The 62,176-nt window shown below is 32.4% G+C and overlaps 3 protein-coding genes across 7 annotated transcripts; all 3 read left to right on the top strand.

The window, feature by feature from the left end:
- The first annotated feature begins 20,693 nt into the window (after window positions 1–20,693).
- Window positions 20,694–32,359, top strand: LOC122609881 (acyl-protein thioesterase 1 homolog 1-like). Of its 5 annotated transcripts, none has more exons than XM_043782826.1 (9): window positions 20,694–20,903; window positions 23,700–23,817; window positions 24,841–24,877; window positions 24,967–25,036; window positions 25,554–25,658; window positions 26,001–26,151; window positions 26,233–26,315; window positions 31,610–31,703; window positions 31,805–32,359. In XM_043782826.1, exons 1-9 carry the CDS (start codon window positions 20,861–20,863, stop codon window positions 31,890–31,892), a joined length of 789 nt encoding a protein of 262 aa, XP_043638761.1. In that variant the 5' UTR covers window positions 20,694–20,860; the 3' UTR covers window positions 31,893–32,359. The 5 variants fall into 5 exon arrangements, 3 of the variants coding, with proteins under 3 accessions (XP_043638761.1, XP_043638763.1, XP_043638762.1); XR_006325412.1 differs by lacking the exon at window positions 31,805–32,359 and adding an exon at window positions 27,590–27,696 and having other exon boundaries at window positions 20,699–20,903; window positions 31,610–31,698; XR_006325413.1 differs by lacking the exons at window positions 31,610–31,703; window positions 31,805–32,359 and adding exons at window positions 27,590–27,696; window positions 30,172–30,190 and having other exon boundaries at window positions 20,699–20,903.
- Window positions 32,360–40,439: 8,080 nt separating this feature from the next.
- On the top strand, window positions 40,440–42,351 carry LOC122610433 (ammonium transporter 2 member 5-like). Its single transcript, XM_043783425.1, has 3 exons — window positions 40,440–41,066; window positions 41,175–41,460; window positions 41,804–42,351. Exons 1-3 carry the CDS (start codon window positions 40,440–40,442, stop codon window positions 42,349–42,351), a joined length of 1,461 nt encoding a protein of 486 aa, XP_043639360.1.
- A 5,671-nt stretch (window positions 42,352–48,022) lies between these two features.
- Window positions 48,023–49,769, top strand: LOC122580410 (putative pectinesterase/pectinesterase inhibitor 24). The gene is made up of 2 exons (XM_043752676.1): window positions 48,023–49,013; window positions 49,093–49,769. Exons 1-2 carry the CDS (start codon window positions 48,023–48,025, stop codon window positions 49,767–49,769), a joined length of 1,668 nt encoding a protein of 555 aa, XP_043608611.1.
- Window positions 49,770–62,176: the final 12,407 nt, after the last annotated feature.

Here is a 62,176-nt window from a genome sequence, read left to right as displayed (position 1 = left end):
TATTTGTACTTTGTACCATTTTCTTCTTTCTATTACTTATTATGTCCTCATCCCACTCTAATAGATCTTTGTTATGTTTGGTTTTTGCACTAGGAACTTAGGAGAACCAAATTAATATGATACATGACCAAAAATTGTTAGCGTTCGTTCAATCCCACGGTTACAAAATTTAGTGGATTTTTAGTTTTAAAATATAGTGAAAAAAGGGCATACTTGGAATGGGAAAAACGGTTTGGATCCGTTCATACTCCATAATATTTTTTCAACCAATTAAAATCCATCTATCTTTTTTCTTTTAAATTTCCGAATTAACTTCTACAAATTTATTCAATACATGGCAGTTTCTCATTTATGCACATGGACACCCTCTCTTTAGTTGATTTGTATTTTGTTTAGTGTTGTGCATCCAGGAAAAAAAGTGCATCCATCAAATGTAAATATGTGAATTGCTCATCTAATCCATTTGTACAAAATAAAAAATAAAAAAAATCAGTTATATAAAATATATAAGTGCGTCCTTATGCATCCAATTTAGTATCTGTGCAATTTATGCATCCTTTTATTTTTGTAGATTTGAGCATCCAAAATCATTTTGAAGACATTTTTCTTTCATCCGTTCTTAGTTAGTATCCAAATGAAAGGTGCATCCAATATATATATTTACATCTAAGAATGCATCCATAATAATTTATTTAATAAAAGTAAACAAGAATATTGATGCCAAATTAAGTTTATAAAATTTTTTTGGGAAATGTTAAATACAGTCGTACGTGCATAAAAAAAACTTGTACATTCCATATTAAAAGTCTGCCTCCTGATTTTCATGATAAATGTACAAACAATTTATGCACCTTAAACACAACCCTTATTTAACAAACCCCAATTTTTTTTTTATCATTTATTCCCCATCGTTAATCTTTGTACTTTTATTGAATGCGGTTTTATTAGTGATTAATGAATGCATGATATTAATGAAATTGTTATCGAACACATGTTAATTATGTATTTCATCATACAAAGAATTAATGATGATAGTTAGTTACATTTTAAAACTAAAAAAAAATAAATACCCCATGTTAAAATTCCTATTTTATCCTCTGTTCTCACCATACTTATTTTAAACTTGTTTTCACTGGAAAGTTATCTATATATATATATACTAGGTTTTTTATTACCCGTACGTTGTACGGTTTAAAGTTTTTGATATTGAGATTGATAACCAATAAAATTAGTTTAGTTAGCATAAATTTAATGTAATAGATAAATACATGTTAAAAAAATACAATATGAAAATTATTAAAAGTACGTGATTTAGAGGTTTTTGTATTTATAGTTTTTAAATATTATTAAGTAACAATTCATTTGTAATTATGGATATAAATATAAATAGTCTTCTATATGATTTTTGGTTAGTACGTGATTTAATATAAGATTAGATAATTTTCAATTATTTATTTTTTAAAATATAGTTAAAATTAATTGTGATTAAAATTTTTTTTACCAAATCTTTTAAGATCAATTTTATTTATTTATGTATTATAAATATTATTATAAAACATAGAGATGCCACATAAGCTAAAATCTTACGTGGCAATGTTTGAACATAGCTTTAGTTTTGAGAACGTTTTTAAAAAGCTCGGTTAACTACTGTTTTAATATATATATATATAGGGTGACAATCAAATGAGAACTAACTTAAAATGAGAACAAATGAGAACACTTAAAAACTACATTTTGATGCATTAAAAGTCCATAAAACTGACATAGCGCATAACTAATTATCATTATTTAAGTGTTAACAACACATGGATCTACCAAAATCGAAAAAAATCACGTTTTTTGTTGGATGCATCATTTTGATAATATGCATCCAAGATGGATGCACAAAACAAAAAACGTGATTTTTTCGATTTTGAAGGATCAATGTGTTGTTAAACACTTAAATAATGATAATTAGTTATGCACTATGTTAGTTTTATGGATTTTTAATCCATCAAAATGATGTTTTTAAGTGTTCTCACCGTTCTTATTTTAAAAGTGTTCTCACCGGAGTGTTACCATATATATATATATATATATTCTTTCTAAAACTACCTTTTTTCAGATTACAATTTAAAATTTCCAGATGATGTATTTGCACTTATTTTATGGGTAAGTTTACTTTTTGACATTTATCGTGAAATGAAACGATTTTGTATAAATTTAAACCGATACTAGAATTGATAAAATTTCCTTATGTAGACGTTTCATTCGACTTAAAGTTTCAAAAACCAGAACAAAAATGCGAATTTTGTTCTATTAGGCAAACTTGATTGCACTAAATCGTCACTCATATCATTTCTAGACCCGCATAGAGAATATGATTAAAGAGACAGATATGTATATTGATATTTTCAGAAAATTGGTATATACATTTTTTATGATCATAGATCAACTGGTACAATCATTATGTGATTACATGAGACTACAAGATGAAGACTGTAAGGTCACAGGTTCAAACCTTGCCAAATGTAACTGGAAAAAATACCGTGCACTTTATGTGTGAGGATGATGTTTCTGTTAGAATATAAGCATATAAACAAATAACAATTCACGAGTACTCAACGGAAAGATCGTACATGTAATACTATTAATTAACAAAGAGAGAGTCGAAACGTGTACCTTTGTGCAAAGCTTCCAATAATATTATTAATAATAAGATTATTATTATTTAGGGTTTAAAGTAAAACTCCTCTACGATCGCACACTAGACACCTCTATACCGTGTGCTAGTACCCCGATCACGAACTTCACAACTCTTTGTGTAATACTCCCTTAATTCGAAAATCCCATGAATCGAAAACCATTGTAGTCGATTATGTGAATGAATGATTAAACCCTTAGAATAAAGCCTCTCTCTATATATATGGATTATTTAGGGTTAAGTTACTTGGTGATCAAGTTTAGTCAAGACCCTTAAAAGGCCTCTCAAAACCGGCCTCCTTTAGGGAATTAGAGTCCAACACTAATGTAACACCCGTCATTTAAAAATAAGGAGTTTCAAAAACTTTAGCCTAACGGCGTTAAAGAAAGCGGAATTAAACTTTAAAAGTCCAAACCAGCAAAATCTGTTTGGTTTATTCATTAAATGGTGTTACTAGCCATATCATCAAAACAAATCTAAATGGAAATCCATCGGTTGCCCAACATTAAACAACCGACATAATAGTAAATACAAATCATAAATATCTAAACATAAATCAACGTCTAATGCGAGCAGCCACTATGGGTAAACTATAGCTAGCTTCAAGATCATCTACCCATGCCTCACATCTTCTCACATCTACCTGCTCACTATTGTTGGACCTGAGGGCACAACACATTTAAAAGAGCAAGTGTTAGCTAACGAATTAGCTAAGTAAGATGACACATAAATTATAAAACGTTTGTCCATTTAAAACCTTATATAAAAGTCATATTAAGTCGTTATGGCACATATCCTCAAACATATCATCACACTTACATATCATATCATCAACATCATTCATATTAGGATGGGTCATCCTAAATGTGCCTAGTCATCTTTTGCATCATCACATATCACATTTGAACATCTTTATAATTGTGACAAAAGTCACGCATCTCATATAACATATGCATCTCGTTAAGTGTGACATAAGTCGCACCCGACTAGATGAACCACCATTCAGTAGTACATCAATGTCGTTAAGGAATGGCAAGCCAATCTAGGAGTAATCCGTAAGTTCAATGACAATGAGGCTGGTAAGACCTCCCGTATTACTCTTCACGTTGTACCATGTTGCAAGGAGCCACCCAAGCAACCACATCAACGCACATAACCGGGCTAGGGCAAGTACGGGTTAAGCTTAACACTTTCACGTTAAATTTACAAGCTCGATTTCACATCACATATAGTTTAGGTGTTTACACAACCTAAACAATCATCACATATATACATCTTTACGTTTGGACCCTTAAACGTGCACGTGTCATGGCAACTTAATAAGTCTAGTGAACTAGATGAACAAGCCATGTAATCATGCACATTTCACATATCATCATCATACATCACATTTCATAGCATTTCATTTCATATCATCACATCGCATACATTGTTACATCACGTACATCGTCATATATCATTGCATATCGTATATCATTACAACATTGCATAACATTTATCATCTTAGATCGTACATCATTTCATATCATATATTAAGCATACATAACATCTCATAGCAATACGTATCATTGGGGTAGCATTTCAGGCTTTTATATGCATCTACATAGCCCATATCACCTCCCGTATAATCCCGAATACCCATAAGCAAACAAGATACCATTTGGGATGTTATTATATGAAAAATATGTTTATGTTGAACCCTCAGCGTGTCAAAGTAGTGTATCTTACCTCGTAGAAGCACACAACAAATGATAACGTAAGTTACCGAGCTTTGCAAGTATTCCCGACTACCTATAATCATTAAACGACATAATGAGCTATCAATTACCCACTATTTATGGTCACGACTCAAGACTAGATACCTATAAATATCACCCATGACAAGACTTGATGCATCGGAGGTTCGTTTAATACTTTAGAGCTTACATAACTCGACGGAACATGGAAATCACTCACTAAATTAACCTTTCTGCAAAATTGACATCATCCTCAACTTTAAAAAGTATTATCATTAGAAAGTAGACTCTCTCACGATTCCGTGGATAGCTTATTCGTCAAAAACGGAGTTACGGTTCAAAATTATGATCGTTTAAAAATGTTAACAAAATCAGTCCCTAACGGGAGTTACGAAAACTTTAACGGGAGTTACACACCTAACGGGAGTTATGAAAATTTTTAACGGGAGTTACCGTGGAGGTGTTATCGCAATTACCCAGCTAACGGGAGTTACGCAACCGTAACGGGAGTTACGACGACCAGTCGTTAAAAGCAACTCCAAAACCTAACCAAACATATCTCCGACGGCTTTAACACAACTCCAGGTCTTATGAACATCAAATACACTTAAAATAAGACCAAAATCACTCATTGAAAACACCAATTAATCCTTGAATCATATACCAACTTTATACAATCGATTTAAAACCCGTAATGCCCTAAAATCGATTATAAACGTAATTGAATCCAACCCAAACCCTAAAACCAGAAATCAATGGGTTGAAAGGACTTATTATGCATAAAATCAATGTGGCTAATCATCAATTACCTGGAGATAGCAAAGGGGGTGCAAAACTTGATCAAAACACCATCGAATCACCCAAACGACGATGAAATCGAATAATAGAATGCTATGGAACCAAGGGGACAACTAGGGCTTTAAAGGAAGAGTATAATCTCTGTGTTATGAGTCTAATGATAGGTTACAAGACCCTTAACCCGTTTTTGAGTTTAACCCTATGTCAAAAGTAGTCCCTAAGCTTCCAAACGACTCATATTAAGCTCAAAACACCTATAGGGAACACTTACAACACATTAAACACTTTAAGAACCTCTAAAGGCATTTAAATATACCTTTAAACACTTATACACATCAATCATTAAGGCATTAAAGCCTTGCATTTAAAGCATATTAAACATATAGACGCATTTAATCATCTAAAGACTTAATAGACACGGAATTTTGACTTAACGAGTAAAGTCAACAATTAACTAGAAAGTTTGGGATGTTACAACTAATTCCCTAATTTCACATTTATTCCTCCTCTTTAATTAATTAAATACAATTAACCCTTTAATATAATTTAATTATTCATTTCGTGATCAAATTAATTAATTTATTACTTTAATATACTAATTAATAATATAGAGTTACCGTGTCATTTTGTGTGACCTCGTAGGCTTAAATTATTTCCGGACATGCATTTGTTATAACGTGATCACATACCAACAAATTCAATAGGCATGAGTTCAATGTGGTATTTGATCTAAGTATCAAAATGGTTTATGGAAACCGAATGTTTCAACCCATTTACCCTTTTGTTCCTTCAAGCATTACAAAAAAACTAGTATAATAAATCTTTTCTCTCTTTCCATTGCATTTCAAAGTTTGGAAATTAAATTATATTCAAAATTTAGTAATGATTGCCTTTAAGATTTTGTAGAATAGTCAAAAAGAAAAAATGTTTTCGTCATTAAGTGAGTTTTTCGCAACCATATATGGTTCTTGCGAAAGGCCGGCCAACAGTATTGTCACGGGCTCTTCACCAATTTGTCACGGGAAGACAACCATTGCCATGACTTCTTCACAAGCATGTCACCGAGAAGCTCTTCCTCGTAAAAAAATGTTGACGACGAGCTGAGTGGATTAATGATGGAGACAACACTTCATGCTATACATAGATTTAGGGGTGAGCAAAAACCGAACCGGAAAACCAAAAACCGAAAAAACCCGACAAAACCGAACTGAAAAAACCGAAACCAAACGAATTCCATTGGTTTGGTTTTTGTTTTCTAAAAACCAAACGGATCGGTTCGGGTTTCGGTTTCATATGCCAAAAAACCGATCAAAAACCGAACCGAACCGAATCAATTATATATTAATTATTTAATATTTATATCATATTACATTTATACTTATTACTTATAATTTGTAAATATATTTAAACTTTTTGTCTTTTTAGTATACAAATATATATAAACTGTATGTTTTAGATGAAAACGTACAAGAAAATCAATTCGTTTTATAAAAGTTATATCAATTTTAACACCTAAAAAATATAATTAGTTGATAAAAAACATCTTTATATTTTAATTTCTATATCATAATTTTTTTTGTTAACAACTGAAAATTAAATTTATAACATAATAAACAAAAAATTGTAAAAAAAATTATAATAAAAACCGAACAAAAACCAAAACCGATCCAAACCAAACCAAAAAACCGACAAACCGAACCAAACAAAAACCTAATCCAATGGATTGGGTTTTTTAAAAACCGAATGGATCGGTTATGGTTTCGGTTTTAGCCAAAAACCGAAACAAACCGATCCATACTCACCCCTACATAGATTATAGTAAGTGGGGACCCTTATTTTGAAAACCCATTTTTTTAAGAACCTTGAGAACTTTTAAATTATGTATTGGAGTACATTTTTTTTTCCATTCACATGTGAAACGTTATGAAAATATATGTTGCAGAAGAAAGTTTTTTTCAAAACCATATATATACTTATTTGTTAACATGTGAACGAAAACGTGAACATATTCATTCACAAGTTCATAATAGGCTATTTTGAAGGTTTTTTTAAAAAGTTTCTTCTACGACATACTTTTTTATACATTTTATATGTAAATGAACAAAAAAAAACATATGATCCAATTAGATATTATGAGAGTTCTCATGGTTCTTGAAAAAAATTGGTTCTCAAAAAAAGGAAAGTCCATAGTAATATATATATATATATATATATATAGGAGAGAGATCAAATAAGAAGGTGTCTTAAGGAGAGAAGGGAGAGAAGGTCTTATGAACCAATCAGAACGTGACATGTGGATTTAAAAAAAACGCGGTGGCATTTTTGTAAATAAATTAAACTTTTGTCAGCCTAGTTCTGGATCAGCCTGGGTCTGGGTCAGCTTGGGTTATGATCAGCTTGGTTGGGTAAGCTTGGTCAGTTTGGGTTCTGGGTCAGCTTGGGTTCTAATCAGCTTCGGTTCTGATCAGCTTGGTTAGCTTGGTTGGGTCAGATTGGTCAGCCTGGGTTATGGGTCAGCTTGGTCAGCCTGGAATCTGGGTCAGCTTGGGATCTACATTTGTGTAGATTATGTGTAGTTTTGTGTCAAGCTGACCCAACCCAAGCTAATCAAGCTGACCCAACCTGACCCAGACCCTAAGTTGACCCAACCCAACCCCAAGCTGATCCAAAACCCACTATCTATAGTTGTGTAGATTAATCTACATTTGTGTAGATTGTGTCAAGCTGACCTAACCCAAGCTAACCAAGCTGACCTAACCTGAACCAGACCCCAAGCTAACCCAACCCAACCCCAAGCTGACCCAACCCAACCCCAAGCTGACCCAACCTGACCCCAAGCTGACCCAAAACCCATAATCTACATTTGTGTAGAATGTGTCAACCTGACCCAACCCAAGCTAACTAAGCTGATCCAACCTGACCCAGACCCCAAGCTGACCCAACCCAACCCCAAGCTGACCCAACCCCAAGCTAACCCAAGCTGACCCCAAGCTGACCCAATCAGACCTTGACCCCAATCTGACCAAACTGATCATGCTGACCAACCAAGCTAATTAGAACCCAAGTTGACCCAAACCTGACCCAAGCTGACCCAACCCAGAATCCAAGCTGACCCAAAACCCATAATCTACATTTGTGTAGATTATGTGTAAATTGTGTCAAGCTGACCCAACCTGAACAGACCCCAACCTGACCCAGACCCAAGCTGACCAAACTGATTATGCTGACCAACCAAGCTGAACCAGACCCAAGCTGATCAGAACCCAGGCTGACCAAGCTGACCAGAACCCAAGCTGATCGGAACCCAAACTGATCACTTCAGAAAAGTTTGATTTATTTACCAAAATGCCACCGCGCATTTTTTTCATTTTGACACATGTCGCGTTCTGATTGGTTCATAGGACCTTCTCTCCATTCTCTCTTTAGGACATCTTCTTTTAGGATCTCTACCCTATATATATATATAAGGTAGGGTTAACGTAAGAATAACATATATGGAGAGAACTGTATTAACCACTAGTTTCCCTTCCTGTTTCTTCATTTTTGTTTGGTTTTTTATTTTTAAAATTTTTATTTTTCATTTTTTGAAACTTTTTTTTGTTTTTTATTTTCTTTTAACAAAACCCATTCCAAAAAATAAATAAATAAATAAATAATTTTTTTTTTGTTGTTGTAAAAAATCATATGGGTTACGTTTTAAGAAAACGTATGGATACGGTACGGGCGTTGCCCTCATTTGTTCTAAAGGGAACGCATATGAGAATGATATGGATTTGATCGGCGGAGATCCAAGAGATGGTGACGGCTGTTACGGTACGGGCGTAGCCCTTAATTCTAAGGGCAAAGCCCTTAGAGATGATTTTTCAATGATTCTCACGGTTCTTACCATATATGTTGGTTCTCACTTGATCCCTTCACTATATATATATATATATAGACTTTCCTTATTTTGAGAACCATTTTTTTTGTAAGAACCATGAGAACTCTTAAATAATATATTTGTTCACATGTTTTTTTTGTTCATTCACATGTGAAATGATATAAAAAAGTATGTTGTAAAAGAAACTTTTTTAAAAAACCTTCAAAATAGCCTTTTGTGAACTTGTGAATGAATATGTTCACGTTTTCGTTCACATGTTAACAAATGAGTATATATAAGGTTTTGAAAAAATGATATTACTCGATGACCGCGCTGCAAAAATGATCAAGGCTTTCGCAAGAAGTTCTCCCTGTCATGCACAAGTAATCATCAAAGTTATCCGGAGGGTTGCCTATTCCGAGTTGTTCCACAGTGGATGTGCATTTTTGTATGGCATCTAAACTCTTTCTTCCCGACCGATCTACACGCTCTTGAAAGTAAACGAAATGTTGCTTAATATCACTAACAATCTTTAAAAACAACCTTTGACTCTCGAAATCTTTCACGAAACCAAACCGGGCCAAACTTTGGGTTTTCAACAAAGTAGTCACGCATAAGCGTTTCGTGAGCTCGTTCATGAAACCGCTCGATTTAGGCGCGAGTTTCGGTTGAGCTTGCCGTGTCGTCTTCAACCGCGTCAAGAACACTTTGCAAAAAGGTAGGCTACTACCCGTGGATAAATTCGTAAACGACAAAGGAATTGAAATTCTGAAGCCGAAGAAATCTCTTCGGACGTCGATGATGATGAAGATAATAGATCCATATGATGAAAATATGTTAATTTTTGTGTTTGAATTATAAAATATAGAGTAAAAATGGTGTTTGGTTGTGTTTTTGGTATAATAGGTTCGGCCCTATATATTCAAATTTTTAAAAAAAACTTTCTCAAACTTGTCACTTTTTGTCCCTGGAGCGTCTAAGTTTACACCTGTGGTCCTCCAACGGTCACATGACCGTTTGAAAGAGTTACATTTTCGGTCCTTGTCTTCTCCAACTCACAGCGAGAATAGTACTCGCCCACCCCAGCTCGCTGGCATCTCCCTTCCATGGCATCCGAAGCTTGCTGAGCTCCCTCCTTCTCACCACCAGCTCCTTTTCGGCTCCCTCCCCCTTATTTGCTATTTAAGAGCGGAGAAACTGAAACAACTCAAGTAATATGATACATGTCAATTAATAATATTTGTCCAGGGCTGATTCCATGCATGCATTAGTAGAATATTAATGCATAACTGCATCAATGACCAAAGAAATAAAAGTGATATTTTTATTCTTTCATTGCTATATTGGAAGAGAGCCCCCACCCCACCCACTCAAATTAATTTTGACTAAAAAGTAAAAAGGTAAAGTAAAACAAAATGGGGAAAACAGAATGAGGGAATAAAATGATTACATGAGATAATGGTTTAAAATCTGCCACATGAGCTTACTTAGATAGTTAGATTCACACATGTTTGGGAATTGTACATTTATTCTTCACTATACAGTTTCACTTTAATAGATTAAACTAACCGTTGCCGTTAAAGATATCCGGTGATTAAAACCTTTGACCTATACATGATATATGGTTTTGATCATTTGAAAACTAAATTTTTCGTGAAAACTAAAAAACTGTTAAAATACATTGTGTTCTGAATTTAACACAATGTGTTTTTAATATGTTTTTCGAAAATACATTGTGTTAAGTTCATATCACAGTGTGTGTGAACAATTTTCTGATTTACAACGCTATCAAAAACACACCGTGATTTAAAACTTAACACAACGTATTTTAGATTCACAATAAAAACACATTGTGTTTTATAAAAACACAATTAAAACACATTGTGTTAAATTCGAGTCACAATGTGTTTTGATAATTTTCTAATTTTCACATAAAATTTAGTTTTCAAATGAATATTTCACACACGATATAATCTAACTAGAAATATATACGTTAAGAAAAACATAAGATCATCTATGTGGCTAAAAGAGAATGGTACTTTACCCCATGAATCCATCCCTCTGTTATTTCGTGCAATATATTTGGTGATAGTCGCTATGGAATTATAAAAATGACTTGATATTCAAACAATCAACAAAATCGGGTGTAAACGTGTCTCACAATGTTGAATCAGTTTTTTCATTTGGACATTAATTTAATGGTCGTTGTGATAGAATATTTATGATGCAATGTTCTTTCTGAAGATATTCGGGGTCTTGGAATTCTTAGGAAATTTAATAAAACTTTGTTCAAAAGATAAATATTTGTTTGCAAATGAAACTAAAAGGTGCTTATATTCTATCCAAAATATTTAAAAAAATGTATTAGACTATTAGGAATGAGACACCCACATTGGGAGTCTTTCGTCATGTGACGTGTTTTCTCTCAAGAGATGTCTTTTTTTTTGAAGTGATTATTTTTTAAACTTTTTTACACACTAGAATTATATAATGTATATAATTATATAATAATACATTATATTATATTAATATATAAAACATACCAATTTTTAAAAAATAAAAATAAATATTACAACTTAATCATTAAATAACACACAATACCAATAAAATAAGACACCATATATACTAATTAAAAAAAGACATTAAACTAATCATCTTCATCGCTTCACCAAGGTCGTCATCGCTATCGTATTCAGGCAGTTGAGCGACTCATTCATTGTTCACCCGTAGTTGATCAACCAAATTCGCCTTTTATTACATTGTGTGTTTCTCTGTACGTTTTGCACCACTATTATATTTTCAATTCGTTTTGCTATTGCGGTTGTTAAAGTCCAATAAGTAGGGCACTCTCGACGGCATTATCATACTCGTCTGAACTAGAATTAGCGTAACTGGTAGGAGATGAAGATAATGATGATGAAGACATATATAGGTTTTAAATAGTGATGTTTGGATGAAGAAAGAAGAAGTTTTGAAAGAAAGTGGGTTAAAAAGTCATTTATATGTGTATGTATATATATATATATTGATGGGAATATAAGGTTGTCGGGTATCTAAGCTTAGGTGTGAAATACTCATATATTGTTTTTTTAGTCCATAAAAATCATGGGGGCCCATGCATTTATTCATTAAACAAAAAATAATAAAATATTAGTATGTGAGGGGTTTCACACCTAAGCTTAAGTGTCGGACAACCTTATATTCCCTTATATATATATATATATATATATATAAGTTTTTATAAAATGCTATAAAATTGTCTTTTCGCTCCAAAGAGTCGTTCCAACGGCTAGATTTTTTCGGAATCATACGTGCCTGGCAGAAGATTGTGTCAGGCTCCCTTTTCTTTTGACCAAAGATGTCCCCGAAAGCTTTGTACCGGACAAGAAAGAAGGGATGAGGGGCATTTATAGTCCTACTCCGAATGGAATGGTGCTAGTACTAGAGATGCAATGTAGCACTGTAGACTTTTTGTTAAACCTTGGTCTTGGGCTTTGTCCAAGGTCTCAACTCTTAAACTAATTTTAAATGGATGGTGATATTTGTAATTGTACCACATAAATGGATAGATTTACCATAGTTATGCATTAAATACTTGTACAATATATTTTATATTTATAAATTGTAATAATAAATTTATGAACTTTTAGTACTAATATCATCACTCATTTTAAATCTTTCTTAATATAATAATATGGCTCATTCAATAATGAAATAACGATTGTTTCAAATCGGATTCTCCAAGTAGATCTATTCGAATCAAAGTACGAATGTATTCTGATTCCGAATGAGTTGTTCTAAAGTTTTTTTTTTTTCTTTTAAAAAGAATAACTAGCTGTCTTTTATCATATCTTCATTAATAAATTCGTATAAGCATAAATTCCAAGGTTAAAAAAAATGTTTCAGTTTAAATTTTGTAAAAGCTAACAAAATAACCAAGAAATATTTTAGGAGGTGTTTGAGGTTGCATTTTTGAAATAAATTATGTGTTTTTAAAGCTGCTTTTTGAAAAAACATGTCTTGTACATCTTTTCTCAAAACTGCATCTTCTTTTTGTGAAAAGATAGATAATCATCTTATCAACCAAACAGTTTTACTAATTATTTATGTTTTACAAACATAATAATTAAATAATCATTCTAAAATGTAATACCAAACTCCTCCTTAAAATTCAATTGTTTATTTCTATAGAAATATGAATTCGATCTTCTTACATTTCATATTTTATTACGTTGGTGTTTATGTGAGGGGAAAAGTGAATGTGAGATTGTCTCACGTCAAAATTGAGTGAAAAACAACTCACAAACTATTTTTTAAATACTTTTGGTGTAATAAATAAATGAATGAGCCCCATTAAATTTATGAAATAAAAAATCAAGATGTGACGGGGTTTTCACTCAAGTTGGGTGTGAAACCAACCCACCTTCACTTCACCTTTATGTGATGTGAATGAATAAGATAGTGTGTGTTAAGGTCTTCATAAAATAGTCGTGACTTAATCAAAAATGTTTAATCCATTAAATAATCAAGAGTATTTAATTTTTTTATTTAATAAACAAAAGGTAACTATATTGTAGATATTATTTATTGATTTTGTCAGTTTATTAATTAATTTAATTATTTAATGGTTAAATAAACAAACGGATAAGTGCATAGCTTGAATGTTGTTGCATGCAGCCATGCATGACCGACGAGACAAATACTTTATATAGGTTTAATATCAATCTAAACAAAGAATCAAAACTTAATCGCCCCCACCCACATCAAGTTCTTCGATCTGAAGGTACCGCCCTATGCATCTTTCAATTGAAGGTTTAACACTATGTCGATGTTGAGATGTCATAAAAACATAAACATCTTAGAACGAATAATAAAAATCAAGTAGTCATTTTCTTCTGTCATGCCATATATATGATATTGGTGTTTGAATAAACATGATTCGATTCAAGTAATAATACTCACCAGATTATCATGTGAAATCCTGTAAAGGCATTAAACATAGTTTTCATTGATTTTGGGTTCCTAAAACAAGGTGATTGTTGAGTGATAATGAGATGAGTAATAAACTTGATGTACGAATTTATTGAGGAGAGACACACAAATTTTAGGGGAGAATTATGTATATGATTATTTAATAGTTGATTAATTATAATAAGGAAAATCCATAATTAATTTAATAATTGATTAATTAAAATAAGGAAAGCCCAGTCCGTCTCACAAGGTTCCAAGGTCGGTTCTAGGACCTTCCTTGGAGGTCTTCAACGAGATTTATGAGAGGGGAAAAAGGGTTTTTAGTTTCCTAATCTAATTAGGAAACTATGCCTATATAAACCCCTTGAATCCCTAATTAATTAATGCATTCTTGAAAACCCTTACACACACATAAAGGTACAATTCTCTTCTCCTTTATGTGTGGGCCGTAGTTGATAACAAAATCCCAAATTGTTTTAGATTTAATTATTTAGGGTTTTACTTAAACCCTATATTAGCTTCAACAAAAGGTTTCTCACCTTTTGTGTTTGGTTGGGTCGAAAATCAAAAACCCTAAGAAGGATTTCGAATTTCGACTTCCTTATCCTAAGGAAGGTCGAATTCGACCTTAGGGTTATAGTTAGGTTTCATTCGGTTGCGGTTGTAAGCTTAAAGGTGTCTAGCAGATCCTTGGTTAAGACATTGTTCGTGTACACACTTACGAAGGGTTTCTACTTTGGAATCTCGTTTCCGGAATCTTCTACATCATGGAGGAACTCGTCTACCGCAACGTGGTTAGTTTTCTTGTATTTAATTTAAGTTACTTATATTGCATTGCATGGTGATTCTGACCGGACATTAGAACTATTAAATGTTTCCTAAAATGATACCACGCGTTTTTAATAACTGCTAATGGTTCATTAACACGCTTCCGCTGCGCGACATGTTTTGAATTTGAATTGTTTTTGTAAAAACCTTATTTTTAAAATATGTCATCCAAACCGCGTTGGTCACCCGACCCATTTTATGTTATTCGGTTATTGAAATCCCTACAACACCAACCTCGATATACTTTATAGGAGCTATCTGCAAGACAATCTTCAAGATGAAAAGTATAATTTGCAGTGTAAACGATGCTCATTTTGCGTTAGGTGAAAGGATTAAACTCGACTCGACCATTTATTAAGATTTTAATTTTTTATTTTTCAAAATACATCTAACCATAATCACTACATTGCTATTACAAAATAACCCATTGTAAGTAAACAAAAACTCCTTGAATCCAATAGTTGAATTAACAACAATTTTACTAAAATGACATATCATGAGCCAAGATCAAGAGGGCTACTATGGGTTCTATGCATCAATACCATTTTTTCGTCATAGCTATTACTTCAATAATCTTCAAAGCACTAAATTTGTTTTCACAATCGGGACAACCTATAAAAATGGTAAACAACTAAAAGTAAGCAAAGCTTAGTGAATAATCTTGCATACGTTTATACATACGAAGGAGGGCAACGTACAAAAGGACTATTACATGTAGCCTATGACACCGTCGTACCATATCTACATGCTCACCTTTGTACTTTAACGCATTACATGGATCCATCTAAGCAAATACGACACAATCAATATCAATAATCTCGGGATTCTTAGGCCTGATTCACAAGAGGTTCTTAGGCCCATACATCAGGTTTTCCAGAAATTCTTCACTAAATTAGGTTTTCCAGAAACTCTTCACTAAATCAGGTTTTCGAGAAATTCATCACTAAATCAACTTTTCTAGAAATTATTCACTAAATCAGATTTTCCAGAAATTCTTCACTAAATCAGGTTTTCGTGAAGAAATTTAGGCGAAGTTTTGGCTTAGAAAATGAAGAAATTAAGCACTAATACCGGTTTTGGTGTAAACCGGGTATTATGAAATAAAGATATGAAAGCTGGTATGAAAACCTGTATTACAATTGAATTTCTAAAAAAAATTTGAAAACCTGTGTTACAACTGAATTTCGAAGAAAAATGAAAGCCTGTTTTACAACAGAATTTCGAGGAAAAATGAAAGCCTGTTTTACAACAGAATGTCGAAGAAAAATGAAAGCCTGTTTTACAACAGAATTTCAAACAGAAAGCTAAAAATTCAAATTTAAGCCATTTGGTTTTGAATTGGGATTTGAAACTTCTTAAGGATGATTATAGGAAGGTAATGAGTGGATTAATACTAAAAAGGAGGAAACTTTAACATGTTTAGAGGGTAAAGATTGGAACTTTCGGTAAAATGGGAAAAACACAATTTAGCATAAAAGAGAACAAAATAAAGCCATGGATCTAACACAAGTTGTGATTTTGCCCTGATACCAATTGTAAATTAATGCTAAATCGTGCTTAAATGATGATATAAGGTGAATCTAGATCTAGTGTGGGTTTGTGTGTGTTGGAGGTGGAAGGAGAAGTTAGAGAGAAAAAATAAGTTAGAGAGAAGTTGGTATAGAATTAATGATTAAAGGCTTAAAGTTACATGTGTGGTGGAGGGGTATTTATACTAAAAGTTAATTACACAAAGGTCCTTCCTTTGGTACACTAACACTGCATTCTCGAGTTTTTAGTAAAAGAAAAGAAAGGAAAAGATTGGATAGGAGAAGAATGGATAAAAAATTATATCAAAGAAGGGCATTCTTGAGTTACAAAAGAAAACTGAAGAAAAGAAAAAAAAATGAACAACATCAGCTGCAATTTGCAAAAATTTGAGTACCAGACTCTTACGAGAAACTTGAGATTACATAAAAAGCATGAAAAGAAATTTATGCGTATTGCATTGAACTTTCTAATAACCCCAAAATCTCCTCTCTTTTAAAATCCCTACCTTCTAACTCTAATAATAATAATCTTGATTTATTAGTATTCATTCAGATACATCCAGACGCCAAATCAAATCAAATCAATCAATTAACTAAGAAACAAAATAAATCTTGCTACACCCACAAAATCATCATCAGCAGCAGCATCGTTATTGGCCTTTGATTTATAAGTTGAGTTTTGATGATATTGATCTGGGTATGGCTGTTGTTCTTTTTACACTCCATTATCGATTCAAAGATCGTAATTTTACACCTGATTGGAATGTTTTCCATCCAAATCAGGCCACAATTGGTAGGAAAATTTTGGAACAAAAAAACTCCCACTTTTCCAATCATTTCTTTTCTTTTCTTGGATAAAAAAAACTCAAGAATGCAAAAGTTAAAATTTTCCCTTTCCTTTCTTCTCTTGTCCTTTAAAAAAAACTCAAGAATGGAGTGTAAAAGTGTAAAGAATGGAGACGTTAAGGCATGTGCTTATAGGAGGGAACTTCTTAGAACTTCTTCACTGCCACATCAGCATCACATAATCCAGGACTCTCCTCAGGACACTCACTGTCTATAAGGACAACTTCTTCAGAACTTCTTCGCCACATCATTAATTCTTTTAACATTTTTTTATAACTTTATATATATTTAACATTAAAACACACTTAATTAATTGAAAAAACACATGTTATTATTAAACCACACCACACTTAATTAAAAAAAGTTACAACAAGGATTAAAAACGTAACGATTGTTCATAACAACAATTTATTTTAAAACATAACAACAACAACACAATAACATAACAACTAATCGTCGCTCCCGTTCTCGTCGTCACTGCCACCCATCTCTAGAAACTCATCCCCATACTCATCCATCAAAGACTTACGATAATTAAAAAGTGCTTTCAACTGCCTCCTAGGCATATCTGTGGGCACCGGGTTCTGAAGAAAGTTAAACGCATCCATAACATCCTTCCTGCGACGAGAAGCTTTCCTTGCCGTCCGATCCTCTTCAAACTTCTTTCGATCTTCCTCTGATTTCTGTAGCGCATCCCTCTGTAACTTGAGCATCTCGTCGAGCTTCAGTAGCGCCTCTGACCCGGTGGATGATCTACTAGAACCTGCATCAGAACTTTGGGATAACTTTCTGCTAACATTACGCCTCAATGGTCTCTTAATGGGGTCATCTCCAAACAAGTCGTCAACAGCCGGGTTTTGTGTCCCCGGCTCACCGTCGTCACCCAAATCCACCCACGCCGCTTGCTTTTGTGTCCCGTGGTCATTCCAAAATGTTGGAAAACCTTTTAGGATTTCCCAACACTTTTCAAACGCAAATCTACTCGGCCCATACTCCCGCTTGTATTGTTCATGGACAACATCATAAATATGCTTCTCGTCCGCCCCGCTTTGACGTCCTTCGTCACTAAACCTTTTAAACACGGCCCCGAAATTCTTACAACCGGCTTTGATTTTGTTCAATTTGCCATGAAGTTAACTTATGTTACGGTAACTTTCTTTTGATGCGGTGTTAAACAACCTCTCAATTGTTGTCCAAAACACGTTTTCTGTTTGCCCATTCCCTTTGATGGCATCCTCGGTAGCATGCACCCAACTCCTAGTCAATATCACACATTCGTTTTCGCTTCACTTTTTCTTCTCTGCCACCTCCTTGCCTTTTTTCGTCAACCGCTTTGCCGGTTTTGCGATTTCGTCTTCTACAGGAGTGGCAGAAGCGACACTAGTTCCCGCTCTTTCATTTTCAACTTCGTCGTCAACGGGAATCGGTTGCTGTTGTGGTGGTGGTGGTGCTGCCGCGGATGCTGCGTGTTGTATCATTTGAGCAGCTTGCCATTGTTGCAATAACAAAAGATTGTTGGCACTATTTATACCCTCGATCGGGTTGTACCCAAGATTATTGTAAAATGAACTAGAATACGGGTTGACATTATACGATGGTCAACCGTAGTTGAGTGAGAATTGGGAGTTGGAAGATTGACCTTGTGGGTTCGAGCTTGACATTGCCGGTGATGGTGGTGTAGGAAAGTCAAGAAGATTTTGAAGCACGTCATCGCCAATATTCTTGTTTTTGTTTTGTTTTTGGGTGTTTTTCTTAGGCATGGTTTGATTGATTTTCGATTGTATGTGAAGAAGGAAGAGGTATGGTTTAGTTTTTTTTTACAGTGTATGCTACAAATGAAGAAGAAGACGACGATATATAGCCATTTTAAATTAGAAAAGTTTTTTTTTTATTGGCTCACACGTGAAGAACTTGGCCCACATGCAGCGTCCTCTAGTATTCTCCGTGAAGAAGTTTTGACAGGACGCGAAAGACAGAAGCTCACGTTCAATAGGGTGTCTGCGTCCTGGGAGCTTAGGGACGCGCGAAGACAACCCTATAAACACCGCCCTAAGGAGGGCCGCGTCTTTTTTTCATTCACACATAGAAATAGATTGTGGCAATAAAGAAAGGGGTATAAATATAAACTATCATGTGCACTGCACATGTTCTTTAGATGTGGAAATTAGTTACCTTTTTCTCTTTAATGATTTTGAAGATTGCTTCTCCTCTTCCTCCTCATGCTTATTTAATTTATTTCTCCTTTCTTCAGGTTTTTTCTAGCCATCAATACATATTTTTAGGCCTAATTAACTTTTGTTGTTTGATTTAATCCAAATTTTAATTCCTAATTGATTTCAACGAGATATTTAGATCGTCAAAAGTCAATTTCGTCTCTTTGTATAAATTATTAGTAACGCATATATATGTTGTCAACAATTACGATTATTTTAATATATGTACTTTTTGATCTAATAATTGTATATCACAGTATTTGGATTTGTTTGTTTTTGTTCTGCTTGAAAACCTTTAAAACAAAGGGATTAGTTTCCTGAATGTAATCGAATGTATATATTAAGAAAAAACTAAAGTTATGTGTATTGTATGTAAGTAATTTGAAAAAATGTTTATTGTATTTAAGAAAACATACGTAACAACCATATACAGGTGCCACTTGTCAGATTTTAATTGGTTGAAACGAAATTCTTACATACAATAAACATCATTTCAAAGTTGTTTACATACAATACACACAACTTTAATTATTTCCTACTATAGACATTCGTTCAAAGTTTCCTACATTCGAGGAAACTAATCCCTAAAACATATATGAAAAAAAATCTTGTTCATCTGCATCACTTTGTTAGTTCTGTTCTTATGGAGTCGGAGTCAATATGCTAACTTGTGAAATATGATCCAAAAAGAAAACCATTCCACTTCTCTATGTAAACTCATTGTTGATTTTTGTTCTATTGATATTCAGTTTCAAAACCGTGAAGATGATGATAGAAATTTCATAAAATAACATAACCAAACAAAAGAAAGTGATTACTTTTTATTTTTTATATCAATTCTCTAATTATACCAAACATATGAATCATTCTATTTTTTTCTATTCCATTCTCTTTCCATTCTTTACTTTAATTCCATTCTCTACCATTCACATGTACCAAACACCTCTTAAGCCCCTCCACACTTAATTAAATTACAATTCAACAACACTATTTTATATTTCTAACACATTTTTTTATTCATAATTTTATTGTATAAAAAATATATTTCTTAATGTAATTTAGGTTTTAATTAAGGTCGTGAAAGCAAATATTGAAGTTTTTTCCTCCGAATACTTGTAATAGCCTATAGTCAATCTCGTTGTTTAAAATATGTGATGTCTGTCTCCTCGTTGAATGTTCGAAAGAAGATTTAAGTTTAAGTTAAATGAAAAGAAACTCAAACATAGAGGATTAATTGATCCTTATTCATTCGGAAGAGGATTGTGAGTGGTGAAAATATTGAATGGATCAAGGGTTGCCAACAAGTCTTAACCCAAACAAAATGTAATACGAATAAAGATTATAATTTTTTGTACCTTCTCTTTTTTGTAAGATGGAAAAGTGCTGTTTTTTGTCAAATGGATCTTGTCATCTTCTTAAACACGCCCGACCCTAGGACAGGTTAGTCTACTTTGATTCAGTGGTAATTTTGCCTTTTGAAACCGTAGATTATCATGTTATTTTTCTTAAATTCATATATCATTATGCTCATTATTAATGGATTTATTATCATCTTCCACACAAATTAGATGTTTATTATAGATTTTTAATTTATTTCCAATGTGACTACATATGATACTTCATCCGTCCTAAAAAAATTTGTCAGTACTGTTTTGACTTTCTGAAGATTTTTTTTTTTTTAATTTGACTTTAAAATATTTTTATTTGTGTTATATAATGCGAGTACTTTAACGTATGTTACATACACCTTTTAAAATTGTCTTTTCGTCTGTGCTAAGTATGACACCTTCATTTCCGTCATTCCTTACAAAATGGCATTTTTTTTTTGTCTCCATGAATTTATATGGCACACAAATGCTTATTTTTGAAAAGAAATAGCAAAAATGGACTTTGAAAAAAAACATTTTTAAAACCAGTATACCCGGCGTTCCCAACTCTGGGTTTTGCTACCTGTTGAAGGCCGGCCACGGCCAGGCCTTAAAGACGTGGACCTGATAGAGTAAATGTAGCATGTAGGCAAAGACCTGGTGTTAGTATCGCCGCGCTTTGACACTATGTTAATGAACTAACCATGCATCAATTAAGGGCTACAGGTTTTTAACCATCACTTAATGAACACAAGTGAATACGTGCCACGTGGAAAGGCCGGAGGTGGGAACTCTGGTCTTTAAGCCTTTAAATTCACATGCAGCCCAACATACCTTCAAACGCACTCACATATGTTTTGTTTATTAATGTGTCTATGTTGTCAAAGGCGAGCGCCTCTTGCGCCTAGGTGCAAAAGGCAGGCGAGGCGCACCTCCAGCGCCTGAAACCCGGGCCCAAGTCGACCATGAAAAAGGCGGTCAACGACGGTCAACTGTGGTGGTCAAAAACGGTCAAAATGGTCAAATGGGTCAAGATTCGACCAAATCATTCAAGATCCGGCCAAATCGTGGCTAGATCTAATGTTTTTTGGCCAAAATGAGTGACCATAGTTGTTTAAGAAGATAAAAGAAGAGAGATAAAATATAAAATGGGGGGAATAAGACAGAATATAGTGGGATGGGGGAAAGGTGGGAGAGAAAAAAGAATATCATGATTTATTTATATTCATTAGAAGATAAAAAAAGAAAAGGTAATCCATTATATTATTTTTATGTAACAAATTATGGTTTTTTTATATATATGTTTATCATAGTCTAATAATTTGAAGTTTTTGGTTGAAAAAGTTTATATTTTTTTGAATGATATTTGGTTTTATAAATAACGTTTGATTTTATTTACTATTATTTTTCACTATATATGAATATATTATATTTATCTACTTAGTGCGTTTTTTTTTCTCCGGGGGTGCACTTTTTTTGCGCCTCTCGCCTTCGCCCTATTTGGGGTCTTTGCGCTTTGAGGTCGCTTTCGCTTTTGACAACTATATTGTGGACAAAAACCAAGTCAAATCCCGGTGTTAGTACCGTCGAGTCTTCCACTTGCAGTTGCAACACTGCTTGACCTTACTGGCATGTCCATGCCCTCAAGGCCTGGCAGTGGCACCTCCGGCCTTCAACAGATGGCAAAACCCGGCGTTAGAAATGCTGGGTATACAAACGCTTGTTTTTGCAAAACCTTTTCAAAAAAACACTCATTATCCAAAAAATGCTACTAAGTTATCCATGTGATCTACACGGCCATCGTTATACTCTTTTGTCACATTGTCTTTGAGAAGTCAGGCATCCCATTTTGGATCGTCAAATGGAGTAAACCTCCCTGTTACAAGTTTCTTGATGAGTCTATAGTCCCTTTCGGACCTGTTTCTTATTACATCAATAAACTTCAATTTGGAAATATAATATCCTTAGTATCTCCCACTTTTTTTCCATGAAGAAAGTTTCTTTTATACTGGTTTTAAATTTCTAGAAATTTTGTGCCCCTACAAAAAAATGTGGCGGGGGTCGGGTTTGCCCCTCCCTAAGGCTGCCAATGTTCATCATGTGTGTTTAGTCATTTATGACATCTTTTTTTTTAAACAAAATGATGAATTGCTCGTATACATGTACAAGTGGGTGGTTAGCTATCTGATAATCTATGCCATATAAAGAAGTCTGCTTTACGATTTTCAGTTTCGATACTGATATATATGCTTCTCCATGAATGCACACTTCTTCTACGCGGAAAATATATTCTCAAGTTGTCATAGTGGAAGCACTATCTTCTGCCACTCTCTATAAGAATATATACCTCTTATAGGTCCACTTCAACCTGAGGATAATTCATGGGTCGGGTTTTATCAGATCATTTTACAATTGTCCTGCTTTGATTCGCCTGATTTCTGTCCTCGGCCCACTAAAAGTTTTAAACTTTATTATCGCTTTTCCTTTAGTGGCATCTTTACTGATTCAGCTTTGGCAGGTAGCTTCAGGCCGGTATAACTGGTGTAGCTAAGTATGCTGTAACCAATTTAGTTTTTCACTTCCCTAAAGACGTTATAAATAGATACACAAGAGTTCAAATTTTATTCAGTCATTCATTGTTGGGTTCTGTTGCTTGTTGTTGCAGTTATAAGATATAATATATCTTTTCACATAGTGCAGTAACTAAGAGTTAAGACAATGAGCTACAACATAGGTTCTGGTTAGTCTCCCACAAATAACGCGATAATCAATGCATCGACTAATTAAAAAATGAATGTTAAAACGCATTCAGGATGTTATAAAACTAAGATTTAAGTGTTTATGCCCAATTCTTGATACATTGTTTCAGGTAGTAGGAATGTCGGGAGGAACACGTTTGAGTTTGGAAGGACTTATGTGGTGAGGCCCAGAGGAACCCACCAAGCAACTATTGTTTGGTTACATGGCATTGGTGAGACGGGATCAAGGTGACGATCATGAATATTTGCTTTGAATTGTGATGATTTTTATGAATTGAAGCCAAATTTGATATCATTTGCAGAATATGAAGTGGGTTGTACTCATTTTGACCATTTTGACAATTGATATTAAGTTATGACTTCATTAATTTTGTTAATGATATGATTTTCTTCTATATATGACACATGGATGATTTAGGAACTTGAGGGTTGGTATTTTCCAAGTACTTCTTGGTAAGTTTCTTCTCTCAGCTCTTAACATGTGATCAACAATCAGCCACGGGTCGAAAAATATACTTCAATCATGAGTAAGTTGGGGAATCTCATGGACTAAAAGTACTAACCCAAGTGGACAACAAGTTAATATGACTAGATGTTTGTCATGAACTGAAGCATGACAAATTTCAAGGAACATCGCAATAATGGAATTTATTTATGATTCTCATAAGTAACAAATGAAGAGAGTTGTGTTAATATTAACATTTTAACTCTACCCTATCCTTATATTGGTGTAAAAATGGTCAAACCCGTACACCAATTACGCTGCAATGTGATTTTTAAAGTGAGTTATCTTTGAATAAGATAATCTTTTTCCTTCTTGGGCAAAGGCCTTTTGGTTTCCATTTCAAGCATCTATATCTTCTATGCACTCTGGTTCTTATGCCAAGTCATGAAGATTGAAGTTTAATTGTGAAGGGCTCTATAAAAACGCTTTCTACACTTTTTACACAACTAGCGTGCAATTCTCTCACAACGAAAGTCTTGAAGTCGTATTGTGAGAAACAAACAAAAGTAAAAGATTTCAAAACATCATGCGGTGACTAGGGTGGCACCACCATCAGCGTGTGGTGATGTCAGAAAGGGGTACCGAGAAAGTGTTGTCACTTGTTTATTTTTTCGGGGAAGAGGTGATGCGTCACTCTATGATTGGGGCCGCTAAATATTAAAATGTAGACTATTCTGTTTTGTTTAATAGCACAGACACATTTTTATGTTTAGCTAATCCTTTTCATTTTACTATTGATTTTGCAGTTGGTCACGGTTCTTGGAATCTCTGCCTCTTCCAAATGTATGGATTAGTATATTTCTTTCTTTTAATTATCATATGTATTTTACAATGTCGTCTGTATTTTAAACATATGTTCATTTACACTATAGGTCAAGTGGATTTGTCCAACTGCCCCAACTCGTTCTGTAGCTTTACTTGGTGGATTACCTTCTACTGCATGTAAGTCTTATACCAATAAGCAAAAGCATACTCACCATATTAGATTCTATTCATTTATAATCATTAGCGCGTAATTTACATTGATATAGATATGTATATATACATAAATTTAAATATGTAAGCACATATTGTTGGAAGACAATCAGCAAACCTTAAAGCTAATTGAACACAAAGAAATCAGAGAACAAGAAAATGCCCAAAATCTGATTTTATTAATCATGTAAATCTGTGTGGATATAGAAATATAGCCGGCACTGCCATTTCACGGACCATGAGTCTTGTTTATATGCTGTGCCATTATAAGATGATTGGATTTTGTAGTCTAATGATTTGAGAATTATGATATATGGGATCCACCAGATAGAAAGTAGAGGAATCTGTTAACCACAAACAGTACGTTTGTGCTTTACCACTTTTGGTCATTGTTCTGATTCTGCTATATGTGCTATAATTTTGAAAAAAGTAATTGTTGTTTTTTATATATGATTCTATATAAAGACATTTCCATCAACATCAGGGTTTAATGTTGAAGACTTGTCGAACGATTCCAATGATGACGTGGAAGGATTAGATGCGTCCGCAACACATATTGCAAATATGTTGTCTAATGAGCGAGATGACAGTAAGTTTCTGATACTCATGTCTATTGATATTAGCCACCTTTTGATTTTTTTACTTTATCTACCATCTATTCTCACTACTTTACCCAAACCGTATCTTTTAGTAGAATATAGGACAATTTGAAACATTTTAAAGAAATTGTTCCCCCTTTTTCTAATACAGTAACAAAGGTCTAAAATCTACAAGTTATGACTTTTCTTACTGTTATCTCCAGGCCAAAATTTGCCTGGACATTATGGCCAAGGAAGATAACTTTTACAAATCAATACCTTCCATGGAGAACTAGTCAACTAATTTTCTGTTGTTCTGGACTTTCTTAATCTTGTGTTCTTTCTCTGTACAGTTAAACTAGGTGTTGCAGGATTCAGTATGGGGGCCGCTATGACTCTCTACTCTGCTACATGCCGTGCTCTAGGACAATATGGGAATGGAAATCGATACCCAATCAATCTCAGTGCGGCTGTGGCTCTCAGTGGCTGGCTCCCATGTTCCAGGTGACTTTTGTTCATTCCTATCCTAGTTATATAAGTATATGGTTAATCATATAAATGAACTCATCAAACAAATACTTCTAGGATCGTGAGGAGCAGGGTGCTTGTATCACAAGAGGCTGCAAGGCGTGCAGCATCACTTCCTATTTTGGTCTGCCATGGACAAGGTATATTTATTTACTTAGAAGTTATTGATGACATATCTTGGTTTGGCATGCTTTGATCTGCAGGAAATCTACCCGGTTGTTTGTTTTACCTTCGGTGATGCCCTTTATATAAGATATTTTTACTTTGTTCATAGACATTCTTCATGAGAATTTGACCTGCAGTTTATCATCTTAATTAACTTATGTCATCTTTCCAGCGTCTTGAAATTGAATTTTCTGGTTAATGGTTAAATATGTTATTGCTAGAATACAGCTTCAATAGGACTTGATAATAGTGAACTAGAAGCACCTACTTGGACATTTGCTGGAAAACCATAGAAGTCCAATATATTTTAGCCTACCCAAAAGGTTTAGATTGGCGGGGACACCCTCTTGGCACCGCTCCTTATCCGCCCGTGAAGAATAGCTCTAGCAACTCCCCTGTCTCAGTGATAGAACCCTTCTATAGGGAATAAATCTAATAAAATTCTTAACTCTAAGAAGTGAAAGACATCTACCCGTTATATACATCTATAATGATTTTGATAATACACATGCTACTTGATATTATTTGAAAAGTTGATTTAAACCATGAGTACTATATATATAGGACTATAGGTACCCCGTCCCCGGTCTCCATAAGAAGTTTGCTTGTCAACTTAGATTGATCTATCACTATACTGAAAATGTTATCCCCCACAAAAGAAATACCAAATATTTCACTTAAATCACAAAGAACTACATCAAATTGAATAAAAGGATAGTTATTTACCTAAACCACGAATATCAGATCAAACGAAGTTAAACGATAGGAGAAACGTTTGCATTATTTGTAAATTACATGTAAACATATATCCTGATATGAGTTGTCTCTGTAAATCTAGTTTAATAAAGCTTTAATAAAATATGTGTCGGTTTAGTAGCTCTTGAGGTCTCTGATCCTTCATGAAGAATAGCAAGTATCAATTGAATCTAAACATATGTATTATATGTTGAGGGATAATAACTTTTCTTGGCATTAATATCATGATGAATAGTCTTTGAAGAACATTCCTCCCATAAGATACTGGCCTTACGGCATATATGTGGTGTCCTTACATGAGTTGCAGTACTTTGAGATGCCTTAAAAACTACTTAAAACTTTTTTTTGATTGTATATTCATTTATATACTTGTTTACACTCTTTCATTGTTACTAATCATTTCTGCATTATCTTTCTTAAAATTGACAATTTTTACATGGTCTTGATTTTACCCTTCAAACTATTTAGTTGTTCCTACTCACTTTTTTTGCAGTGAAGTAGAGAAAATTTAGATCTAGTTGGAGATTGTTGAAGCATGATATTATTGTTGGGCCCCTTTATCTACCAGCTTCAGCTTCTAGATGTTGGTGACTTGACATGGTATCAGCGCTCAAGTCTTACAAATTCATGGTTTAAATTCATACCCCTTACCTTTGCACCTTTGCGTGCCAGAATTGCACGCGATGGGACATTATGAAGCCGATTATATTGTTTGGCCCTCTACTACCCAATGTGTGAGCTAATCACACTTTAGAGGGTGCTGTAAAAGCATGCTAGCTTTATGGGTCCCCTGTTTACCAACATAACAATTCATATAAGTGTGAATTGCTATAAGATGTGGCCTAACCAGGTCTGTAAAATTTAAATGCTTTTGAAGTTTTATATCAATTGAGGTCTAACATGTCAACAAAAGTTACATACTTTCATGTTTTAACATGTCAGAGTCATGTCTTGGGAGATACTCCCATCCAAAATGTATGATAATTTACCATGTGGTCAAGATTTCTTCAAAGAATGAGTGTATTCATTTGAAAGGAATTACTACCTTGTGTATTCTCTAATTCTATCACCGTTGTTGATAATATTTTATTTATAAGAATACTTTTGTGTTAGAGAGTAAAGCTTTTGATTCCCTGATCTTAATTTAGTTTTGTGTTCAACCCAATGAAGGAAAATATATACTGAGTTTTTCATCTTCATGTATTGGGAACTATATGTTTGTTAAGGCAAGATTTGCCTTAATCTAACTGTGGTATATGGAGAAGCTCCCTTATTGACCGGCGTAGTAATAACCACACCGGGATCCCAACATGTCTGTTGTGTATCCTATGTAGTATTTTAGATTCAGTTCTTAGTGTGATTGTTACAGCCTACAGGTAGCGGCGAAGTATTTTAGGTCCAATTCTTAGTATGATTGTTGCAGGCAGAGGTTGAATGTGGTGCTATGTATGTAGTCACATTCTTGGTGTGGTTTTATCTGACATTTCACAAGCAGGGTAAAAATTTGTTTTTTGAGCGGATAATCATTGACTCATGTACCTGTTTTCTCACTTTAATATAATTATTATTCGAACTCTTGAACACGTTTTCGGTTGTTACCAATCGTCTTTCGTTATTTATTTATTTTTTCATAAAGCATGTCTAATTTTTTCAACTAGATAGAGAACTTTTCTTTCACCTTTTTTCTAGTTCTAAACATTTATTGATTGAGAAATTTTGGGTTTAAGTTTTGGTGTGAACATTTTGAGATTAGTTTTCTCAACATGAGTTTTCTTTGTAATTAAAGTTTGGTATACGAAGAGGTACGCCGTTAGAATCCAAATTTGTGGTTCGAAAAGAAAAAAGAAAAAACTTTTACTCAAAATGTATGAATTTCAAGTTTGGTAGTACCTCAGTGAGAGTTAAGAATATGTAGTATTGGTAAATTTTAGATTTATACTTGCATTTGTATACTTGACTATTGGCGTTCTGTTAGTGGTCTTCTATTATAATTTAATTTTGATGCTCGAATAGAAAATACCATGTTAAATTACCATCTTAAAAACTTTAACATACATTTTGTTGCCAAAGAAAGTTTACAATTGCAAAAATTCAAATTTTTGAAAACACGGTCATTTATCTCAGTTTAGAAAGCAAGATGAGTGTTTGTTCTGGAAATTGTCATATAAACATACACTATTAAATAAACTCTATATTAAATAAGAAAAGATTGTTATGAGATCACCAATTTATATAAATAGCTTATTTGTCACCTTCTTTTTAATTTTATTTACTTATGATATCATAAACACTTTTCTTTTAAAATTTATTGCATTTTTACTTTTATTATTTTAGGATGTTATTCTTTTAAAGAAAAAAAAATTATTTTCTTTATTTCGAGGTTATGAGTACCGTTGGATTGCTGCAACTTCAATGACAAAGATACGATTTTATAAAACTCTTATTAATATGCTCGGGTTGAACCCGAATTAATTAGCTAGTGTGAGTAAATAAATAAAAAAATTTGGAAAGCTAGATATATGTTAATTAGGTGCCACATAATTGAGAAAAGACCCCTCTTCCTTTAATAGGTAGAGATTTCAACCATTTTAAAATAAGTCATGCATTAAGATTCTAGGAATTAAACAACTCGATCAGTTAATTTGAAATAACTCTTAAGTGATTTAAATATGGCGAATGATTAATCTTTTTATAAAAATTCTTCTAATTTATTGGATGATAACATATGAAAATTCAAGGGGGGATTAGAAAAGAAATTAAGTTGAATCCACTTGTCACATTTATAAGGTTTTAGGAGGATTTTTAGACTATATTTAAAAGGATAAATTATTTTTCCTTTAAATATATACTTTTGTTGGCAAGCTTTTTGATTTTATTTTCCTCTTTATCTTTAACTTGAAGCCTTTATAAAGAAGATTTAAAAACATATAGAAAACATAGATTATTTGGTGTTATATTTTGTATAAAATTATAATAATAAAGATAAAATGTGTCAAAAGTGTTTGAAATAATATCAGCATTTTAGACTTTTCACTTTTAGTTAATTCGCCGAATTTCTCTACGTGTTTTGTCTAGGCGGCCCTGAAAAGGATCAAATTTTGGGCCCATTATTTTAAGAGATTAAATTTTGGACAAAGATCCACAACTTGCTTCAATTGTACAAGTAAAGTTGAATATAGTTGAATTATTAGATTAAAAGCCATTGATTTTAATTCAATGGTTCAAGTTAATCACTTTTATTTTACTTATAAAGTTGAAGCAATTAGAGAATTTTTATCCTCAAATTCTATGTTATTTTATAAAGTATCATTTATAATTTTTTAAATATCTGAATTCACTAGAAACGATGAGTTATTATTATTATTATTTTTTTCTCTGTTCTTCCTCGGTTTATGAACATTTAAATCCTTAGAACCTCCCCTTGTGGTTGAGATGCATGAGTTCATGTAAAAACCGTGGTAATACTCACTAATTGCACGTATATATGGTCACAAAAGTTAGGTTATAACTTATAAGGGAGATTTTTTTTTTTTTAAATTTTTTTTTCCGAATAAGCAAGTTTATAAGGGAATTTTATTTGACGCCTTTGTATGTTGTTAATTGTTATATACGGTATATTAATTCTTATTTTACGATATTGACCTCACACGAGGGAAGGAAAAACTGAATGAGTGTGTTAGTTTGTTGATTCCCATACGTGTGATATTTGGTTTATGTTGTTCGGCCTACTTCAACCAAATATGAAGCAAAGTATTAAACTCAATCTTTGAGGTATGGAATAATATTCACATATATTCATTTTAGCTTTTCAAATTGACATAATTATTTCATGACCATTTTATTCAACCAAATATGAAGCAAGATGTAGAGGGTATTAATGTCAGTGTCAACGCTATCATTGATGAATCTATTGATGGATTTTTTGACTTTGGAAAGTTGTCCTATTTTGAAAAATGGAAGTAATTTTAAATAACTGAAAATAGCGTTTGCGGGTACAGAGAGGAGTCATATAACTTTCATCATTCGATAATCATTTCAGAATTCGAGAAATTAAGGTCGTTTCACATTTATATATAGCTAGCCTAGCTATAGCTGGTTTCAGATTTACATATATGCCGGTGTCTCGATCATTAATCTTTAAGAAGTCAACAATCAAGCTCTTTAAAAATGTCCATTGTTCAGTTAATATTGCGCTCTTGAGGTAATTTGTGATATTGGTTAATTTTACCTTGTGGAAAGTAAGAAATGGAAAAATAAAGGGAGAGTTGCAATTATGCCAAAAAATGAGACGGAAGGTTTTGTGTGCAAAAGGCTTAAATCCCTAGTCATTTAAATGATTTCGAGAAGGACAAATCAATAACATATACCCGCTAGCTTATTTTAAAAGTGTTAATATCAAATTTTGCATCAAAAGAATGATAAGTTGAATCAATTTGCAAAGACCAATTAAAAAGGATTTTTTTTTTTTTGTTGATCACTATAATTTGTTGAAAGTAATCTTTCCATGTTTCAGTTGATGATGTTGTAGACCACAAGCAGGGCGACAAATCTGCACAAACTTTACGTGCTTCTGGATTTCAAAACTTAACATATTGTACCTACAACGGGTAATCTTTTTTAATTTAGTACTACATAATTAGTTATACAGTTTCTCAAAGGGTGCCGTTTTAAGGTGTGTATGGTGGGCTTGACATGACTATTCATATAGGCTTGGTCACTACACGACCCCAGAAGAAGTTAACGATGTTTGTCGTTGGCTCGTTGCACGAATGGGGCTCAATGGATATGGCACTTGAGTTTTCTTCCGTCTTAATGCAATGAGAGACGAAGAAAACCATATACGTATTGTTAGGAGTAAATTAAAATAAGAAGCATAATAAGCTACTAGACTAATTAAGCGTAATTAGAATGGGGTAATACACGGCTACTAGTTGGATTGCTTCCATTTGATAAATGGATTCTAAATAAAAAGTTGTGAGCTTGAAATAAAAAGAACAAACATATTTTTGGGCACAAAGACAGAGGATTGAAGCAAAGGAATGAGTGACCCTAGTGCATTAAGAGACTCGGCTCTATAAGAGTCTGGAGCAATTCATATTCATTCTTTTGAGAAACCATAACTTTACAACCTGAGCTTCTGAAATTTAAAAAGAGAAAAGGTTGAAGATTGTCTTTGTGGAAATGTCATTCCTAATATTGTTTGTTCTTTTGTTGTTGTAATATGTATGATTTTATAAATTAATGAAGTTTTATATATATATGATGTGATTGTGTGAGCGTAACTTCATTCTCCTTCTGTTTGTAATCTAATTATTGAGTCCACCGAGCATATTAGTTATGACTTAAACTAGGGGTTAAAAATAAAGTAAATTACTAAGATGATACCTTTCATTGATCGGAATATGCTGGTTTCATACCTGCAAGATTAAAACTACGCCAATCATACATGTGGTTTGTAATTTACACTCGGACCATACCTCCCGCTAACGACCGTCAAAAGATATTATAGTGGTTAGTAACCACTAGTTACCAATGGGGAAGGAGATCCTATCGGAATGAAACTCGATCAAGTATAGCTGGAAATGTTTCGTATATTTTGGAATTCAGTGAGATTATGAAAAAATGTTGTGTTCTTGATTAGGAAGTTGTTTATGATATTCCATAAGAAATCATCACAAAGATTTTATATAGTGTCCCAGCCAAATCTATTGGCAGGTTTAGGAGTGTCTCAAAGGGTTGGCGATCTCTTCTTACACACCCCAACTTCATTAAAACTCATCAATGTACCCTCGACAAACATCACCTTATATATATACTCCAATATCTGAAGAATTATGTGTTTTAACAAGTTTTTATATAGTTTAGATAGTTGGAGGGTTAGTTTTGTATTTATGCGTAAATAGCCTGAATTAGAAGTTAGTTAGTTATAACCGTTTCTTAACTAGTTTATTATATAATATATACATTTCTTCCTGTACATCATTTCAGAATTAATGAAAATACAATAATTTTCTCTCAAATTACATTTTGCTTCCGCTTCAATAATATCAATCGTACCGTACTTAATTTATATATTCAAACTTATATGTGATCACCATGAACCAATTTTAAGATCTTCAGATTTCCACTTAGACGACAGATCTATATCTCGTTATAAACAAGTCTCGCGGCGTTTATTTGTATGTGGCTCTTGCAACGGCCTTGTTTTGGTAGTACGTGCTGATCGATAAATTAGATCTTTGTGATATACTACTTGTGCTTTTAAATCTGACTACTAATGAATTAATGCAATTGCCAAAAGACTCTGTGTATTCCTACCTTGAGGCTTATGAAAAGTTTACACTTTGATAATAAGTATATATGGATTAGGATATGACGAGAGCAAGTCCCTACGCGTTGCGGCGGTGAGATGGTGATGGTGATAGGTCATAGGAGATGATATGTCATAGAGTGTCATAGCCAAATATTTTAGCCGTACAGGCTCCGACCTCAGATTTAAAAATTCGTCGAAAGTATATATCGACTGACATCTCTGATGAAAGAGCATGAAATTTTAAGAACACCCATATAATTTTTATAATTTATCGATATACGGTTTTTGAGGTAAAAGATTTTGAAAAAATTAGGGTAATAAAATGATTTATGGAGGAGAGAGAAAGTTGTAGGCATTGATATATGGTACATTATGTATTATCATGTGTACATTGTTGAAATTGAAAGTTGAAAGTAAATAGGGTTTCAACTTTCATGTGTATTATAACTATTTATATGTGTGAAAAAATTGAAAAAATTGAAAGTTAAAAGTTGAAACCCTATTTACTTCATGATTATAACTATTGATGGCAAACGGATTGATTCCTGTTATGTTCTATATATCTCAGTATCTCTAGTTGTTCAAACAGGTATAACAACAAATACATAAATTGGAAATCGGTCAAAGCTCGACAGTCAATAAAAGTTGATTTCGGTTATGTTAATTTGTTCTGTCTCTAGTTGATGTGGGCAGCTCAGCTTGTATCTGTCAATGTTTAACATGCATATATATGTTATATACTTATGGTTGCTATGCCATTTAGATTCTCTTCCACAATCAATGTTATACATGGTCAAACTTTCATTTCGGGATGATGATCTGCATCTTGGCCGGGTATATCGCTTCATAACTCAACGTAGTAAGTTTTGCAGAACACTGAACATCGTTGACATGTTTTGAAAAGTTAAATGATATTGTTTGATACTGAGAAACAAGTTTTAGGGAGGACATTAAAAATATCCAGCTTATATTATAAACTTGAGGGACTAGTTATGTCAAACAGGTAAAGAGGTTGGTATTTTGGCTATGTTTTGTATTGTTTTCTTTTGCAGGTACCAAAGTGTAACATGACCTTCGGGTCGTCCACTATCTTTGATCAGTTTTAGTTTTTTTTTACCTTGTGGATGATTCAGTCTTTATATCTACACATATTTGTTGATACATCATACAATCCTTATAATCTCTTTATTAATCAATAATAAGGCAGGTTGGTTAAGTTTAAGATTATGTATGAGCTATATCTTTTACAAGACAAATGGATGATACATGTACGAGTCACATACTCACGTAATGCGGCAACGACGATGACAGTGGTGTCGAAAGCGGTGGCGGTAACGGGTAATGGGGGCAGTAATGATGGTGAATGTTAAAGTCATTAATGTTAAAGGTGCGCGGTAGTGTACTTATTTTAAGGGTTGTGTGGTTTATGCTATAAATTATTTCATTAAGGGTATTATAGATATATTAGGTGGAAAAGTTTAAATTAGTGAATAAAAAAAGGAGTATTTTGGGTAGTTTTAAGTTGTAATTTGAGAAAGAAAAGGATGGCTTGATGTTTTATATTTTTTGAAAGGTGAATTTCGCTTGAAACTTCGTGTCGCGATTCGACAACGAGAGAGCTAACATACGTTTTCTTAATCGGGTATGCGCTAGAGAGCTCTCTCGAAGTAGAAATGCCTATTTCAAATATCCAATGGGGGAAACCACCTACTAATCCGCCCAAAAGCACGACGATTAATAGGGGTAAACCATACCCCTTCAAACTTGAACATGAGTATACCCAAGTTAAGCCCTCATAGAATGACTACCTTATATAATTGTATAGATATATATAGATATACTTCTATTATATATAATGATTTATTTTGAAATGATTTTATTGTTGATTCTCACGATAAGCTGTTAACTAAGTAAAGTTGTATCTTGTTCTTTTTGTCATTACTTCAAAGTTTGTTAGTTGTTAATTTCAAAGATTCAAGTATAAAGATTATTAAACAAATATATGTGTTAAAAAACTTCAACTCACACAATTCAACAACATATCTAAGTTGTATGCATATGGTTGTATTATACGTAACTATTTCAATTTTCTTTAGAATTACATCTTTGTATACATATACTTTTATGGAGACAGAAAATGAAGCTGCGATGAAAATAAGTTATCTCATGCATGATGACTCATATAACAGATAACAACTATAATCCATATTTTGTTAACATCACATAATTAATTAGTGAATTTATTTCAAATCCAAGTTTGCATAATGTGAACCAAACAAGATTAAGTTTCAGCTACAACTTATTAGGCCGCTAGTAGTAGCACTTGGACGAGCTCGTCCAAGTGGTCTTCCTCCTCGTCATTTTATGACATTACTGCCACAGGATTCGTCTACCTCGTCCAAATGGAGCTTGTTCGGATTTAAGAAGTTGTTGGACGAACGTGTGTGGGGCTAAGGGAGCGTGTTCAAGACCGTTTAAAAAAAAGTTTTTTTTTAAAACATAACAGCTAAAATTTAGTATTATACATATATTTATATCTATATAAACACCATCATTTTACAACAATCAATCAAAAAAAAAAATCCATTTCACATATCATACTATCATTCTAACATTTTCATATCAAACAATCAAACATATTAACCACCATGCCGAGCTCATACGACGATGATTCGCGTTCATATATAAGTAAATATACGAATCCCGACTTGTTTCAAACGTTTGTTAATTTCTTAGAAAAGGAAGAACAAGAAGAGGTCGAATCCTCAAGGGTGCCAAAAATACCACGAAGAACCATATGCAGAAATCATGTCGAAGCCGCACATCGTTTGTTTTCTCATTACTTTGCTTCACAATCGGTCTTCCCAGCTGATTATTTTTGAAGGCGTTTTCGAATGCCCAAGGATATGTTTATCCGCATATGTAGAGATATTCACTCTTTTAATGGCGTGCAACCATTACCAGCTCACTTTTAGTATTTTCAACTTGCTCCATTCGATTGTGTTGGTCGACCAGGGTTCAACATCTTTCAAAAATGTACTTCTGCTATACGACAATTGGCGTACGGTTGTCATGGCGATCAGCTAGATGATTACTTGAAAATGGCATAATCAACTTCATATTTGTGTTTAACAAACTTTTGCAAGTGCATTATTCAATTGTATAATGAACAGTAGTTGAGAAGACCGACCCAACAAGATGTAGAGCGCATAAGTGCTAGGCATTTGGAGGTACATGGTTTCCTGGGCATACTTGGAAGCATAGATTGTATGCATTGGGGTTGGAGGAAATGTCCAGTGGCATGGCAAGGAGTCAAGGACAGTACACACCATCGACTTCGCGGTGCTTTAATCGAACACATTTGGAGGCTCCCAAAAAACTATCGTCAACGTTAATGTTCTTGTTTTTATATATAATCTTAATTGTTAGTATTTTGAATTTTATTTTGAATTTTAATTATGTAATGTTTAATTTTAATATATTTATGTAATGTAATGTTCAATTTACATGTGGTGTTTTTTTTTATAAAGGTTTTATTAAATTTTGATAAAGAACTTATTAATATTTGGGTTAGAATAAAATAGAATAAAAAAAGTTTAGAAAGATGTGAGAAAAAGGTCTTAATGCTAAAAGTAGTTCTTAAATTGGAACATGCTAATGTGACATTTAGGAAGAGATTAGAAAGAGATTTAGAAAGAGCCTTATTAAGAGAGGCCTAACCGCCCGAGCTTATGTATTCCTGTCATTAAAATTTTATTAGCAATTTGGTTCCTAAGTCTATATAGTTGATTTAATAAATCACTGAATTAAAATGTTACATTACATTACCATGCCAAACTTTTAATCAACTTAGTAACTTGAAATACTAAATTAAAATGTCAGTTTTGTTCTTATATTGAATACACCGTGTATGATATGGATTTTGGTCTAAAATGGACTATTATTTAGAAAAGTAAGATAATAAAAACTGAAATGAAAATTTATAAGGTTTAGAGTATCGGAATGTAATGAACTATAAATGAATGTTTATGTTGCGTAATGAACTATTCGGTGTTCATTGTATATAATAAACGTTTTAAATCCCGGTTATTGGATGTACCAAGCTATATGTGTTAACCATATAAATTGTCACGTCCAATACCACGTTACCATATTGCAATTTTATCGGCTAGGTCATCAAATAACAAGGATTTGAGAGTAGTTCATTGCACAAAATAAAATTTATGTACAATTCATTGCATTACGCGACCCTAAACCTAACGTTATATACTCCATAAACCTCCTTAGTATAGTTTATGCATAAGGTTTATATTGTTAAGGGGTCTTGGTCCATCAGTAAAGAGTTTTCCCCACAAAAAAATTCTGCCTAGAGATCACGAGTACGATCTTTTTTGGGCGTAGTCAGGATTTGAACTTAGGTGTTCTTGCTCAAAAACATTAAGGAATAATTAGTCGCTCTGCTGTTTTTCAAAAGAAGAGAAAGGTTTATGCATTAAATTTGACTTTGACTAAAAGTTTGACCATCCACATTTGATGTCATTGTCATACCATTGTTCGTTTATGTATTTGCTTCAAACAGCTACATAAGAATGTTCTGGTGATTGATAAATAAATTACCATGTTATATAATATAGACGGTAATCATTTAAAAATTAAAATTTTTATAAAAATTAGAAAACTGACCAAAACACATCGTGATCTGAATTTAATACAATATGTTTTTAATGTATTTTTAGAAAACGCATCATGTTAAGTTCAGTGTGATTGGACAATGGTTTTATTTTCATGCGCTATAAAAAAGACACTGTGATTTAAAGTTTAACACAATGTGTTTTAGATTACAGAATAAAAACACATTGTGTTATTATAAAGTACAATTAAAACACATTGTGTTAAATTAAGATCACAGTATGTTGTTTTCTAATTTTCACATAAATTTTAGTTTTCAAATAAACATTTCTTGATATAATAATACAAAATGCTACATAATATATTTCACCATTTAGATACCTGCGGAATTTTTTAGTTAACGGCAATTGGATGTATCGGAAGTTAATTAAGGTGTTTTGGAATGTAATACAACTGGCAGTTCATGTGTATCGATGATTCTAAGGTACATGTCCTGTTTGCATCATCATAAGTAGTATCCAAACGACCAATACCTTTGACATTCTTATATACAGTGGTGGATCTAGGATATAATATCGCGTGTCTTCTTCAATTTAGTCAAAAATGTAAAAGGAATAGATCAAACAGGTTGGTCGTAAGGCCCGATCGCTACTAATAATTAATCAAAAAGTAGCATGTCGAAAGGAGTAGAACAAGACATAGTTGAATAGTTAACATGTCTTCATCCTATAAAGTAGGGGTGTTGAAAATAACCAAACCCAAATTACCCGACCCAACCCGAATGAGTTTGGGTGAACTGGGTTGGGTTATTCGGATTACGGGTCATCATTTGGTTCAACCCGAATGACTCAAAGCTTAATCGGTTTGGATTACGGGTGAAAATTCAATAATTTTGGTCAACCCAAATAACCCGAATAAAATGTTTGTTTCTTTTATATATACTAATATATAACACATCAAATTTGTTTAAAGTATATATTCTTGAATATTAACGATAAAACAACTATCTTTTAATTCAAGAATTCAAAAACGCAAAATTATATGTGTTTCAACAATTTTGGATATAAAAGTTTGTTAATTTAAATACATATCAATATTATTTAAGTTTTTGAAACTGAAATTACATTGTTGCAATGTTGCATTACTAACAAATCTTTTTAAGTTACACGTAAATTCATCAATCACGTTTATTTGAGTCACCCAAAACCCAACCCAAAAAAACCCAAACCCGAACAACCCAAACCCATATAACCCAAAGCTTATTTGGTTTGGGTTACGGATTGATTTATAATTTTTTCAAAACCCAAATAACCCGACCCGAATAACCCGAAACCCAAATAACCCGACCCATCAACAACCCTTTTAGGTAACATCCGATAATGTTACGTAATAATTAACATAACAAGAAGGTTGAATAAGTTGAAACTTGAGAATCCGTTTGACTTTATAAATAGAAGTCAAGAGTTCTATCATATCCTCTGCTATTTACTTTTGGGTAAAAATGAGTCTACATCTCAACATTCTCCCAACCTTATAAAAGACGAGATTAATTAACTTCTGCCATTCATTCATGTAACTAACATAATCTCGCCACTCTCTTGGTTGACATTATTTGGGTAATTGGATGAGTTTTTATAAAGTAAATGGCTAATGATAATGCCCACTAATTTAATCACTTTCGAGTTCATTACATAAAGGGTTAAGTATCTGGCCATCCGGGAGTGTATATAACGTGTACATTTTTATATTGTGTGAAAAAAACTTTCATCTATGTAATCAACTTGCAAAATTGAACGAAATGTGTAAGTAACGGGTTAAATACTGATATGGGGGTCGCTCATTGTAGTGGCACGTACGTGGATACAAGATATAACAACACGGTTTTTCAATTTAGTCGAGCAGCTAAAAGGGATAGATCAAACGGGCTAGTCATCGGGCCAGGTCTTTACTAATAACTAATTAAGAAGTAGCATATCAAAATGAGTGGTGCATGACATATATAGTTGATGAATAGCTAATTTGTAAGGATTAATCACTTGGTTATGTACACGTTGGACAGGGAGATAAATCAACAATATAGAATGTCTGATTCAGATATTGACATGCGATTCAACTTATGTAAGAGCTAATATTATGTAACAAGAACAACATATTATGTACACATATAGCACTCTATCATACATCATCTTAACTTATTATCCGAATTTTGAATCTTTTTAACAGAAACCTCATTTTCAAAACGCGACAAATGAACAAAACGATGCAACCATAGAGATCAACAACTTATCGTGAGAATCAATCATAAAATGTTTGAAGACATCACTATATATATGTGCCTTCTATTCTTTAGAGCATTTGAAAAACCATTAGATACTTAGTTTGGTTCAATAACAAAGTAAATATGAGTTATTCACCACCAGCGCCCTTCAATATAACCACGTTTGCCTTGCCTCCGAACTTGGAACCTAACGACGCCAGCCCAGACTGGTTGAACAAGGGTGACAACGCGTGGCAGCTTGTAGCTGCAACGCTTGTTGGACTTCAGAGTGTTCCAGGGCTGATCATCTTGTACGGTGGAGCCGTCAAGAAGAAATGGGCTGTCAATTCGGCTTTTATGGCTCTGTATGCATTTGCAATGGTTCTTGTTTGTTGGGTTTTATGGGGTTATAGACTTTCTTTTGGGGACAAACTTATTCCCATTTGGGGAAAGCTTGATGTTGCTGTAGAGCAAAAGTTTCTTTTAGAAAGGGCGTTTGTTGGAATGTTTCCAAACGCAACTATGGTCTTTTTTCAGTTTGTTTTCGCTGCTATCACTTTGATTCTGATAGCAGGTGCAGTTTTGGGACGGATGAATTTTTACGCGTGGATGTTATTTGTTCCACTTTGGCTAACCTTTTCTTACACCGTTGGCGCATATACAATTTGGTCTCTTAATGGTTGGTTAGCTTTGATGGGAATAATTGACTATTCAGGTGGTTATGTGATCCATCTTTCTTCAGGAGTAGCTGGTTTTACTGCTGCTTACTGGGTAGTTAAATTTTCTCTATATATATTTGTTGCACTGACCCAAAAAAGATATATAAAAAAAACCATATTCCATTTTCAAGATCACAACTGTTTGCTTGTTTTGGCATAGGTTGGTCCACGATTGACGAAGGATAGAGAAAGATTTCCCCCAAACAACATTATTCTTATGTTAGCCGGTGCTGGCCTTTTATGGATGGGCTGGACTGGTTTTAATGGTGGTGACCCTTATTCAGCTAGTGCAGATGCTTCCTTAGCTGTTCTCAATACCCATGTGTGTGCTGCCACCAGCCTATTAACTTGGCTCATCCTTGACGTCGTGTTCTTCAAGAAGGCTTCTGTAATTGGTGCGGTTCAAGGCATGATCACCGGTCTAGTCTGTATTACCCCTGCAGCCGGTATATATAATTACTTTTCAAATAACGGGAAAAGTTTCATGTGGGAACTATTTAAATTGGAAGAACTGTGAGAACCATTTGACTTGGAAGAAACGTGAGAACCATTTGAACTGGAAGATCTATGAGAACCTTTACATTATAACTTGATACCTTGACATGTACATATTTGAATGGTATATGTGAACAAATCGGTTCACCTATTAGTAGATCAAATTATACTTAATATTACATATGTTCGTATGTGAATGCTTCCCACATGAACCTTACCCTTTCAATAACGTTTTATAGAAATACTAAATAAAGAGATTTTCCATTTAATTCATTTTTATTAAACTTTGATCAGGTGTGGTTCAGGGATACTCGGCGATAATAATGGGACTATTGTCAGGCTCGATTCCATGGTTCACCATGATGGTGGTGCACAAGAGATCCAAGCTTCTCCAGCAAGTCGACGACACAATGGCTGTCCTACACACACACGCAATAGCCGGATCCCTAGGAGGAATTCTCACGGGCCTATTTTCAGAGCCACATTTGTGCTACTTGTTCTATGGATTCCCAGCTAAATACATGGGATTATTTGTAGGTTTGCACCGCGGGACCTCAGAAAGCATTCGTCATGGTGTTAGACAGATGGGTGTTCAATTACTCGGTATCTTATTTGTGATCGTGCTAAACGTTATTATGACAAGCTTAGTGTGTTTGTTTGTGCAACTTTTCGTGCCATTGAGGATGTCGGACGAGGATATGGAAATTGGTGATGAGGCGGCTCACGGGGAAGAGGCATATGCTATTTGGGGACAAGGTGAAAGGCTTGAAAACTCGAGGTTTTCGAATTATAACGATATCGAGGTTCCAACCAAGCGTGCGGGTTCGGTTGAGTTGACATGAAAAAGCCTATTGATGGCTTAGGATGGTTGGTTTGTTATCTCATTGTTGAATTCCAAAATAAAACATAAGAATGTCAAATTGTTGATCAAATTCAATGAAGAATAATAATTTTTGAAATGGTTTCTCATTTGTTAATTTGTTAGACCTTGGCCTAACAATGGTAATCATGAGTACCTCATCATTTTTCTTATTAGTTGATGTGCCAGCACTTTTTAACTCATAATTGACATATTTTTCAACGAACCTCAACATTTTTTGGGCACTTTTTTCACTACTTTACTTTTTGGCTTTATGCTAATATCAGAATGAAGGGAGTAGGATAAAAAAAAAGGTGAACCACACGCCATATCACCCGGTTTGTCTCTGGTTCGCCCACCACAGCTCGCTCCCCTCTTATTTGACTACACACGCATTCCCCCAAAAGAGGGGAGGGGGGCCGGGGTTGGGGGGGAGAAAAAATTGTTTTTAACCTTTTTCCTCTATATTTTAAATATTTTTACCTACATTTCATTATCTCCTTCCTCCTTTTTTCTCTCAATTTTTTAGGAGGGGATTCTCTCGTGTTGGCTAGTCATGTTAGTCAAATTTTGACCCTTAGATTTAAATCAAGGGTAAAGATTCAAAATTCATATTTGAATCTTGACCCTTGATTTCAATCCAATGGTCAAGATGTTTCCAACTTGATCAATCAAGTTGGAAACAACTTGAGGGAATCTCTTCCCCTTAAAAATGTTACCTAACAATTACAACAACAATCCTTTTAACCCTGGTTCTCTTATCCGCAACCAAGCAATCCAAATCAACAACTCAATAACATACTCAATAACTCAACAAATGAATATGACTCAACAAATGGGTATTGGTAGTTGGAACTTGCCAGAACAAGAGGGGCATGGTTATGACTCGTCTAGTCAACAAAACACTCCGCGGTCATACTTTGATCGTCACATATAATAGTTCTAACTAATAATAAAGTTTTTAAAAAAAATCAATTATTGAAAGTGTCACATGGCGCAAGCCGTACCACTTTTAAAAATTCATCCATTTTTACCTTTTCTGAATGACAACTCTTCCTACCCCACATATCACATGATGCGAGTCTCCCTCCCTCCCCCAACCTCGACTCCTCTTATACTCAATAATACATACTAAAGATTTTACACTTTTGTTTTTATACTTTAAAAATTGAAAGACTAAAAATTACAAACATATCCTTACACCTTAAATTAAATTAATAATTTTCTGATACATCTAACTAAATTTAGTAATTTCCAAAAAATTCTAAAATAACAAACAAATATTTATAAACAAAATTTATAAACACCAATTAAAACCAAAAAATTACAGTTTCTTTATTTCTTTTTTAATCTCACTCCTTGTTTTGATTTATGCACATGAGTTCTAAATTTTTTTATAAACATTTGTTTGTCATTTTAAAAGTTCTAACTAACTTAAAAACATGTTTTGGTAAAAACAAATGAACACTATGATAAAAATACACATAATATATTAATCAAAAATAAAATTTAACTTCTTTAATGAAATTAACATATCAATAAATCGTGTCATCTTTCATGTTATTGAAGTAAATATAATAACTAAAACAAAAAAATTTTATAGTATTAATACTGGAAAAAAATGCATATTTCGATCTGCTGCATTATCCGAACTACATACACTTTACTAGTAATCTTTCTGTATAACTAAGAGCGAATACGTTTTTACTTAGTTGGCATTTGTGAAAGGATGCCATGTACAATTTTTTATTATTTGTCATTATTCCATTAATTTCCTAATTTTAAGTTGTCATGTCATTTATAACTAGATTTATACCCGGTCATTGACCGGGTCGAAATAACATCTTTACTCCTTTATACTACAAGTTATCTCTCTTTATTAAACTTTTTATTTTTAAAAATCAAAATAACCTTAACTTTTCAACACCTTTTTAATTCACACAATAAATCTACTCTAATATCCCCAAAACATTTTCAACGATATACCTATCACATTTATTCATTAAATTAAATATTTTCACCTAATATATCAATAACACCCTTAAGATATTATTTACAATATTTCCACCAACTGCCACTTTCCGTTGCATTGTCCGGACACAAGTCTAGTATATATATATACAGTATTGCAATATCTTGATTTTGATATGATTATTTGATGGATTTATGTTGATTTTCAATTTTGCTTCCGCTTCACATAAGAAAATATACTACGTGAGTTAAAAAATTAGAAGAAGATAGAAGTCTCGTAATATTGTAGCCGCTTTCACGAATTTTACACTTTTAACTCTTCTTTTCGAGTTAGATTGTAACATCCACGACTCTTTCCATTTCCTTATTATTTTAGCCCTATTCCATTACAATTCTAATATTCTTTTCAAACTTATTGTAAAACAAACCAAAAAAAATCTTTTAGAAATATTATTCATATATTTAAAAATTACCTTACTAAAATTTAAGATGTCAGATAAGACTGAAGAAATTCCAAGATTAACTCAATTTCTTCATTAAATCCAAAGCTACTAACCTTGACAGGAGTCTTCCACTAGACGAAGTAATCAACACCAGAATTGTGGCGGCAAGAGACCTATAAACGGTCGAATTAAAAAGGGATAATGGCATACGAATATAACCACTTATGACCAAATGGTTATGTAATGGAATGACCTATTCAGGTGGCTATGTAATGTATGCACCTATGTTTTATTGGCTATACTATGTAAGGTTTTTTTTTATTTGGGTCAATCAATGTAAGAACCTATGTATTTTTTTTTGCTATACTATGTAAAGTCCGGACATATTTTACATAGTATAGCCAAGAAAACATAAGTGCATACATTACATAGCCACATAAATAGGTCACTACATTACATAACCATTTGGTCAAAAGTGATTACATTTGTATGCCATAAACCCAATTAAAAAATAAGTTATTTTTTCTTTTTTTTCCCCTAAAAACAACTATTTTTTCACTATTTAATCAACCAAATCAAAACCATTTCAACTCATAATCATTATTTCCAGCCATTTCATATATTTTCAAACCATTACATATATTTATAAAACCATTTCACCCAACTTTATCAAAAAAATATGGCACATCAAGCAAAAGATATGAAATGGTAAACAACAACGTTACCAACTCAATACATTCTTCAATCCGAAAATCATAGCCGCTGTGATGTTATAAATGATAAAGAATTTGCTTTAAGTTCAAGCCTGCCACGTCCTAAAAGGGTCGCGACACGCTTTTAGAATGATCACTTTCTGGAGCACCACACTTTCCCCGCCGATTAGTTCCCATGAAGATTTCGAATGCGCCAACATATGTTTCTCTAAATATGTCAAGTTACATATAACTTGAATGTCATTCAATCGTTACCTTTTCATTTTAAAATTTTCCAACTAAATGAATCGGATTGCAGTGGTAGACCTGGTTTTGGCATTCTCTAAAAGTGTATTTCTGACAAACGCCAATTGGCATAACGCGTAAGGTTACCACATTGATTCCTTTACTTACATATAGGTTGACAAATATCATAGGACTGGTTAACTTTTGTAAATGTGTCTTTTCATTTATATAGTACTTAATAACCGATAAAACCAACCCAAGAAGATATCCAACATTTGTTAAGTTGGTATGAAAGAGATACAAGGTTTCCCGAGTATGTTCAGAATCGTTGATTGTATGCAATGGGGTTGGAGAAACTGCCCAGTAGCGTGGCAAGGATAGTATACACCAGGCGACACATGACATCCAACGATCATTGATCGACGTCGAAGTACCGATCGAAAATAGGGGTTCACACGAGGAACGTCTGTGGTTATAGTCAAGTTTTAATAATTTTCGATTGGTTTTGAAAGTAATAAGAAAAAATAATTTTAATTAACAAAATAGCTAGACTTATATTAATAAAACAAGACAAAAATAAAAATATAAGCTGTAAACAATAATAAAAAGTGCATCCCTCCCGAATCCCAAAAGTCGCATTAATTTATCTAAGAAACTTTACCGAGTATTTATTCTAAATTACATAGACATGACTTTTATTAAATGACATGAATAGTTTTGGGCACTTAATTAAACTACATGTCTTAATCCCTAATCTAGGTCGATTCGGCATAAATCATTAACTCACGTAGATTGTTTTACGAAAATTCCAATAAAATAATATTGAAAAATAATCAATCAACCACATGAATCACAATTTAAAAAGATCAATGTTTGCATGACTAAAAGTAAAATTCATCTAATAAAACTAATTAACAACTATTTATCGGAAGAGATAACAAAAACCTTAACCGGATATAATATTTGATAAGGAAACTGCTTGTTCCATCGGCTACATCTTTCGTTCGTCACACACAATTTGTCTGCCCCCAAATATGTGTCGACTGAAACTAATATAAGGCTGCCTTCATAATTTGCATAAATAAAATATATATACTTTTGCCTTTTTTACAATCCCACGTAGCCGACATAACTAAAACAATGGATGGGCTTTCTTGTATGTAATATGATCCATCTGAAATCAAAGAGAGCGGATGTGGGCTGGTGGACTAGTCACGGCCCAAATATAGAAACAACACAAAGATCTTTTGCAATTATAAATTGAAGTCTGTGTGATTGTGTCCCCTTTTCTCACGTGAAGAGCTAAACCAACAAATAAAAATAAATCTTCCTCGAGTCTTGGAATTAGCTGCTAATACTAACCGAGCTTTTCATCTTTGCTGGCATATTTTTATCACAAATCATACTCAAACAACATCACTTTTTTCATCACCATTTAAGTCAATATTTTATTCGTTTTAAATCAAAACTAAAATGCACATAAACTATTTCAAAGTAGGCTTATTCTTACAAAAATCAATTTATTTTATCATTCTTAAACCATTAAATATATATCTAATAATGACTTATCAATCATGCTGGAAATGGTTACTTCGTATTATTTGTGGATTTGACATGCTTACTTTGGCCCCGCAGGATCAATATATGTAATGAATCAGATTTGTTCGACGACTTCTATGACAAAGGTCCTGAAATACATTATACCATTAATGTGGAATAATTACAAAGAGGTATTATCAAGCCGACGGTATTTATCATGAATGAACTATACTTGTCAAGTCTTTTAAATGTCCGATGGAACCAAAGAACACGAAGTTCAAGATTCAAAAAAAAGGTGAGTAACAAGTGAAGAGGTGGGTTGCTTATAGGCACCGGCCTATGTACATAGTACGAAAAATAGCTGTATAGATTTGAGTAGGATAAAACTAATTGAAGGTAGTCACATACCATGCTTGCCAACTTGGATACATATATATTGACCAGTCCGATATATATTACAGTTTACTTTTTGATAATGTTAGTCAACTAAAATTTATGTTATTATGTATCATTTCCTTTTATGTTTCTTCTATATCGGTTCCAACACATATATATTCATGAGAACCACTCAGCCAGCTGAAATTTCCTCACATACATATCGTCCTAGAAGCCAAATTGCCTCATGGTGTCTTGCACGTATATTTTGTCACCTTGTTTACTTTACTATATATATATACTCATATTATTTAGATAATACATATAAACTTGTTCAAGAAAACAGAAAAAAATATTCTACACAACCAAAAGTAATCAAATCAAAGCTATGGCTTTCTTGAAATCTTATTGGGAAGTCAATGAAGCCGAAGAAATGTGGACTCATGCTCGTAGAAGAGCACGAAAAAGAATTGCTATTATTGGCATATCATCCATAGTTCTTGTTCTTATTGTAGTATCTGCCGTTGTTGGAACTTCACACGGCAACAAAGGAAACGATAATGGTGGTCATGAATCGCAACAACCTCAATCGGCTTTTGCTTCCATTAAAGCCGTTTGTGACACTACATTGTACCCTGATACATGTTACAGCTCTCTCTCTGCAGTTGAAAATACGACGCATTTTCAGCCAGAGGAGTTGCTCAAACTCAGTGTCTTAGTTGCTATTAATGAGCTCTCAAAGGTATCTACTCATTTGGAGCTCAAAAACTGCAGTGAATTGTTGGATCTTGCCATTGATCATTTGAACGACTCGTTGTCAGCAACAGATGTCGATTTAAAGTCAGTGGAATCTCTGTTTGATGATCTTATGACCTGGCTAAGTGCTGCAGGTACGTATCAGCAAACGTGTATAGATAGCATTCAAGGAAATATCGTCGGCTACCTTAAAAAATCTACCGAGTTAACAAGCAACAGCCTTGCAATTGTAAAAGGAGTTTCAAATTTCGCAAATTCTTTCAAACAAAGAAGAAGATTGTTGAGCTTAGAAGGAAGTGATGAATTGCCCGAATGGTTGTCTGTGAAAAACAGGAAGCTGCTACAGAATAAAACACTACCCAATGGAATCAAAGCCGACGTGGTAGTGGCTCAAGATGGCTCTGGTAAATACAAGAGAATTTCAGATGCTCTCAATGAAGTCCCTGATAAGAGCCAGAAAAGATTTGTGATATACATCAAAAAGGGTATTTACTTCGAGAATGTTAGGATCGAAAAACCCAAATGGAATGTTATGATGATTGGTGATGGGATGGAATCAACAATCGTTTCAGGAAGCTTAAACGTCGTGGATGGCACTCCAACATTTCAGTCAGCAACTTTTGGTACGTATAGATAATGAAGTTTTACAATTTACTACTTAACATTTTCATAGTATTACTTAAAAAATTTCTTTTGATGTAGCTGTGTTTGGCAAAGGCTTTATTGCACGTGACATGGGCTTTCGCAACACTGCTGGTGCAGTGAAGCATCAAGCCGTAGCATTAATGTCAACAGCAGACATGTCAGTATTCTACCGTTGCCGCATTGATGCTTTTCAAGACACTCTTTATGCACATTCAAACCGCCAATTCTATAGAGAATGCAACATCTATGGAACAGTAGACTTCATCTTTGGCAATTCGGCTGTTGTTTTACAAAACTGCAACATATTGCCTAGACAACCCATGCCGGGCCAACAGAACACAATCACAGCACAAGGTAAGTTCGATCCTAATCAGAACACGGGCATTTCTATCCAAAACTGCACCATTTGGCCATATGGGAATTTGAGCAATGTTAACACGTTTCTTGGACGTCCTTGGAAGAACTACTCAACTACAGTTTTTATGAACAACATGATGGGAGGCTTGATTGATCCAAAGGGATGGTTGCCATGGGTCGGGACAACAGCTCCAAACACCATTTTCTATGCAGAATTCGCTAATTTTGGTCAAGGTGCGGCGACAAAGAATAGAGTCGCCTGGAAAGGACTGAAATTCATAACAAGTAAGCAAGCTAGTAAGTTTACCGTGAAGTCCTTCATCAACGGCGACAAATGGATTAATGGTACGGGTGTGGCTTACAAACCTGGTCTGTAGTAGCTGAATCTTCCTCCTTTTCACCGTTCTATTACATTGTGTCTATTATTTACACTGAAGTTAATATACATTTCTGATGAGTTGTTCCATTCCATATATACATTGTTTTTTTTTTTGTATGTGTGTGTTTCATAACAAAATCGTTCTCTTGCCTAAAGAAGCGCTTTCTTTAACACTGATGCTATTTCTGATTAAAAAAACTAGTCTGCACACAATTTTCTTCTTTTTTTGAACAACGATTCGTCAACTAATTAATAATTCTTTTGTGTTTGATAAATCAGTATGATTTAGTGTTGGATGAATCAAAGTCACTGAATGATCCACAGCACCTGTGAGAGATTTCAATTTACATGTACACTTTTAGATGTATAAATATACAGCAAAATAATTTGACATATTGTAACTTAGTGTATCTTAACCAAATAGTCAAGAGGTCGAGATTTTAGCATCTAAAGTTAATATGTTGTTAAAGATTAAAAAATGCGCGACCACGAGTGAAAATTTATTGTACACGAAAATATAATGAGTAAACAAAAATGTGCAAACCATATTCTCGCCCGAGAGCAGACTTGTATAAGTAATGAGCAAGATGAGCCTGGATACATTCATTTCTAGGTAGAAGTATGTTACGTACAGTAGGTCACTTATTACAAAATCCCATTGTCTAGACAATTGCAAAGAGTTAAAAGAAGAAAGCTAGCTACCGAATGTACTCATATATCTCACATCGATCACTTCTAATAGTATGACTTAAATGGGGGAAAATGCAAAAGAAAATGTTTATTTGATGCTAATGGTTTAGTATACCAACTCCCCCGGAGATTAGATTCTTTAGTTCTGTCAAATGTTCATCATTTGATATATGGAGGTTAATGCGAAGATTAGTAAGCAACGCTTCTTTGTCCCAACTTAGCGGTCCAGAAGCATATAACGCATCTAAAGTGGACCGATAAGCATGTAACTCTAACCTATGAATATTTTCTGCAGCTTTCTGTCCAGGAGAAGGACAATCGTTTCTGCCCTCATCTCTTGTCGTATTTAAAGACTTTGCGTCACTAGAAATGGGACCATAAGGACTAGACCACTTATTTGTTTCATCATTGGAATTGCCGCAACTACCGATAGAGCAATCTTCGTTATCAGATTCATCATTTGGTTCTGATATTCGTTGTTGTTTCTCGTAGAAACCATGTACAGTATTGTGAAAGGAGGCTTGTGTGTGTTTATTATCTTCTTTGAAAGTAAAAGAATCTATCCTTTCTTTTTCAGATATTTTTAACTTCTTATAGTTTTCAGGAGAGGCTTGTAGATGGGAAGAGCAAAATGGGGAAGCTTTTTTCAGTGATTTAGAAGAGAGAACACGCTGCGACTTGTGTACTCCAGCATCAGGATAGACAAGTAAGTTACTGTCATTTTCTTGATCTAATTTTGCATCAGGAATTGGTATCCGTAAGCCCAACTTATTGTGAAAGTTTGGCTCCTCAATCTGCTTATTTACATTTGCATCTCCTTTGCCTCCTGAAATCTTCAAGATCAAATAATGGTAATGTTAGAGTTATTTGAATTTCGGGAAATCTAACTAGATAGAATTAAAAAGATAAGGAAACTACCTAGCTAGTATTGAACTATTAACAGATGAAAAAGACTAATTTACCTTAACAACAGGAACCCATTGGCCATCTTTCCAGGATTGTCGTGTCCGTATATTTGATTGGTGCACATTAAAATCTTGCGCAGACGGCCCATGGAGCCTTACCACAAAGCGGCCTCCATCACAGATATTGCACACAGTTGCAGTTTTCCATGAATTACATTCATCATCATACACTTCCACAATATCACCAGCTACCCAACTCTGCAATAAGTATTTCGATCGAGGAGGACAAGGCCTAATAAGCTCCTTAGACACCTTTTCAACACTCGGGGGGTAACAATAATCGTACCTCAACTTATAAGTATGCCTATTCCCAGAAATGACTTCTGCAACACACCATGATGTAGGCAGCTCCGTCTGCTTGTTCATAACCTCCACTTTGCTTCCCTTTTCCAACATAATGCTATTTAATTAAGCTATAGAAGTTATGAACAAATTACCCGAAACCTGCCACACCTACAAAAATTCACATGTTTCTCATTTATCATCGACGAGTCCAATTTCATCATCTAACTAATAATTAATGTTTATAATCATTGGCTTCTTTATGTGTGAGCATGAGATTTTGTACATTTACTCATTTTTAGGAAAATAAAATTTTTTTAGCTATAGTCTCTCATTTTATAAATAAAATTAAAATTGTTTTTAATTAGTTCATCGTGGGCACTTCAATCCACATGGCCGGCAATACAATATATGCAGATTTTATCACATTTCCAAAGGATTTGGATTTGCTAATGGCAATTGTCGTTCGAGAAAATCATATATTACACATATAAAGATGATAAACATAAAATGAACATTAATTTATTTATATGTTATTATTTGAGAAAGAATGTGATAAACACATACCTTTTATGAATAAAAGCGTGTAGCAGTGGGATTCGACAACCTGTTATCGAGGTTAATTGATGTTTTGTTGTGAATATCGGGATCACCGATTTCTGTTTTTCGTGTTGTAAGGTTTTTGATTAAATTCTTTATATAAGGTTTGAGGATATAATGGTAAATTCAATAGAAATTTAAACCTCAATCCACAAACAAATGAGAGAAGTATGCGTAATGTGCGTACCCACACAAGAGATATTGGGGGTGAAGTTTTACTGTTTTTAGAACCTCAATCTCAATAATGAATGAATGAATGATAAAAGAGGTTTTTTTTTTTCTTTTCATTCCAATCTCGTCAAATTCGAAGAAAGTGATAAATATACAAATATATTTTTATATGGTTATGGTTATAGAGAAGAGATGGACGAGAAATGAGGAAATTAAAAAGTATACAAATTACCTTAGATTTATGGTAGAGATGATGAAATATAGGAAAGTAAGATGTATGTAAATATTTATCCAATAATAAAAGAAACCCCCATCAATAGTTAACTAGATTGTCTTTCCACCTCGAGCTTTAGCTCAATGGTTGTAACTTGTAAGATTATTCTTCTTATATGATGTTTTGTGTTTAAGTTTTGGAAAGTACATAGGAATTAAGTCCATTTATGAGATCTTGCCTTGGGTATACTCAGGTTCAAGTCTGAGGGGGCAGAGTTTACCCCTATTAATCCTCGGGCCTTCGGACGGATAAGTAGGGGGTTTTTCCCCCATCGGGTATTTGAAATAGACATTTCTACTTCGAGGGAGCTTTTCTAGCGCGGACCCGATTAAAAAAACGTATACTAGACCTCCCGCTGTCGATCGCGACATGAAGTTTTCAATGAAATTCAACTTTAAAAAAAAAATAGATCACCCTCTCATTGCTAGATAATTTAAGGATCATGCAAAAACGTTATTTATCACACCTTCAATAGCCACTGTGGGGCTGACTTATTCGGTAGAGAAACATTACCATCGTTGAAACATTGATATATGCATATTTGAGATAGTTTTAGAAGTACAATAGCTTTGATATAATATTTAGCCGTTAAAAAAACAGACATCTTCTAACTTTAAAATATTTTACTAACGATGAGTATAATATTATGCAATATATATAAATTTTAAAATAACTAATTTTTAATATTTAATACTAATATAAAAAGTCAGGCTTAAAAGTATTTGAACTAGGATAGAGAAGTAAAGGACAAAGAAACCGATGTATCGCTTGAGAATTAAAGACAAAGGACAAACCATTATGATTGAACGCTTGATTGGAAAATTAAGGTTGGACCATTTTTTTTTTTAATTTTATATTAGAATTAGGGCTGGAAAAATGAGCTTTTATTTATTTAGGATTAAACTATTAAATATTTATTAGTTTAGGGCCCAAGAAAAAATGAAAATGATAAAAAAAAACCTGTATTAACACCGTTAAGACTGATATTTAAAAAGCTAAATATCGGTAGATACCACCATTAATATCGAAACCGTTATTTTGACCATTATTATGACCCGTATTTTAAGGAAGGACCGATAACCTTATACCGACGTTATTAACAACATAGAGCTTAATTTAAAAAAAAATGGAGGAAATTTGCAGTACTAGTCATGTAGTTTGTTTCCAAGGTATTTAAATATTGTTATATTTGGTAGCCAGTTTAATAACAAAAATATAATATACTAGATTACTCTCATACGTTGCATTGAATAATTATTTTCATAAAAATCTGTTAAAAATAATTCAAGCATTTTCCAAATTTAAAACAATTTATTGAATTTAAGTAAAATATTGGATTTTTATTTAATAACTAAAAAATAAGATAAAATCTTATAAAATTCAAAAGATTGGAAAAAAAAATCACTATATCATTAATAATTCAATACTAAAATAATATGATGTAATCGATATGTAATTATTATTCTATATAAATTAAATAAGTACGTGACTAAGTTTAAAATTTGAAGTTTTTTTTTATTGTATAATTCTTAAATAATAGATTTGACTATATATAATCTTTTTCTTTAAATAATATCACAAAATACAAAAAGAGGAAAAAATGACAAATAAACTAAAAACGTAATTGATACTTAAAGACTTAAGCCACAATAACCCTAAATTATCCATATTAAATATAAAAAAATAAATAATATAACTATAAATACATATTAATTATAAAAATAATAAATAAGGGAACGTATTTTCAATAAAAATGGAGAAGGTTAAAAGATAAGAATAATTTGGATATATATATCTCTATTATAAATAAAAGAGGATTGTTTTTAAAACATATTTTTAGTAGAAAGTTGATGTGACTAACTAAAAATTTTCTATAGACCTTATTTTTAAAATAGATGATATCATATAATAAAAGTATTTCTTTTTAATTCAACAATTTTTTTTATTTCTTTTCCTTCCTTTCCAATTTTATCATTTAATTTTCACGTATTATTTTCTCTCACATATTTTTGACATACATCATCTCAATTCGCAAGTATGGTTCTTTTATTAGTAATTGTACATGCATTTTAATATTGTCGACTCTCCGTTTTTTTTTAAACCACTTTTATATATGTACTAATTCAAATATCCAAAAGTTTCAAGTATACAAAATGTATCGGCATTTTGAATCTTTCAAATGATTTTTATGTTCAAAGTTGTATTAAATTCAATAATATTAACATCAAAGTTCACCTATTACAAATACTTTTATCTTGTATTTATAATAAAAACATGTTTTTAACTACCCAGATTGAATCCGGGTTGATTAGCTAGTATATATATATAACAAGGTGGTAAATTCATTCATAAACAAACAAGAACCCTTGGATGAATTTTATCTTTGATTTATAGCTATTAGATCAAATTTAATTATTTAATCTTTCTTAAATGACAATATTAATATTTATACTTTTTATGATTATATAAAAATAACCTTTAAATTTAATTTACACTTTTTGGTTTTCCATTACAAATGTACACTTTTTACCCTATAATTTTAATCAAGAAATCAAAAATAATAGCTAATATTGTTACGCCCGTTTTTTTTATAGGAAAACTTCATTTAACTTTTATAAATAAATATGTATTCAATAAATACATATCTATTTGACCACAACGAATGTCATTTTATTATAAAACGACCATATAAAAATTATAAATTCGGCATGACCTCATCGTAACGTCAACAATTAATACCTGCTAGTTTTCAATCATAACAACCGGTTTATAAAGAACCAATACACTTGACACGACCCGGTTTAACGACTACATTGCCAACTTAAAGAAAGTTACATATTTAGTTTCAAAATATGGGCCGGTAATGTAACAAGCATAATTTACTCGGCTGTAATTTAAAGATAACACTTGCATAAACCTTTGGCAACTGCTCATCCACGGCTATGACTTTCCCTGTGCTCGTCCTGTCCCGCTGCTCATCATTAACGCTAAATTCATAAGCGCACCTACAACATTATAATTAAAGGAATAAGCACATCGCTTAGTGAATATATAGAAAGTAAATATATTAACCTTCTGCATTATATAAACTGTGTGTATATGTATTAACCGTCTGCATTATATAAACTGCGTGTATATCGTACTGCGTGAGATAAACCGCATGATTGTCTGCAAATACATCCTGCCAGTTGTTCAATTATATGGACTAGACTACACGTATATAGCCAACCTCCATATAATCAACTCTGCCTGCTAAATATAAGAAGATCACTGTATCAAAGTATAAGAAAGTAAAGAATACAACTATATGCATAGAATGATTAACTGCTATTCTTTAATGGTTTCCTTCTATAAAATCAATCCACATACATCCACACAATATGCACATTAGCCTTATATATCTGAATTTACATCACACAATCACATGGCAATCACATTTCAATTAAAGCATGTATATTTACATAACATACACACTTACACAACAAAACATCTAGATGCACATAACAATTTGACTAACACAATTATACGATCACATAACAATTAAAACACGTGTGGTTGCATAACATACATACTTACACAACAAAACATCTATGTAACACATTGCTAATCCAACAAACAACATGACTATCACATTTCTAGCCTACTTAGCAATCTAGCTCACATATAAGTTGATTCAGCGCTATAATTATACCTCAATATACAACATCAACGACTTAGATTCTGTCTTCGGCATGATCATTATCTAAGGCCAATAACAATGGTTAACTGCAAATACTGCTATTAATCTTCTAGCTGCTTAATTATTACCTAAAACTTACAACTACAAAAAGGATTCTGCTCATTACATTCAGCTTAATATTATCAATAACAACGAATTTTACCACTAACTTCTCTATTACCATAATGCTAATTACCATAATCTTATCAAACATTCAATCTCATTGCTACAACTTACTTATCTTCATAATTTTAACAAAAACCATATCACATAACTAAATAAGACTACATACATATTAAACTTCATAATAAGACCTAACTGCAGAAATATCAAATGCATAAATATATAGAGCTGCCTATAATGGATCCAACCTCTGCCAATACAATCTGTTAGCTGCCATTAGTCTGCCACTGCTCGATTACATGGAATTGACTACACGTGTATAATCAACTTCCACATAATCATGAATGCCGGCTTATCTAATGATGTTGCTTTATATAAAACAAATTCTATATACTTACCTGTGTTCCTGCTACAGCATACACTTGTATTCTCAAAATCCTTGGTTACCTATTAACCAAATTCATACAAATCATCAATATTGACTATTGAGACATATCATCTTTTTTTTAATTTTTCTTTGCCTAATACTTCCCAAGCCAATTATGTTTACTTCCTTATCATTATTTCATCATTACCTTATAAAATAATAGCTTTTCTTAAACTTTTTATGTCACATAACGTGACACAAAAACTATCTCCAAATCTTACCAAATTTTAATTTATGTTTCACAGCTAAGCCCATATACTAACAAATTAATATGGACATAAACAACTACCTTTTCTTGACCTAAAATATTTTTATATAACTATAATCTAACTAGAAAACTAAGAAATATTACCTTAAAAAAATGATAATCAAAACCTATATTTCATTAGGAATGATTTGACATATTTGGTTTGACCTGAAACCCAATTTTCCTTCCTTTCTTCTTCTCTTTTCTCTTTTCGCCGACTCCACTCTCGCCATTCTGTTGCCGACTTACTTTCTTTTAACGACTTTTGGGTTAACGGCTTTTTAAGTTAATGTTAACGGCTTTTTAAGTTACTTGACAACTATGGCACATACAATCATCTAATGGCTGCCAAATAAAAAATATACGACTATATAAAAAAAATAGATCTATTAACAATAATATTATTATTATTTTATGTATTATAATAATGCTAGAAAATTTGAGGTGTTACAAATATATATATACTCTTCTAAATTTAATTTACACCTTTTGGTTTTCCATCACAAATTTACACATTTTACCTAATAATTTTAATCAAAAATTCAAAAATAATATATATATATATAAGAATAATAGTTAATATTATTTTTAATATATTATTATATTAATAGCTAATATATATCCTAACTAGATTAATACCCGCGTAATACGCAGGAAACATATATAAATAATGACATGTTAAATTTTTATAATATTATAAGTTGACAAATATTTAACCAGGTAATAATTAAACCACTAGAAAACATGAAGTTACATTAGTCGTTGGTTAGATTCTACTTAACAGTGACCAGTCAATTCGCTTTTAGGCATGAAGTTCGTTTTTGTAATGAACCTTAGTCATTGTTTCTCATATATATTTGTGCGTTATTTAATCACAGTTTTGAAAAATAGATACATCATCTATTAGAGGTCTCTCTAAGTAACATTTTCGTTTATTTGGATGTCTTTCATTCATTCGGATATGACTGCATTGTCATTGCACTTGTGTTTTAACATTTTGCACGAATAATTTAGTTATACACTAAAATTGTTACACAATTTAATTATCAATTTATATATCGCGTGTTAATCTAACTTAAAATTATGCATAATATCATTGCAATTTTCATACAACTATTTTTTTGATATACAATTGTGATAGATTACTATAGACTCCATTTTTGTGTTTTTGTTTTTTTATTAAGAAAGTCGGTTTCATTCCGGTCCAGTTTTCAAAACAGTGATTTAATAAAAACGTTATATGATAAAAATCCTATACAAAAAACCTTATAACCAAATTTTATCCGTAATATGATAAAAATCCTATAGAAAAATATAACTTAATATAAACGTATTACATTAAAAAAGAAAACTTTATTATAATAACATTAAAAGTTATTTTTATAGATAAAAAATGATGCAAAATATAAAAAAGAAAAGTGAGTATGGGGTTGTTATGCACCCGACTTGGGTGAAAAACTCCTCACATACCAATATTTTAATATTTTAAATAAATGTTTGGCCCCCCATGATCTTCTATAGTACTATATAAAAATTATACCCCTATATTGAAAAGTTTACAATTTTGGGACATGTGAAATTACCATTTTACCCTTAATTAATTAACTTACACAATCATTATATAATCTTTTAAAAGATATTCACTATACCTAAAAATCAAATATCTTTGAATCAATTACCTACACCGATGCCATCACCATCCGTCGACGCCACCACATCACAACTAATGTCATCACCGTCGCATTGCGCGGGTACCATACTCGTTATAGTTTAAAAAAAGGTATGTGAGGGGTTTTTCACCCAACTTAGATGCCTAACAGCCTCATATTCCCTTCCCCCAATATAAAAATATTAGTTTCTATAATTATATCATTGAAAACATTAATTATTAATGTCTACAAACTTAAATAATGAAGTAATAATAACTTAAGTTTAATAAAGTTAAACTAAATTTAAAAGGGGAGTGATATATCTACAACTGTTTTTTGCCATTCACAACAAATGTACATGTTATACTGTACAGTGTACAACTGTATAAAGCACGCATCGTTGTGAATGGCTAAAAATTGTTGTAAATATATCACTTCCCAATTTAAAAAAGGTAAATAAGGTATACGATATCATCATTTGATCTAATAGCTTTAAATAAAAGTTAAAATTCATCTAAGGGTCCATACTTTCTTTAATATCTTATATCTTAACCAATAGAATAATAGTTAATATCATATAAAAAAATTAGAAAGCATATTTTAATTGAAATATTTAAGATATGTTTCATTTAAAATATATAAATCAATTTGCTATTGATAAAATACTAAGCTATATTTTAAACCATAATAAAGTAAAATTGAATATTAATAATGTCGTAACACCCTGTATCTACAATATATTACATGTATATATATATATATATATAATGTCCGGTTTAGTCAAATCATCAACAATAGTGTTGAGAATGCCGAGTTTAGCTTAGGTGAATGACAACTTTAGGAACATCAACCTTTAACATTAATCTGCAATCTTGGAGCATGTGGTGATAGAGAATAAAGTTGCGCTCTACTAAACAAAATAAAGTAAATTATCGAAATTAATGATATATAATATAGCTTGTAAATATGCGTGAGTGCGTGACTATTGTGATTATTATAGAATAATTTTTAAAAATATAACGTTTTTACATACAACTATATTATTAATGTACTGTAAATTTACCCAAACAAAAAAAACATTTTTCCAACCTTTTTTTTTCTTATTCTAATAAAAATTAAAACAACTCAAAATTTTTACTCTACCAATATAGAGGTTTATCTCAAGACTAATGTTTTCAACTAAGTGATGTATTTTTAAAGAAGAAGCTTATGCCAACAAAGTCAACGTTCATATGTATTCTTTATTTATTAATATTTTGTAGGAACAAAATTACAAATATACCCTTAAAAAAGTTTACATTGTACTAAAATTAGAGTCGGACTCCATCCATGATTATATTTCATAAATTTTGCAAAGTTATTATAGAATAAAATCTAAACTCAATGCTAATGACATGGATATTTGTGATGATATGACATGGAAATCCGAATAACATCGAGATATTTGTGATTACATGGATAAACAATAACTTTTGGCATTGAATAATTTATTAAATCAGTATGACTTAATGAGCAACACAATAAATTTTTGTGAAATTATCAAAGTAAAAAAAACAAATGTTAATAAAGTGAAATTGAATATTTTAATTCGTTAATTATTATTCAAGAAAACTGTAATTTTGATATATATATATATATAAGTATAAAAATATATTTACTCGCATATTATGCGGGACAATAATCTAGTATATATATAAGCTACTGTGGATAAGTAATAAGATCTCTATGTATAATAATATTATACGCATCTTAGAGAAAAAAAAAAATCTTTGCAAATTTGCAAATGAAGTTTAGAAAGATATAGATATGATTTAAAAGAACTAAAATATTAAATATTAAAAAAAATTCTTTGCATAGTTTTACTTTAATACTTGTTTTATTTTACATAAAACATATATATATATACTAGGTTTTTGACCCGCGCGATGTGCGAGCTGTATAAAAAACTATATAATACACTTTATATATGAAGAAACGATAGCGAACATATTTCATTAGAATTACGTGATGTGAACTATATAAATAGTTTACTAACATATAAACATATGGTTGAACAGAAATAGATTCAACCAAAAGCTTGACAAAATATGAACTTAAAGAGATAGAAGGACTTAAGCTATTAAGCTATATTTTAAATTATCATTAAGAATTTAGTAATATGTTTTTCTTCTAGTAATTATAGTAATTTGTCTTTTGTTGCCACTAAATGATCTACATCTAGAATATGTATCATGTAGTCGTCTTGTTACAACAGAACTCAAAGACATACAATTTGATCCTTAATGTAGAGTGACAATTCCACTATATTTCTTTCCAAAAAAGTTAAAAGTCACATGACAAATTACAATTGGCTAGATATATAATTCAAAAAGGCTAATTTGACTATGCCTAATGTGTTAAATGTTCTTTTTAACATCCAAAAAGTAAAACAGTCATATTCATTTGAAGGTGCTGCTGTGATTTTTAGAAATGGATTATCAACACCATGGTGGTTTTAATTTTTGCTTAATCTAGCTAATTGACTAATCCAGAAGAGGTAGAATGTGTCGTTCCAAAAGAAAAAGAAAATTAGGATGTAGAATTTGGTTTAAGGGTGGGGTAGGTCTCGGACTCCGGGTGATTTACAATTACTTGAATTTGTATGACTCAATTTTTTTTTGGATTTTGCTAAACGAAACCCTAAAGGTTTTTGTTAAAGTGTATCAATTAGTTGTACGTTTACCATAAAACCCATCTTATTTGTACTTACCGGCTATTGGCAAAGAAGAAGGTATACACCAATGTAGTTTTTATACTTAAAAGAGGATATTGTTTATTAAAACAAAAAGTTTAAATTTGGAACATATATTCAAGGTGTAGTTAATATAATGTTAAGATCGATTTATGAGTTTCGATGTTATCTTTTAACTAATTAAATCTATTTTTTACACTTAATTTGTTTTATTTTTGTATATTCATATAGTTTTGAAAACTTCCATATAATCATCATAAGAAAAAAAAGAAAAGAACTTTATGTAATGTTGAATAAAAAAGATAATGAAATATCATTAGGTATAGACGTGATTTTTTAGTTAAGAAGAAGATATCATTTTATCTAATGAGAAGAGCTTATACTTCTACAATATATTTATTTATTTATTTATTAATTAATATATATATAAGTTCATTTTTTTCTAAATATATAGTTTATTTTTGAAAAAAATATGGAGTTGACACATAGGATAAAATCCTATGTGGCATTTTTTCCAATATAGTTTTA

This window comes from Erigeron canadensis, chromosome 8 (genome assembly GCF_010389155.1).
Source record: "Erigeron canadensis isolate Cc75 chromosome 8, C_canadensis_v1, whole genome shotgun sequence".
NCBI classification, from domain to species: Eukaryota; Viridiplantae; Streptophyta; class Magnoliopsida; order Asterales; family Asteraceae; genus Erigeron; species Erigeron canadensis.
This window is presented reverse-complemented; position numbering and strand designations above follow the sequence as displayed.

Coding starts and splice junctions, on each gene's coding strand:
- LOC122609881 (XM_043782826.1), top strand. CDS start 20,861: ATGGATCTTGTCATCTTCTTAAACACGCCCGACCCTAGGACAG. Junction 25,037..25,553: donor TGGATTACCTTCTACTGCAT/GTAAGTCTTATA, acceptor CATCAACATCAG/GGTTTAATGTTGAAGACTTG. Junction 26,152..26,232: donor GGCTGGCTCCCATGTTCCAG/GTGACTTTTGTT, acceptor AAATACTTCTAG/GATCGTGAGGAGCAGGGTGC.
- LOC122610433 (XM_043783425.1), top strand. CDS start 40,440: ATGAGTTATTCACCACCAGCGCCCTTCAATATAACCACGTTTGCCTTG. Junction 41,067..41,174: donor GTTTTACTGCTGCTTACTGG/GTAGTTAAATTT, acceptor GTTTTGGCATAG/GTTGGTCCACGATTGACGAA. Junction 41,461..41,803: donor CTGTATTACCCCTGCAGCCG/GTATATATAATT, acceptor AACTTTGATCAG/GTGTGGTTCAGGGATACTCG.
- LOC122580410 (XM_043752676.1), top strand. CDS start 48,023: ATGGCTTTCTTGAAATCTTATTGGGAAGTCAATGAAGCCGAAGAAATG. Junction 49,014..49,092: donor ATTTCAGTCAGCAACTTTTG/GTACGTATAGAT, acceptor CTTTTGATGTAG/CTGTGTTTGGCAAAGGCTTT.